The sequence below is a fragment of the Zingiber officinale genome, chromosome 6B (assembly GCF_018446385.1).
Source record: "Zingiber officinale cultivar Zhangliang chromosome 6B, Zo_v1.1, whole genome shotgun sequence".
NCBI classification, from domain to species: Eukaryota; Viridiplantae; Streptophyta; class Magnoliopsida; order Zingiberales; family Zingiberaceae; genus Zingiber; species Zingiber officinale.
In genome coordinates, this window is record NC_055996.1 from 1,104,392 (window position 1) to 1,176,480 (window position 72,089).

Sequence of the window (72,089 nt, forward strand, 5' to 3'; positions counted from 1 at the left end):
CTTTTAGATGGGAACTCCCCTTTTATAGTATCACTGTAGTATTTGTGTATGCATCTCAAAGCGTGTGCATATTTTCCCAAGTGTCTTATGAAAAGACAACAAAAAGTGTCTCTGACATCTTTTCTTACGCAAACATGCATATATCTCTGATGTGATAGGCTGAAAGCTTTCAATGTATCATTTGCCTGTGGAACATGCTCCTTTGTCAGTGGCTCAAACCCCCAAAAGGATACGTCAAGATACTTAGGTGGGTCCCGCTGTAGATCGATCGACGTCCGCTCGGCCAAGACACCCTCGCTTGGCCGTGTCCCTCGAATTTGTTGGTTGATCTCCTTGTTTCTTGACTACCATTGGTTACCTTCGTCCCATCAACCGTGTCTCGCGGTTGGCGAAACAAACTCGTTGCGGATTGTCGTTTATGTCTTGACTCCGTCTGTCGACATTAAGCGAGCCGTTCGACACCCTTGCCCGATCGATCGGGCTCCCCATTCATCTGGTCGTTCGGCCCGACCGGCCAACCAACTGGGACCTTTGACTATTTTTTATCTTAATCTTCATGTCAGTCGATGTTCTTTACTTTGACCTGAACACCTCTTTATCATCGCATCAAATTGCAATATGGAATCACTAAATGGAATGAAATCTAAATAAGAGGAGGGTTCAATTTTATTTATTTATCTATTTAAAATAATAAAATACTCAAAAGAGTGAAATGGTTTATATTGTGTATATTTGTTTCACGATGGTCTAATTTTCCAACTTGTTTATTGCGCACATTCAACTTTCATCCATGATTCAATTGATTCACTAACTTGATCTATTAAATGAGTAAATTGTCTTAATTGACCCACCTAAGGTAGGTAGGTTGCATTATCCAAGCTCGACATGCTTATCCTGTCTAACGTGAAGTTCATCTACCTCAGCTTACTTAATTGACTTGCCTAATTAGTAGCTCATTAAATTATTAAACCTCCAACCTAACCCTATGCGATTCACTATTTTTTGTTTATGTTTAAAAAACAATTATTTGTTAATAAAATATTAGTTTTGTTTGGTAAATGTATAATTTTAAAAATTTCACTTCATATATATGAAATAAAATAAATAATTCATTAAACTAAGTTATTTCACATGTAATTGTCTATCCAAATTTTAGAATAGATATGGTGTCCTTTTCACTTCATTATATTTGGTTAATGCTTGTAAAATATGAGAAATAAACCAATTATTCCGCGTGACCAATACATAGAATTCAAGTTTAATTTAAATTAATTAGAAAGACAATTTTACAATTATAGCCGATCGACAAATCCAAGAGATGAGTAAACTACTTCTAAAATATGAGAAATAAACCAATTATTTGTTATTTGTGGTCGGAGGAAACGCCTAAATATTCTAAAATTTAACAATTACTTCGAGATCAAAGTAACAAGCTAAGATTACCTTAATTGTTGTATTATATTGTCTGATCTCGATCCACCCCTCAAACTTGCACAGCACTGATCTAGCCATTGCATGCCGCTGGATCTCTGGTCCGCAAAGGGAGGGAGGAAGAAGGAAGAGGGAGGTTAATACAGTGTCAACTTAGTTCAGTATAAATCCGGGCCGTCCTATATTTATATTTTTATTTGTACGTGAAAAAGAGTCTCTTCTCGTGTATTTTATTCACATCATCAATAACATGTTGTGTGAGGTTACATTGAGAAAGAAGTGTTCAGAGGTCTTAGAACTCCATGCGCTCGTGTATCGATCGATTGTGTGAGGTTTTATTATCTGTTATTATTATTGGCGTCAGCCTTCAGACGGTAATCAGCAACAACTTTGTGCATTCATGTTGTTGTACATCTCTCTGTAACAAATCACAACGAGTCAACGATGATATCCAAATTCTTCGTATACATGACGTAAAGATGATCTTTAATTTACCCCGGAGACCCTTCCGCGCGATACGAAAGAAAAGACTTCATCCAACACAGTGAACCAAATTCTTCCTATACCATGGTTATAACTAGCGGTGTTAATTTTGTTGGACAATTTGTTATCAAATATTTTGAAAAAAAAATATTAAATTTAGATAAATCTGTTCAGATAACATGAGTAAATAATCTCATGTTGTTGGCCTTGAAAGTCATGCCAAACTGTTAGATTGTTAGGAAGATTGTTGCTTTATATCACAAAGTCTAAAAATAGAGTGGTTAGCGCTTAACGTGAGACCTGGATTTACACTTTTACCCATACGTGAGAAAAAGTCTTTTCTCATCCACTTATCAACATTATTAATGTATGTACAACAATATAAATCAAGCATAGTGTCTTAAAACTTCTAATGTGGGACTAAACTCATACACAAAGGAATTTTATTTTTCCTTTCCACTTCCTTTTCCATTTACATTTCTAACAAATTTATCGTGTACATTATCACCCCTCGCCTTAAGGCATCTCCAATGCAAGATTTGTAAGAGATTTGTAAAAATAAAAAAATTTAATAAATTTTTTTGAATCATTATAAAAGTAAGGTTTGAGGTCTATAGTTTAAAAGTAGTATTAAAAACTCAAACTTACTTTTACTCTTGAAGATTGAGCTTGTAATTAATGATTAAATAGTGTTACATTATGATTTGTGATTTATATATAATATATGGAGATATATGATTTATAAGGTAGGACTAAAAAAAAATTGTAAAGGAGTTTTTCCATTGTAGATAAAATAGTAAGATTTTTCATACATAATGTGGCACATTAAAGGTTAAAAAAAAAAATCTTATTTAGAAGTTTAAATGCCCTGGTTGCCACCACCTCAAAGTCAACGCTCTTTTATATTACTCTTATCAAATTTTGTTTATAAGTAGATACGTAGATGTACAAAGTTATTTTTGATCCTCGTAAGTATTTGAGCTCTTATACACGTGTAGCTATGTATGAACGTATCATACTTTCTTCTTCTATTTTTTGACTTCTCAGGACACTTATTCTTGGCAATCTATATATAGTAACCGTCAAATTTCAAGTGCCATGAAATTTCCTTTTCGAAGACTAAGAATATCTTCCTACTTCATCTCCTACCTCATGTCTATCAAGCGACTTCTGTTACCTCATGTCTACCAAGTGACTTCTGTTGTTGGTATAATGGACTTCTAGGATTTTAATGTTTATTTAGTAATATGTTTAATGGAGTATGATCAAGATTGACTAAGTTGGTGAGAAGTTTAAGTATAGTGGGCTAAGAGTGATCAAATATTTGATAGTTTAGTGGAAAGTCCTGACAGATTAAGATTGATCTAGACAAGTGGAAAGTTTAAACAGATCAAGAGTAACTAGATATTTGGCAAATGAAATCCCTAGCTAGTAAGTTGAGAGAATTGAATGTTAGATAAAGAAAAGTTCATACAAGTTAAGATTGATCAAATGTCTGATAAGGAAAAAGTCTAAGTCAAATATATCGAATGTTTGGCAAGGTCAAGGATGATCTTATGTTTGACAAGGGAAAAGTTCAAGCAGATTAAAAATGATCGGATGCTTAAAAAAAAATCCCAAGAGAGTGAGCCTTAGGTAATAGGAAGACTCCGGAGGAGATGAGTGAACTCTAAGTAAAGGAAAAAAAATCCTAAGTGAACTACAAGTAGTTAGAAATACTTGAGAAGCGAACTATAAGAAAATTGCATATTTGCATGTTTTGTATACTGATTTGCATATTTGTCTTGCAAGAAATTGGACAAACACTCGAAAGACTGAAGCATATTTGGGGATCGAACTAAGTCCCGTCAACCTAAAATGGTCCGGGAGACCCAACCTTGGTTTGGGTGACTGAAACCTATCCGATCGATCGAAAAAGGTTTAATCGATCGAAAAATCCAGATATGATAGAGTTTGTGCAATTTAGTCCCCGAATGAAGTTAACTAAATTTCAATCAACCGAAAAGACTTTCACTCGATCAGAAAAGCGATGATCAAGCTCTATAAAAGGAAGCAAGGCTCAAGGATTATTCACTGATTCACAATTAAATCTCCCTATTCCCATTCTCGAAAAGGCTCTCAAAGTACTACTCAATTTAGGAAGTACCAAGAGGAGTGTCACGATATTCAAAGGATGGACACTTTTGTTTATATACTAAGTGCTTTTCCCTTTAATTATCCATCTTTATTGTGGTAGTATTTGATCAAAATTGTAAGAGATTTTTCTCCGTAGATGTCCGAGAAGGAAAAAATAATAGTGGATGATACGATCCGTGATCCGTGCATAACCTTGAACATAGTAATCTTAGGGGTGTAAACCAAGTAAAAATAGATTATTCTGATCTTATTTTAGTTCTTGGATTATTATCCAATGTTTACTGACATGATAACGATATGAAAATTAGAAAAGTGCCGGTGTTATTCATCCCCTCTATCCCTCTCTACAGTCCAACAACCTCATGATCTAGGCATCCTTCACTGCCTTGATGATTTGTCAGATCATCTTTTAGTTAAGCCAATAAGTGTCAACTGAGACGACGTTGAAGGATTATAACAGTTTGATTCAAAATTACACTTAACTTTTTCAAAATCGTACATTCCGATCGGTTAAGGATTTAATGAGGAGAACAATATACTAAAAGACAATTAGATAATTATACATGAATTTTTGATAGGGAGGGACATCCTTTGATTAAAAATAAAAAATTTATCCATTTTTTTAATCATCTTTTGTTTGTGTCAATAATATGTAGTTCTATTGTTCAATTTTTATCAATAGTTGCATTCAATACAATGGCTTTCGTAGTCTCTGTGACAAGCATATTGATAAAGATTTTTCTTTTAAATGAGACATACAATCACAGTATATTTTATCATGAGTATTTTTCGATTTATTCTGACAATTAATGAAATTTTTTTATAAAATCGGATCAGTCACTTCAGATTTGATATTATCTGGTTCAATATTTTTTAAAATCACCATATGTTGTCCCCGGGACTATGGTGCGACAGGAGGGTCTCAAGTTGTCACCGGACATCTATGATTTGATCCCTAACTATAGCGTATTTAGAAAGATTTTTCCTCCAAATGAGATACACAACCATAGGATACTAGACTTCTAAGTCATCCATCATGAGCACTTTTTGATTTATCATATCGGCCAGTAGAAAATTTTTATGGATTCAAACCAATCATCCCAGATTCAGTGTTATTTGATTCAATGATTTTTATAAAATCATCATATATTTTAAACATTTTACTTCTATCATCCTTGACGAACAATCATCTCCTGTACAAAATTAAGATCTAAAAGCTTATCTAGGGGTTGTTTTGATGTAGCGATTACATATTTTTTTTAAGATCTAAAAGCTTAGTACAGAAGACCCATTCAGCAGGTAAGTATGTGAGATAATGATTATAATAATCAGATCAAAAGTCGACCAAAAATTCAATCACTTTGGTAGATACCCATCCATCTGGTTGTCAATTTGAATTCGTACTCAACTCTTTATAAATGACATAAAACAGCGGCGGCTAAGATGAAGGTACCACGTTTTTGAGATTTAAAAGATCAGTCGACTTGTTGCGGTGAGAAGCAGAGGAGAGCCGATCATGATACTTTCTTTGTCCATATACAAGAGATCGTGGTAAATTTTGTCCGCATCCAGATGTCATATGATCTTGAGTCACAGAAGACTCAACCCATTAGACCGTGATGATTAACATGTTTTGAGCTTTGTTCAATTATTATTTAAATATTTATTTATCGTACATTACATGTAAAATATATTTGATTATTTTATTTTACTTTACTTATTTCTAAATATTACATTATTATATGTTTCAGGCGTTAGGATATACATATTAAGAATGATCATCATCATCATCTTCTTCTTTCTATCTAGGTATTTATTTTTTAAATGTACAATTCATTATACATATATGTAATATTTTGAATTATACATCAATCTTATCATAATTTATTATATTTTACTTTCTACATAATTTTACACAATTAGTTATTTTTGGAGTATTTGTTATCATAATATGAATTTATATATTTGAGCACGGAACCATTGTAATCTATATATATATAAATGCTTTGTTTATGATTGTATTAGTTTGTTTGTATCTATATATGAATTGTTAGGATTTGTAAACTGTGATTCTATGAATTGTTAGTATGTTAAAAATATGATTGTGTGTATGGATTGTATAATATGATGTTTATATGTATGAAATACCATCGATTGTGATGGTTTTATATGGATAAATAATTTGTATATACGGTTGAATGAAAATACAATTAGGTGCTGCCAGTTTTTTTTTTAATTTTCTGACGGAATACCGACGGAAAATATTTTTCGTCGATATTTTTGTATCGTAAAATACCGATGGGTTTTGCTTTTCCGTCGGCACTTGCCGACGGAATTGGTGGTTCCGTCGGAGATTTCCGACGGAATTAACATTTCCATCGGCAATCTACAACGGAAACTCGATTTCCGTCGGTACTTTACGATACAAGGCTCCCCTGGCTCCGACAGAAATATAACTTCCGTCGGAAAAGTTGGCGACAACGTGTCCATTGGAGTTTACGGATTATATTTCCATCGGTAATATACCGACGGAAGTATTATTTTTGTCGGGAAAAAAGGTTCCGACGGATATCCTCGCTACCGATTGTTTTCTGTCAGAAATCCGTCAATGCATGACCGTATCGATGGAATACCTACGAATATATCCGTCGATAATCCTGAAAATTTTTAAATTAATTAATTTGAAGCCGAAAGCTTCTAATTTGTAATCTCTTAATTTGTAATCTCAAATCAAGTTTAGAAACGACATTATTGAAAAAAAATACTTTTAACTCCATATTTGTTTATCAAGTAGCATTTTATTTTCTGTATTTAAAAAAAATAACACTCAATCCCTCTATCTAATTAAAGTTAAATATAAAAGAAATTATAAAACATAATTATGTCCTTATATTTTTGATATTTTCTTTTTGATAATATTAAAAGAAAAAATATATTGAATTGATCTGAAAAATAATTACATATATATTCGGGGGTCAATTTTTTAATTATTGATTAGTTAGATCGATGATGTACATGAATAGAAAAATATACATAAAAAGATAAAAAAAAATATAGAAGCATTGTGTGATGGTGTCCTTCATCACTTGCTCATATTTATGGTTGATATTAGTTTGTCGGTGCGTCTACTCTCGGTGTCCTATAAAACAAAGCTTGTCAGCTAAGAGTTGACATTGTCGGTATTATCCTCTTTGACGGTCAAGTTAGTGATGAACTGACATGTGAGGCTCGCGTGCATGCATAAGAAAGTAAAAGAAATCGAAGAAGACGAAAAAAATTATCTTCAAGAAAATAAAATTATATACGTTCACTTATTTTAGTGGAACCTTATATAATCATGGACAAAGACGAATCTAAAATTTTAAATTTAGGGAGAAATGAAGAAAATAGTTATTATATATTGTATTCATAGCCGGGGCAATAAAAATATATATTTTAAATTACTTAATTTTATTTTATTAGTATAATTAAGTATTATTTTTTATATATTATTAAAGGTTACATACAATTTATTAATTTTAATTAGCACATGTTAAAATAACAATTAGGGTTTTGAATTATCTAGAATTAGTTTAGATATCAACAAATAACAGAAATAAAAATAAATTATTAATAAATTTAATATAATTTTTTCCCTCTTAAGATTATAAAAAAAAATTAAAAAAAAGGATATAATTATCTTTTATAAAAATTTTCACATTTGATTTCGATGGTGTTAAATATTATTTTTAAAATATAAGGGATAAATACTACTTGATAAAAAAACATAAGAGGAGATTAAAGGTATTTTTCTCTTATATTTCTTAAACAACTTAATTCAGCAAATTCTAAAATCGCTTGATCGATCGTTATATTTACTAGTCAACTTAATTTAGCATAATATATATATATATATATTTTAAAAAAAACTTAATTCAGTGGACTTGACCGTAAAAACTTAACCGTGGACTTGACTTTTCAATTCAGGGCCAGGCATAAAACAACTCTCGCACTTCCATTTCCCTGCTCTCATCCTCAATTCCTCATCATGTATCCCTCCAAGCAAGAGCCCTACTACGATGCCCCGCCGACTACCAACCCCTACTACGGCGTCCCACCGCCGTCTACAGGCGTCCCGGTGACCGCCCCACCGGGCACTTTCCAAGTCCAAGGTCATCATCAGCCGACGATCGGTCCGTGGTCCACCGGCCTCTGCGACTGCTGCGCCAACCCCAGCAACTGTACATCTACTTCCCACTTCTCTAATCGTTCGATCCCATCCTTTCTCGACCAATTTGGACTGTATTTCTTAATTCGCAGGCTGCATCACCTGCCTCTGCCCCTGCATCACGTTCGGCCAAATCGCCGAGATCGTCGACAGAGGATCCACCTGTAATCATCACCTCCAACCATGATCTACACATCTGTATGCTTCAATTATACTAACTAACTAACTAACTAATTTACAGCGTGCGGGGCGAGTGGGGCGTTGTACGCGCTGCTGATGTTCCTGACGTGCTGCTCCTGCTTGTACTCCTGCTGCTACCGCAGCAAGCTGCGAGCGCAGTTCGGGCTGCGCGAGGCTCCCTGCAACGACTGCCTCGTCCACTGCTGCTGCGAGTGCTGCTCTCTCTGCCAGATGTACCGCGAGCTCAGCCGCCGCGGCTTCGACATGAGCATAGGCATACAAATTATAATTAATATTTCGTATTCAATTCATCAATCCATCGATGAGATATCGAGATTAGATTGATATATCGATCGATTATATTTGTGGTGCAGGTTGGCATGGGAACATGGAAAGGCAGGGGCACATGGCGACCATGCCACCGCCGGCCCAAGACATGACCCGCTGAATGTGTCGGTGTGGAGCTTAGTGCTTGCTTGTTAGTTTCACTTTGCTACGTCTCCTTCCTTCTGTGTCCAGGGGTACCGAGTGGCATCAATAATACACTAGTCGATTATCAATTGGCATGGTTGGTAATTGAGATGCATATGTTAGTTAGGGGATGTAAAGCGTGTCTCGTATTTTTATTATCGTTAAAATTGATGTTATATTATTAGCGGTGCCCATCTCATTTTTTCATCTTTAAAATATTTTTATTTTAATATTTTAATGACAATTTTGACTAAAATTATTATAACTATAAAATACTTTGATAAAATAGTGCATGGTCACGAGAGCAAGACGTTCTTTGGTGTAAAAACGTGTGTTTTTTGCTCGCTTTTGAAGTCCTGTGAAAGAGGTCCGCACTCATGAAGGATTTATATCCGCAACAACCTACTTTCTTTTCTGTAAGTAAAGGTCTCACCTTTACGTGTGCCTTCTTCTTCGGTTAATCTATTTATACGAAGAAGATAAATTATAATACTAAGAGATATAGTTAGATAGGTTAAATTTTAATCTTAAAATTTTATATAATTATATTTTATATTTTAATCATCACATTATTTTAATTTGAAAGAGAATATAAAAAAGAAAAGTATTTTGAAGGATAGGCTCGACTGTAAAGGTACGAATGATAATTGACACCTCCCCACCGATAGGGACATGCAATAATTTTGCCCATGGCTGTACGTGGTTGTCTTTGCGGTGGCAATCAAACGGGGGACAACGATTTAGCTTTATTTGATTTGGTTTTTTCTCCCTTTTTTTGTGTTTCGTTTGTGGAAAATAAATGGCATATTTACCCAGAAGAACGGCCTGGAGATCAAATAATAATAGAACTACTGGATTCAATTATTTCCCTATAAGAAGTAAAAATATCTAAAGACACTTTCTACTTATATTTTCGCTTGTTATCAATTTTCCTATAAATAAAATTTTCAATATCATTTGACAATCCTATATAGTTATATTTATGTAAATAGTTATACTTGTATCTATCCACCAACTACTATTAGATATAGTAATTAAGTTGACTTTTCAACTAATTATAAAATTGAGAAGTATATCTTTCTTGACATACCAGTTAACATATCTAGGATAATCTTTCTTTAGGTGATCTTTATTTTTACAAAAAATAAGTTGAGTCTAGATCTTGCTTTTGCATCTTCTACCTTGAAGTCCTGGTCACTACAAGTTGTATATCCATGCTTTACTCCTTTTTTTTTCTTGTTCAAATATGAGGATATAAAATGAACACTATGAGATATGTTATGCTTTAATCTCTCTTCATTCTATAGAGTTACGAACTCATTCAGTGTCTATTTCTCCTTTTGAGTATTATAGCTAATATGGAAAGGAGTGAATTACGTAGGCAGAGAGATTACGATGAGGTTCATAAGTATGCTTTCAGACATTTCCATTTTAGTATCCTAAGCATTGTAATCAAGTTCGACATCCCCATGATATACTCCCTAATACTGCTTTTCACATTATAATGCATGGACACTAACTTCGTGAGAAGTGTAGTGGTCTCAACCTTTTGTTTGAAGTAAATCAGTATGTTAACTCCTTAACGAAGGTTTTGACATCTTCATTCTCAATTATTAAACCCATAATTGAATTCCAGAATCAACATCTTTATGAGCATAATTGGAGTCGCATCACCCAGTGGTTAGAGTTGTGTTGCTCGGTCGTCGAAGCAGCGTCACTCGATCGTCAGAGTCATGTCGTGGAGTCGTAGGAATGTCTTTGGAGCAGCGCGCAAGAAAGCAATTGTGAATTAAAGTTGTGTTTTTGTCTCTTGGTTGAATGCTGCTTATATAGGTTATTCTGGGCGCCAATTAGCGTACTCCAACCTGGTGAAGGGATAGACTTTGGCATTCTGGGCGCTCGGACCAGGTTTGGGCACCCGGATCCCTTCCGAGCGCCCGGACCAGTCTTTTTCCAACACTTTATTTCCTGCAAAATAAAGATAGTCCATGCAATAACTAATATCTAGAATATGAGTTTTACTATGAATTTAACAGCCTCGGACTTTCCGATTATGACTTTGAGTTTTACTGAAAATTTAGGTCGAATCGACGCTTACTGTTCCCTACTCGGGGGAACGCGTCCTCACCTACTCCTTTCAAGAGAGTTTACCTTTTGTCATATCGGTCCTCCAGACCGTCTGAACTGTTGCTCAGCATCCGAGACTTCAGGTCTTCAAATTGAACGTCCACTCCATGGCCCTTCTAGGCTTCTACCTAGTCCACCAGGATTTTCACTTAGAATCCTCGACTCTAGAATTTCGCTCAAAATGTTCGACCTACCAAGACTTCACCTTGCCCCCAGAAGGAACGCGTTGCAAAGTCCGACTGTAATATCTTGGCAAGGACCATTACATCTCCAGAACTCGGATGTAGTGCTAAATATGCAAGAGTTCACGTTACAGAGTCTGATTGTAACGTCTCAGTAAGGACCACTACATCTCCATGAGAACTTAGGTGTAGTGTTAAATAGGCAAGAGTTCTCACACCATAGGTTGGATAAGAATAAATATGATAGGAAAACTAATAATCTAAGATTTAGAACATGAAACATAGGAACTCTCACTGATAAATCAATGGAGGTAGTAGATATGATGATTAGGAGAAGAATTAGTATTTTGTGTGTACAATAGACAAAATGGACAGGTGAGAAGGCAAAGATGATAGAAAACTCGGGTTTTAAGTTATAGTACACTGGAAAGAGTAAAATAAGATAAATGGAGTGGGTATTATTGTAGATAGTTTGTTAAAGAATGAAGTTGTAGAAGTAGTTAAAAAAGGAGATAGAATTATAGCCCTTAAGATAATAGTGACGAAAGAAATTATTACCATAATTAGCGTATATGTACCACAGGTAGGATTAGATGAAACTACCAAATCAAGATTTTGGGAGGACTTAGATGAAATATTATAAAATATTCCACCAAATGAAATGATTTTAATAGGAGGTGATCTAAATGGGCATGTCGGAATGAAAAATGAGGAATATGAGAGGGTGCATGGGAGTTATGGGTTTGGAGCGAGGAATGAGGAAGGGAAAACTATATTAGATTTTGCAATAGCATATGACCTTATATTAGCTAATACATTTTTTAAGAAAAGAGAAGAACACTTAGTCACATTCAAAAGTGGGAATAATAAATCAAAATTTACTTTCTTATAATTAGGAAGAAGAATAGAAAGATTTGTAAAGAGTGTAAAATCATCTCTGGAGTGTTGGGTTTTTCGGGCCGCAAAAATCTTTTTTTGCGTTGCGGAAACCCCGAAATCCCCCGCCACCGGATCCGTGCGAAGAATAAAATTTCGTAAAAACTTCGAGTATGAGTTTTCTAACCTAGATCTACAAAGGAGAAGAGTTTACCCTTGATACGAAGCCCTTCGCGTAATCTCGCTCGTCCAAGGTTCGCCGGATCTCAAGAGTATCAAAGTAGATACTCCTCTATGTGTATCCACACAAGCAAGAGAGGGAGAAACCAAACAAAAAGTGTGCTAGCACCTTTTGAAAGGTTCGGCCAAGGTGGAGGAGAGGGAGAGAAGATGAGAGCTTGAGGAAGAAGATGATGGAGTTAATCTACACAAAAATGAAACTCTTACCATCCAATAAAGTGGCCGACCACACTTATGTGGTTTGTAACCTCCATGGGATACCAAGAGTCACAACTCTTGGTAACTCCCATGAGGTGGCACTTCACTTAAGTAAGCATGATGATGTGGAGCATCATCATGGTCCACTTAATGTTAACTCACCAATGAGGTGGCAAATGGTCAAGTCAAACTTGACCTTTCATCTTCCTCTCAAGTCAAGTCAAACTTGACCACTTCTCGCACATGGTTGATCTAATTGTTAGGATCGTTCGTACTCGGCTAGAGAGAGGGGTGTGAATAGCCGACCCCAAATCGTCGTTTCTTTCTACAAAACGTGTTAGCGCAGCGGAAAATACAAAGAAACGAAAGAGAAGAAAACCAAACCTTAACACAAGGATGTAACGAGGTTCGGAGATTAGGGCTCCTACTCCTCGGCGTGTCCGTAAGGTGGACGAGTCCAGTCAATCCGTCGGTGGATGAGTCCCCGGAGAACCGGCTAATACAATATACTCCTTGTGGGTGGAGAAACCTCGCCACAAACGTTTGCAACAGCAAACAAAGAGTACAAGAACAGTAAGAAAAGCAATACAATATGAATACAATAGCACTCTACCAATTGCTTGCTTTCTTGTCGACTGGAGGTGAAGCAGCAACTTCACAACCCAAACGCAGCAGCTGGTCGACGACTGGAAGCTCACGCGAAGCTTCGGAGGCGAGCTCAATCAAAGCTCAGTTGAAGCAGAAGCTTCAGCAGCAGAAGAACAGAAGTTCTAGCAGAAAAGAAGAAGTAACAGTGCAGCAGCAGCCCTCGACCCCTTTATACCTGCGAAGAAGACAGCGAAGAAACTAGCCGTTGCTACGCAACGGCTAGGACCTGGACCGATCAGGCTTCAGCCTGATCGGTCCACAGAGCTCCTGGACCGATCAGGCATGCTCCTGATCGGTCCAGCTTCATCCTGATCGGTCCTGGGGACCGATCAGAGCTTTCTCTGATCGGTCCAGGGACCGATCCTCTTCCTTTTCTCCCGAGCTTTTTGCCTTCTGATCGTTGTTTCCTGATCGGTCTGCAGACCGATCAGATAACACTCAGTAGGCTACTGTTTGGTTACTGATCGGTCACCAGACCGATCCAGATACCCAGCGTATCACTGGATCACTCCACTGATTGATCCAGAGCTTGGTTTTTGCCCAAATCAAGTCTCAAGCCTTCAAAACCAATATCCGGTCAACCTTGACCTATTGGTATCTCATGCTTAGCATCTGGTCACTCCCTTGACCTGCTAAGACTCCCTACCAAGTGTCCGGTCAATCCCTTTGACCCACTTGGACTTTTCTCTTCGTGTCAAGTATCCGGTCACTCCCTTGACCTACTTGACCTTCTCAACACCAGATGTCCAATCACCCTTGATCCATCTGGATTTTCCCTTGCCCGGCTTCACTCACCAGGACTTTCACCTAGCTTCACTCACTAGAGTTTTCACCTGGCTTCACTCACCAGGATTTCCAATCTGCCCGGCTTCACTCACCAGGACTTTCTCACTGTCTGGCTTCACTCACCAGGACTTTCACCTAGCTTCACTCACTAGGGTTTTCACAACTGCCTGGCTTCACTCACCAGGACTTTCCTGTCTGCCTGGCTTCACTCACCAGAACTTTTCCGAGTCAGGTCAACTCACCTCGGGTCAACCAGGTCAACCTTGACCACGGGTTGCACTCACAATCTCCCAAGCTTGTATCCTTGTCAAACATCAAGATACAACCATTGTCAAACACAACTCGTCAAACATCAAAACACAACTCGAGTCAAGTCAACTCGAGTCTGGTCAACCAGGTCAACCTTGACCTAAGGTTGCACCAACACTAATCTAACTATTGGTTCAAGTCAATTTTAATTTAATGAATCTCTATTCATTGAATTAAATTGATTCAATGAGTCTAAGTCCAAATTAGACTCATCTAATACATGAACCAAATTGAGTCCAACTCAATTAGCCTAATTTGGATTACTCTTAATCCAATTTGGTTCATCACATGGACCTAATCCTTTAGATTCATCAAATAAACCTAATCTCCATCTAATTACCCTTTGTGTGTGACTCTATAGGTTCTTGTAACGTTGGCAATGCTCCTAAACCCATTTAGAAGCATAAGTAATGAGCAGTATCTAGCAATACATCATTACTATCCAAGTTACAAGAATGTTGAGATCCAACATCACCTTGTGACTACTAATTGTGACTCCTCACAATATATGTCATTATCCTTCTATCCATGACATCTAGATTGATCAATATGAGGCATAGACCGTGTCATCCTCTAATCAATCTAAATCTTGAACTCCAAGTAGACTCACTCAATCAAATGAGCTCAATATCTCATATTGACTAATTTGGGCATGACCATGCACTTAGTGGTCTCACTCTATCAAGAATATCGATGTCACTCCCGTCATATAGGAGGGATAGATCCCATCTACATCACTCACATCCCTCCGCATAATTTGTTACATACCCAGTAATCGCCTTTATAGTCCACCCAGTTACAGGTGACGTTTGACGAAGCCAAAGTACGTAACTCCTTATGTAGGGAACCATGGTGACTTTAGGTCCAAGGACTAGTAGTCATACTAATAGCCACATGAGAAAGTATATGACACTCATATAACGATCCATGATACTTTCTCATGGCGGGTCATTCAGTATGCATTCTCTAATGCATACCCATGTGTCAACTTGATATCTCCATATCCATGACTTGTGAGATCAAGTCATCGAGTTGACCTACATGCTAGTCTCGTCGCATTAACATTGTCCCTGAATGTTAATACTCGACTATGAATGATTAAGAGTAGTATTCCCTATATCATCTCACTATCGATTCAACCAATTGATTGATATAGGTAAGAACCTTCTACTCAAGGACGCTATTATACTTAGTTATTTGGCACCAATACAAGTAAGTATAATAACCAAAACAAATGTCTTTATTTATATACAAGAATATGATACAATGAGTCCATACAACAATCATCAAATGATTGGCTCTAGGGCTCTAACTAACATGGAGAAAGCTTAACTACCCAACATAGAATAGTAGTGTTGGATATACGCCTCAAACATAGTATCAATAGAAAGAAAATATATACAATTCCTAGAATTAAGTGGTGGAAATTAAAGGATGAGAAGTAAAATATATTTAAGGAGGAGGTAGAAATACAAGCATTAGATGAAATATACTATAACTCTAATACAACATGGGATAAGATGATATCAAAGTTGAAAATAGTAGCTAAGAGTGTACTCGGTGAGTCAAAGAAACATGCACCACTAAGTAAAGAATCTTGGTGGTGAAATGAGAAAGTACAAGAGAAAGTGAAGGAAAAAATGAATAGCTTATAAGAAATTATATATTTGTAAGAACGAGGAAACCTTAAAAAAATATACAATAGCCAAGAAAGAAGCTAAGAAAGTAGTGAGTGAAGCAAAAGATGAAACTTTTGAACGCTTATATCAAAAGTTAGATACAAAAGAAGGGGAAAAAGACATTTATAGAATAGCTAAAGCGAGAGAAAGGAAAACAAGAGATCTTAGCCAAATAAAATTTATTAAAGATGAATATAATAGGGTATTAGTAAACGATGGAGAAATAAAAGAGTGGTGGAACAAGTATTTTCATCAACTTTTTAATGAAGGTTTAGGTAACCAATTTAACTTAGGTAATTTAAGTAGGTCAAATGAGTATAGAAATTTTAATTTTTATCGTAGACTTGAAACTTCAGAAGTAAAGCAAACTTTAAATGAGATGCACAATGGAAAAGCCGTTAGACTAGATGATATTTCGATAGAGATATGAAAGTGCTTAGGGAAACAAGATATTGAATGACATACAAAATTATTTAACATGATATTGAAAACGAAAAAAATGTATGACCAATGGAGAATAAGTACTCTAGTTCCCTTATATAAGAACAAGGGAGACGTATAAAATTATACAAACTATAAGGGTATTAAACTAATGAGTCATACTATGAAACTTTGGGAAAAAGTAATAGAAAAAAGATTAAGGAAGGAGACCACAATGATAGAAAATCAATTTGGGTTTATATCTGGAAGGTCGACAATAGAAGCTATACATCTTCTTAGACAATTAATTGAAAAATATCGAGAGCAAAAACAAGATCTACACATGGTATATATTTATTGACTTAGGAAAATCTTATGATATAGTATCAAGAGAAATTATATGGAGAATTTTATAAAAGAGATGTGTTAGCGTAACATATATTGAACTAATTAAGGATATGTATGAGGATGTAACGACCAGAGTAAATACTTCAGACCGAGTAATTGAAGCATTTCTAATAAAGATAGGGTTACATCAAGGATCAGCTCTAAGTCCCTATCTTTTTATACTAATTATAGACGAACTTACTTCCCACATTCAAGACACAGTACCGTGGTGCATGTTGTTTGCAGATGATATTATTTTGGTAGATGAAACACGTGAAGGAGTAAATGCTAAACTAGAATCTTGAAGGGAAACACTAGAAGGGAAATGTTTTAAGCTTAGTAAATTAAAGACAGAATATATGGAATTTAAGTTTAGCAATATTAGAAGTAATGAAACAATTGTTAAGATAGGAGATGATGAGTTGTCCGGAATCGAGAGATTTAAATATTTAGGATCATTTTATAAAACGATGGAGGGATTGAGAGAGATACCTTACATAGAATACAAACAGGATGGGTGAAATGGAGGGGAGCGTCGAGTATTTTATGTGACCGTAAAGTACCTCTTAAACTTAAAGGTAAGTTCTATAAAACTGCAGTTAGATCTGCTATGTTATATGGAGCTGAATGTTGGGCTATGACTCGAGCACATGAGCAGAAGATGAGAGTTACAGAGATGAGGATGTTAAGGTGGATGTGTGGACATACGAGGATAGACAAAATAAGAAATGAGAACATTAGAGAGAAAGTCGGAGTTGCATCTATTTTGAAAAAACTCCGAGAGACATGTTTAAGATGGTACGAACATGTACTTAGATGACTAATAAATGATCCAGTTAGGTGATATGAAACTATGATAAATATGCATATCAAACGAGGAAGAGGAAGAGGAAGAGGAAGACAAAAAAAAACTTGGTTAGTAACAATAAAATAAGATAAAATTTATTTAAATATAGATGATAATAGAAGATAGAGTTCAATGATTAAAAAAAATTTATACGATCGATCTCATCTAATAAAAAAAAAGATTTAATTATTATTATTGTTGCTATATCAAATTAGCTTTAAACACTCCGCATAAAATACAGTGGAGTACGCTTCGGCTAAGAGATAAGACTAATTCCAAACGCCCCGCATTATATGGTAGATAATTATTAACTAATTAATTATGAATTTGGTTCTACATGGTAAAAATATTTGCATGTCATCGCTGACATGGCAGAATATAAAATCATCACCGCATTAATGTTTCAACTGGGGTCAGATAAAAATGAAATGAAGGTTGAATTCTGATTACTTTGGGAAAAAAAATTAGAATAGGCATTAAGCTATTAATAATGTTATCCGTATCCAGGTAACTTCAATTTTCTAATTCACTCTGTTACGGGGAGGAAGGATTCTTTAACCCACTTGTTTTATTATTTATAATATAATTATAATTGAATCGTGAGTTGAATTATTATCATGATCTAATTATAATTAATTATGATTTTTTTTAAGTTCATCTTCTTATTTAGGTTATAGTTGAGGTCGAGATAAACTGTCAGAAGACATCTAGAGGCCGTCGATGGTGAACGGATGGTTGAATTATCGGACGTCGAGCGAGAGACAATCTTTGGACGGTCAAACCGTCAACGATATCCAGATGATCTCCGACTGTCTGTTCATATCTAAACTATAATCTAAATGAAAAAATAAATATAAAGAAATCATAACTAATTAGAATCAAATTACAATTATAATCCTACTATAATTATATACCATCTCCTAATTAAAAAAAAAAATATAGATATGAGGATCTGTGGGAGGCCATCGGGTAACCGATTTCACCCCGTTTTTGTAACATATAAAATTGCTAGATAGTGGAGTCCAGCTAGCTATTGCTTGCGTAATTATCTTTTGGAGAGCGAGAGCAGTAGGAATACTCATCCCTCAAATTGACTTCAAATATATTTCTGCAATTTACTAACTTTTATAATAATCAAAATATATTCAACTTTTATATTTATCAAATCATATAACCATTGCTAATTATTCCTCTATATTATAAGCAGCCAATTGTTTTATAAACAGTCAATTGATGATACTAATATATTTAATAGACGAATTTGTCGATCGATTTTTAAATTTACTATACTCGATTTGTGATCTACAATTGACTATCCATAACTCATCAATGGACAGTTAAGATTACACAACTCTCAAAGTTAATGCTAATTTTAAAAATCTACAACTCTCTAACTAAGTTATGAAACTTTTGCCTAAAGGCATGATTACTCAAGATGATGATATAAGGATGTAATGAACTTAGTTTTTATAAAGTGTTTAAGCCTATAAGCAAGTTTTGATAAAAACTCCTTGATGTTTTAGAAACATCAGAGTCGTTTTAAACCAACATCATTACACTCATAAGAATCTTTTGAGTATTATTATGCAGTCAAATCTATGTTTCACAGTCTACATGAGAGATGTGTGATTTTAAAATTTTCATAACTTCAACGTAATTCAATACAATCTCATTAAAAGGATTAAGCATGTAATACTTATTCATCAACACCAGTAAAAGATTCTTCAGACACCCCTGATTCAAACATGTAAGATTTTGAAATTTTAAATTGTTGAGGTTGCAAGATTATAAACATAGTCCCATATTGAAAACAAAAGGAAAAGATTATGAGTTTATAAAAAAAAAGATATCTCCATTAACATGAGACCTTTTAGGGATAGCCCAAGAGCCTAGTCATGAGGGTCTAGACCAAAAATGGATAATATCATGTCATTATAGAAATATCTAAATTCTTTTCCATAAGTGATTTTTATCAAAACTCACTAATGACATTAAGAATTATATAATTACTCCAAATAAATATCATTACACCTTTGAGAGTCTCTTGAGTTTAAAAATACTCTCGAACTTGGATTCCACAATCTAGATTAAAAAAATATGAATTTTTAAAATCTTCAAAACATTAAAGTTGAAAATATTTCAAATATTCTTTGATTATCTTTTTTGAAAGTTCAAATATCCTTCAGTTTTTTCAATATGTTTTCTAAAAATGCTCAAAAAACTTTTTACAAATATTTTTTTTATTTGAAAATATTTTTTTAATTTTTTTACTTGAAAATAGTTTTGAAAAATATCTTTTAAACATATTATTATTGAGAAGCGTTAATTAAGGAATTCAATTTTTTTTAAGATCTAGTTGAAAATTTTATTTTCTCTAAATCGTGTTAAAAAAAAAATCTTTTTGAAAACTAGTATGTTTGAATATTTAGAAAAAATTCTTTTAAAAGCTAATTTTTTTTTTCTCTAAGTACTTCTGGATGTTTAAGGACTTAAAAACTTTTGAAAATAATTTCGACATACTTGAGTAATTATCTTTTAAAAATATGTTTCAAAAATCACCCTTACAATTTATTATGATTTTTTTGGGAGTATCCCTTTTTAATATATGCAAGGGGAGGGAAATAGATTAAAAGTTTTTTAAAAAATTAAATATTTTGAAAAACATCAAGAATATTAAACTGGAGAGTTTAATTTGATGAAGATTTTTTTTTAAAAAAAAATTAAAATTATTTTATTTTAAACTTTGAGCCAAATTATTATAAATTAAAAAGAAAAAGATTGTTGATACGTAGAGCTGTTAGATGGGCTAATCCGTGGCGGGGCGGGTCGGCCCATGGCGAGTCAATCATTTGGTGGGACGGGGCGGGCCGACCCGTCAACATGGCGGGTTGGAAAATTTCCAACTCAACCCAATCCAAAGCGGATTGCGGATTTGGCGGACCAACCCACGGACCCATCAAATGTTTTCTAAAAAAATTTAAAAAATATTTCATATCTTCAATGTTTTACTTCGGAAAGGTTTCATCAATTAAATGTATCCACAAATATATATTTTAAATATAAATAGACAAAAACAAATATTTATGTTGGATAAAAAGTACTATTTTTATTTCAAAATTATAACAAAGAAAGATAATAAAATGACATAAAACTTAGTTTACATGTGTTTCTCAATTCACAGACCAATCCACGGGCCTAGTTAGGTCGGCCCACGACGGACTTAGGTTGATAAAGTTTCAACTCAACTTGCTTAAATTGTTTGATGGGACGGGTCAACTCGATGGGTCTAACCTAAATTGACGACTCTATTGATAAGTGAAGGAACCTGAATTTTAATATTGAATCCAGATTTCAATATTGAGAAAAGTTTAAAGTTAAATCTTATTATAAACTAATAGCGATAAGGATGATAGATCAAGTCAAAAGAAAATCTTGACAGATTAGATGTTGGGCAGAAGAAATCCAAACGGATTTAGAGAACCAAAGGTTTGGTCAACGGTGAGTTCCTAGATTGTAGTGATTCCTCAAAGGAAAAAAATAATAATAATGACAAGTCCTCATTATGAGGACAGCTTTAGAGGGGTCATTTGAATTTCGAAATCACACAGTTAGATAATTATCATGCTTAATTGTACTTAATTATTATATTACTATGCTAATTCTTTTTTTTTTCAAGACAACTATGCTTAATTGTACTTAATTATTAGATAACTATCAAATCGATTCAATTTTCAAGGCAATCGATATATCAATAGGCTGATCAATAGATTGATCCGAGTCCATTAAAGAAAGTCTAGAGCCAAGACTTCTTCATCAATTGCTCAAGTGCCTCTCCTCTCGCCTCGTTCCGAAAATGCCTATGCTACGCAAACCACAACTCTTGTAAAGGAATTTCCGAAAATGCTTTGGATCTTTAGTTGTCACTATGCACACTTTTATTTTAATTATCTTTCCTACTTGTAAAGGAAAGATAATCATGTTACAATTTCTCAACTTCTTGTAAAACGAGTCCTCTTTCTCTTGAGAAAGGAACTACTAGAATTATTTATTGAAAATGATCAACAATCGCAAGTTTTAAAATAGCAAATAAAAATGAAATTATCTTTTGTGTTTCTTTCAATTGCTTAATTCTTAAAAGATAAAGAAGTTTTTAAATAAGAAAAAACAACGCACAATATTCACCCTCTAAAACTTCTCCAATCCTACGACCAATTCTACCAAAGAGTTCCTAAAACTCTGCTTCAAATCATATCAAGATTTTGAAAAATGAGAGTGGCAAGTAAAACAAAATCTATCAAATACAAGGAAAAAAAGATGGCAAAAAAAATGAATTATGGGAGGAGACAGATTGTATTCCACCATCTACTAATAAAAGAGACTAACGAGGATAAAATCCTGCGAGGGAATCAATTAAATTCCAACAAATATTCCAGTAAAAGGAGAGAAGAGATTAGAAAAGAGTATTAATCTATATGTAATACTGTAACCAGGTAGATGATCCCACAAGGTTGCTACTTCTAAAACATTCCCAAGGATTCCATTGGAAGAGGGAAAACTAAGGATAATGTAGTTAGAGAGAAAAAGCACCAAACTGTATTATATAAACTAACATAAACATTTAGGTAAGGCCAGTCATAATAACTAACGGCCTAATAAATCATGGAATCTTACAAGCTTAACAAACAAATATTATGAAATCCTTTAAGCTCTAAAGCATATTAGGAGAAAATCTCGGAATGATTAGACCATTAATATAGATTTACCTAGTATGCAAACTCAAGCCTTACAAGGCTACCTCACACTATAGCACAAAGCATTCTAATACATGCAAATTTTGGTTGAGAGCAGTCCTATTGAAGATAGAAGAGACATTGATAGATTTACAAAGACATTAAATTGACGTACTCATTTTGCTTTCTAATCATTACAGTGTTGGCTGAAATACCTGCACAAGGGGCAACAAGGCAGACAATAACGGTGGTGAAGCACTGACAGCAAAAGTCTAGTATGCTTAGTTTCATGTCAAAAACTTTTTTAGAAAGAACACAAAACCAAGATTAGCATTTTTCTTACTACTATACTATGTTTACAAGGCATGTAGAAAATTATCCCTTAATAAATGATAAGCCTAAGCGCAGAGGACAAGCTAATTTTTAAGCAAAAAATTGTTATTGAACACATTCATTTAGACATCATGTTTTTTATATCCATCTGGTTTCTTAGAGATAATTGATGGTAATCAAAATTATATCAAATTAGATCTGCTTGAGAGTTCAGTGGCATGAAGGGCACCATTATTTTTTTGTTTTGTTGTCTCTTTAAAGCAAGTGTATTTTTTTCAACACAAATTGAGCTTTCAGATGCCACCATAGAAGAACTGTTTGCATCTTCAACATTGATCGCATTATGTTCATTTGAACTGACAAAAGCATGGGGTTCTTCATAACTGTTAGCGATGGTTGTGTCAGAAATCTGTGATGGTATATGAACATCACAACCTTTGATTTTCATGTCTTTCGGCATACCAGAATACCACATCTCATATAGTATTAACCCATGAATCAGGTTAAAAGTTGGTTCATTCATAGACTCAGGATCTTGTAAAAGACTGAGAATAAAAGTGATGTTAGTGCAATATAAGCATACGTGATAAAGGTGTCTCAACTCTAGACCTTCCATCAATTTAAAGATCAAAGCTCTATAAAAATAGCCAAGTAAAACATATAATAGCTTTTCTCATGCAGCGGGTGGCAAAGTTGTATCATATCTAAAACAAAACATATTTATCAAGAAATTAAAAGGAATTACGGATACAATTATAAAGATAACAATGGAGGAAATTATTAGAACAGCTTCCTCTTAGTAGTCATTTTACCTACATTTATATTTGTCAATATAAAGTTACAATTTAAAACTTGTGATAAATGATGTTTACAATTAAGCCAATAGGATTTAACTTGGTCCCTAACAGTTAACAGTTCCCCTCGAAGTTCACAGATCTTAATTGGCTAGGTAACCACTTCTATCCAAAGTTCAAGCTATAGGAAAAAGAGGGTTTATATTGTTTGTACTCTACCTTCATGTGTGGGGTTGGGTCCTTGTCTTGATTAGCCTAAACTCAACATTCAACACAATTAGATTTTTTTTTTTGACAAGTGACAATTCGTACTCCTAACCTCCTGCCGTGATACTAGTTAAACTTGATTGGCTAAGCACTTATCACTTTTAAATCCTTAATGATACAAGCATTTCACATGGCATAAAGACTAATGTTAGAATAAGTTAATAACTCTATACTTGAAAGCATATCACACAAATATTTGACAAAGAACGTACAATTTTGTGTTACATACGCCTCCTCAAAGTTCCCTAGTGAAAGAGAAAAAATATCCAATTCCAACAACACAGAGTACCTCTGCTCAACAATAACAAGGCAAAAAACAACTGCAGGATACATGTTTATACAATTATGATATCAAAAACCAATTCCAAAGAAGAAACATGAATGTCATGAGCATAAAAACACAATTAGTACGGCAAACATTAAGGATAATAGACATTTATCTATAAGAAACCAAGACAAGGCATGAAAAGTTCTTGTACCTATAAATCATTTCAAATAAATGAGATCTATAATCCCTGTTTGATATTGTAACAAAAAATGATTGAATTCATTTCAATAGTATTGTTACCTTGAATGCAGCTCAATGGATAGATAAGATGTTGGACAAAATAATCTGTTGTCAGAGATATTGGGAAATTAGTTGAATTTAAATATATCAAATTAAATTCAACTTATTTGTCGAGATGACTTGAGCAGATAATTGGTTGCCAGTAGGGGCTGATTTTTTGCTAAGTGTTGAAGGCAAACTGCACAATGCCGACCGGGCAGAGGGCCCAGCGGTTGAGCGGATTGAGCAAGTGGTTGAGCGAACTGATCGAGTGAGCAGAGGTGGAATGGGCATGCAACTGAGCGAAGAAGAGATCGAGCAAGTTGCAGTCGGACGGCGCGTGCGACCGAACGAACGTAGAGGCCAAGCGAGCGGCGGTCGGACAAGTGTGTAGTCGAGTGAAGAAGAGGTCGAGTGAGTTGCGGCTGGATAGGTGTGTAGCCGAGCGAAGAAGAGGCCGAGCGAGTTGTGGTCAGATGGACGTACGACCGAACGAATGTAGAGGCCGAGCGAGCTACGACCGGACAGGCGTGTAGCCGAGCGAAGAAGAGGTCGAGCGAGCTGCAGTCGGACGGCCGTGTAGCCGAGTGAAGAAGAGGTCGGGCGAGCAGCGGATAGCTGAGTAGGCAGAGCGAGCGGCCGGGCAAGTGAGCATCCGGACGAGCGCATTGTAGACCAAGTGAACAAGCGGCTGAGCGAGCAAGCGAACGAGCGATCGAGCGAGCTGTGCAAGCGACCGAGTGAACTGAGCGAGCGGTCGAGCAAACTAAGCGAGAGGACAAGCAAGCTGAGCGAGCGATCGAGCAAACTGAGCGACCGAACGGGCGTGCAGCTGACATGAAGAAAAGGTTGATCGAGTTAGCGGCTGAGTGAACGCGGAGTTCGAGTGGGCAGATGGACCGAGGCTTGCGAGGGTCACAGTTTCCTTGAAGCAGATTCGCCCCACCTCTGACTGTGCTTCGAGATTTCCTCGGGTCGTTTGTTTCCCATGATACAACTATGAACCATGATTTCTACCAAGTGTTGATGGTTACGGTGAACTGAGAGGTACCAACTGCTATCACGGGCACTCTGCCGAGCAAGAGATGTACGATAGAAGAGAAGGGGAACGTAGGTGGAGAGCTTCAATTTTTTGAGCATGTAACCTTTTGCCTGTGGTCGCAGCCTCCTTATATAGGAACTCAGACTCATTCATTTAATGATCATTATTCACTCGCTATGAAACGCCAATGTTTCACTCAGTTGCATTAATCTTTAATTTAATACATCCATTACACCTTTAAATAAGCAGTAAAAATTTATGTAGCAAAATGTTGGTTGTTCCACTTGGGTAAATTTTGTCCTGACCGGTCCGACATTCAGCGCTTGTAGATCATGCTCACACACGAGTCAACTTGGTTTAGTACAATTCTGGCACTGGATTTGCACCCCCTGCACACTCACGTGTGAGAGAGAGACTCCTCGAATTGGATTCTTTCTCTTCATTACCACTTTCTTCAAATGAAGCTCTCCATTCATCGATGCTCTCCGTTTGGTGACTCGCCATTAATGCTAGTTCGACATATTCTTCCAGATCAGACTCTAATGATGAATTGTCCCATGTTGCTTTCAGATTCTTGTACTTTGATTTGCTTGGTCATTTGACTTTTAATTTTGGACAGCTCTCTTTTATGTGTCCTTCCTCATCTCAATTGTAGTATCATACTTTTCTTTTATTCCGTGGAAGCTTCTTAGCCTGAAACTTGTTAAATTTGTTAGATTTTAAAAACTTTGAAAAAAATCTTACCACATAAGCTTTTCCATCTTTGTAAATCTGAATCAACCTTTCACATGTTCAAGGCAATGTTGTTACTTGGTTCCTTGTCCTTTCTTATTCCTGTACACCTAGATTTATGTAATCCAAAGGTAGAAAATAAATTTTCTAAACTACTTACCTTGAGATCCTTGGAGATGTAGTAAGAGTCTATGATTGATGTCCATTCGGCAGTTCTTGGGAATGAATTTTAGCATTCAATGCATACCTTATCGAGTCTCGATTTGTTACCGTTTCTCTGAGGTTGTTGAGTCCGGTGAGCAATTCCTTGATCTTCGCGTGTAGTTGAACCACCATTTCTCCCTTTTCCATCCGAAGATTTGTTAGTTGATTTTGAAGTAGATCCCTTTTCACTAGCTTAGCCTCCGAGGTTCCTTCGTGCATCTCCAAGAATTTCTCCCAAAGTTCTTTGATTAACTCGTAAGTTCCAATCTGATTGACTTATTGGGACAGAAGAACGCTCAGCAGATGAAATTTTGCTTTACCGTTGGCCACGAAGTCTGCTTGCTCTTTCTTAGTCCAATGATTTTCTTCTTTTCGTCGTAGTTTTGATCACAACATGCTACAAAATCATACTTTATAGTTAATAAGATATAGAAGTCTATTTTAAAAAATACCTTCATTTTTATTTTCCAGTTGGCGAAGTCTTTCTCAAACTTTGACGGATAAATACTTGCTCTGGCATTTGTGCTTTAGATGACGGTTAGTCCTGAAACGCCCTTGTTCTGATACCAATTGATGGTCCCAATAAGGTCGATAAGACAGAGGTGAATTACCCTGTAAATAAAATGCACACTTTCTTTTGCTTGATTCTTTGCAAAGACACACAGTTAGTTTATGTTGGTACAAGTTGCACCAGAATCAAACCTAAGTTTTGATGTTGTCAAAGGTTCAAGTTAAGTCTTGTTATGATCTAACAAGTTGACTGAGTGTGCAGGATGTTTACTCAATCGGGAAAGACATAGTTGGAGGCTAGACAGGAGAAATCTTAGCAGATCGTGGAACCCAGGTGCAAGTCCAAGTAGGTTGAGGAGACCCGAAGCTTGGCAGTGTGATCGAGAGGTCTGAAGGACTGAAGATCAAGTGAAAAGTCCTGGGGAGCCGATCAAGGCTGAGTGAAAAGTGCAAACTATATCTGGAGGATCAAAGTTTGGCAGGTAGGTTGAGGTAAACAAACTTGAGGAGCGACAGTGAGGTCGGGTTCCCGAAGGGAACAACCTTAGGTCGTTGATCCAACTGAAGAAATCGGGAATGTTTCCAAGTTGAGATCAAGACAGTTCTATTGTCTTTTTATTACTCATCCATTATTATACTATTGTGCTAACATCTGTGTTGCAGGATGTTTTTATTCTAACACTGTTTTGTAGGTTCGACTCAATCGGTCGACCGAACAGGAGGATCGGTCGACCGAACCAGGTTAACTCAAAGCAGGTATCAGTTCAGACCAAAACAAAGTGTCCAATCAAAGTTTGATCGGTCGACCGAACCATAGGATTGGTCGACCGAACCATGGTGACTCAGCACAGAATAGATCATCAGCATCGATCAGCAGAAAAAGGAAAAAGGCTGATCGGTCAACCGAATCAGAGGATCGGTCGACCGATCCAATCAGCATTAACACCGCATTAAATGAAGATCTCAGCTGATTTAGACGAACAGGGAAATAACTTGTTCGGTCGACCGAAAAACGTGTTCGGTCGACCGACCATTCATGAGAATTTACTGTAAAAGATCGAGCTAACTTCAGACTCCAGCCAGGAAGGAAGAGAGCAGGTTCAGTCGACCGAACAGAGGGATCGGTCGACCGAACCTCCAGTACATCTATAAAAAGTGCTCGAAGTCAGAAGCTCAAAACAATAATTCTGATAATCAAAAAGGTTCTTTTCTGCCTGCTGCTCGTGTTCCAAGCCTTCATCAAGCTAAGCAAGCTACTTCGTTCAAAAGCACCGACCGCGCCTCAACCTTTATTTATTACTGTCGGTACATTTCTTATTGCACTTAATTTCATAAAAGATAGTAGGGTTGTTACTATCTTATATTCTTGTAACTGTACGATCTGCTTCTTTCCGAAGGATTTCGGAAAGAAGAGTTATAGTGATTTGCCCATCGGTGCGGTCAAGGACCGCGGGCCTTCGAGTAGGAGTTGAGCTAAGCTCCGAACAAAGTAAACAGACTTGTCTATTCTCCGCTGTGCACGACTCTATTTTTAAAAGATAAAGAAAAGTTTTAAAGCGCGATATTCACCCCCTCCCCCCTCTATTGCTCGCATCTGATCTATCAGTTTAAACAAAATTAAAAACATAAAAAAAAAGTAAGAGACAAAAATTTTACTTGGTTATAACTAGAATGATTATTAATCCAAGGTAATTGAAGCTCACTAAAAATTCTCCTTGACGAAGGTGGAGTAGCCTCTTACAATCGTTAAAAGCGCAGAAACAAAATTTGATAACAAGTGTTGTATTCAAACAACAGAACAAACTCTCCTTTTATGACCCTCTGGTCAAATTTGACCGTTGGATAACATGGCAGCTCCGAGTGCCTTGAGTGGATACGAGCACCCCTAGCGGTGTACCTTATCTGCTCGCAACAATTTAAAGATAACACTTTATCGGAACTCGGGTGCCTGGACTAGTCCGAGCTCATGGAGTGTTGCTGATGTGGACTCCGAATGTCATTCGCAACAACATGGCGAAGAGGTGTCTATTCTTGCCCATAATGGTCCAGGCACCCGAACCCTATCCGGGCGCCTAGACAAGTCAACTTCGTTTTGACTTGTCCGACTTCCACTCTAATCGCTTAGGTGATTCTCTGGCCATCCAGAGTTGAGCTCACCTGAATCTAACTCCGGCCTTCTTCTTGAGTAGTCTTCCACTCCAGCTTCTCATCCCTCGGAAGCGTTGTGCACATCCTTCTCGCTCCACTGGTGTACTCTTCTACAGTTTCTCATCCCTATGATACACCGAGCTCGTCAACTCGCTTCCTATGTCATCCTTCTCGTCTGCTGCATATTCCACTCGACTTCTTATGTTCCAAAGTTCCTGTACACTTAAACACAAGGATCAAATACAACATGACCTAACTTAACCCAGATGATCACATCAAAATTTATTGGATCAAGACGAACGTGAGAGGGGGGGTGAATCACATGGTTATACAAAACTTTTCCTTTTCTTTTTAAAACTAAATACGAATGCAGCTGAATAACGAGAAAATAAGAAAAAGAAAAATACACGTTTATTTTTTACTTAGTTCGGAGCCTTCAAAGACTCCTACTCCAAGAGCCAGGTCATGTAGATCTGTCGATGGGTAATCCACTAATAACCTCTTCCGAAACTGCCGAAAGAAGGAATCGAGTATAAAAAATAAGACAAGTGTAACACGCTACATTTTTCTTTTCTACAAAAATTAAGTACAAAATTTACTTTCGTTACCCAACACTTGCAGATGATCAGATTCGGTGTTGGTCGGCTTCTCAGTGGCAGTCGGACGCAGTATTATCGTAGCAAAGCAGCCGCGCAAAGCCGGAGCAGTTGGAACATCAAACGGACGCGTAGAAACTTATAATTGAAGTGTTGTCAAAACCTTAGTCGAATGACTCTTTTATAAGGGATGGAAGGCGTCTTCCATAGTACAGAAGGCGCCTTCAACCCCCAAAACTTATCTTGTAACTTTAGCTTCTTATCATCATTGAAGTCTATTAGGACCTTAACGTCCGCTAGAGGGGGGGTGAATAACGTTTCACCCAAATCGTTCGCTTCCTATAATGTTAGTGCACTGCAAAATACAAAATAAATTAACAAATAGAAAGCTAAACTAAAATAAAAAGAATGAAGACAAGCAAACTACAAAAACACGATCATTTACGTGGTTCGGAGATAAAACTTCTACTCTACGGCTGTCCGTAAGGTGGATGATCCCGATCCATTGATGGATGATTCCCCGGAGAACTTCCAGCTAGCTCGCGTAGCTCCTTGTGGGTGGAGAAATCTCATCACAACTCGCACAATACCACACTAGATCACTTGAGCACTTGGAGACTCTAATTAGGGTTAACTACTACTAATTTCGTCAACAATGCCTAAGCACTCGGAACTTTATTAAATAGAGCTCAAGAGAAAAATACCAAGTTATTTTTCCGCCACTAGTCGACTGACAAAAACATCAATTGACTGGTCCTAAGTAGAATTCGATCATTATAGAACAACGACTCAATATCAGTCGACTGATCCATATAAGTTAAGCACCAACCTTAAAATTGATTTATTTATTTGTATATATTTTCAAATAAAATTTATTGTTCAGTACTTAATCACTTGTAAGAATTATTTTTAAAATTATCAATAGTGAATTCGAGAAGTAAGGCCAGCTAAAATTTAAAATAAATAATAAAAACAAGGTTTAGCTTTAATAGCAACTAAAATCTTAATCTTTATTAAATATTGTATTTACTCATCAAATAAAAAAAATTAAAAATTTAATATGCTTATATATCATATTGAAATATATCGTACTATACAGATTTAACAGTATATAAAAAATTTTAGTATGATATTATATCTTACTAAATTTTTTATTATAGACTTATATTAAAATTTTTAGTATACAGTACTATATCAATAGTTTATTCTATATGAAATTTATATCATACCAAAAATATAATATACCAAATTTTTAATATATTAAAGAGTGTTTGGTTAAATAATGAGAATGACTATAGATATGAGTTTGATAGTAAGGTGTAATGGAAATGGAAATGAAACCCACCTAGTTATATGGATTTGGTTGATTCCCATAAATCTAAAAATTATTTTCAAATTATCATTCCCAAACCCATAATCCAAACATTATCTTTTACTATCATTCCATTCCCTCATTCCCAAACGCATCAACCAAACACCCCCTAACATTTTAATACAATATTGATATGAATTTTTTATACCGAATTTTTCGATACAATATAGGATTTAGAATTTGAAGAGAATAATACAATCTAATTAATTTAAGTTAAAATTATTTGTATTTATAAAATTAAAAATTCACGCTTGGCATGTTTTTATAATTGTTAAATAAAATTTTAAATATTTTTAATAGATGGACAAAAAGCATCCAAGTACATTCAAAATTCTTATAAACTTTTATCAATTTCATTCCAACTTGACTAGCTCATCTTTAGGCATCTTTCACTCACTCGTTCACAAACAACACTATCCTCATCAATGCAAACTCTGACCAAGCAAACAACAATCGGGAAAGTAAAACTCAATCTAGCAAAGTGAAAAAAGATGAAGTGAGCTAGTATTAAGCAAGCAAAGCCTAAGCAAATCAGCCCCACATTCAATGACATTACCTCCATAAGCAAACTAGGATGGCTAGCACAACCACAATCAAACAAAGCAATCGATTAATCCTCGAGGTGACCAATTCAGTCTAACAAAAATAGCAAATTTCTCACTGAACATAAAAGTAAATCAAGAAATGCCAATGGCCATGATGGATAGCCAAACGCCACAAGTCATTCAAACTCCCCAGCTGTAATATGTCCGAGATAAATTTTGAACTTTCATTGCCTAAGAAGCCCAACCCACGACTTACCATCACACCTTTACCCAGGGACACAATCAAACAAAGCAAGAACATCAAGTAGACAAATCAATAATGTTAAGCAAGCAGAGGATGAAGCAAGCAAAGCTAGATCGACTAAGAGGTTCCATAAAACTGAAATAATAACTGCACAAATAACAGGAAATATTTAACTTCTATTTTCCTACATCTTAATATTCAAATATAGCAACAAAATAACAGGTTCACTTCATCCAAAGATGGAAGCAGTTTCAGCAATGGCATGAGCAAGCAACAAAATAAAAGTTTAGCCATGATCCCTAGAAAATATCCATCTATTCAAAACAAGAAACAAAATAGTGCCGTCGCCATAAGAGATAGTAGTAAGGGAGATTACTGTGAGCTAATAAAAGATCAAGATCACTACTCAGATTCTAGAAATGTCAGACAGTTCACAAAACTAAGGGATATTTGCACAAGTTCTAGCAGGAAAGTTTTTGTTTGTCTGTCAATTGTTAGCATTCATCGCTTCCGCTTGTGGGTCTTCCATTGCTTCAGTATGTACTGTATTCCTTCTTGTAGTTTAGCCTTTTTGTTCTCTTTGAAGTTCCACAGCTCGGGAATAGGATACCTACCGCTCGGATTATACTCGTTCATCTCAAGTAAAGCTGTGGTTACAACGTTGAAAATTTCTTCGCCCAGATCTTCTTTTAGAACTTGTAACTTTTCATCATCCTCTTGTATGATCTCCTGTAAACAAGCATCACCATAAATCACATAGAATCAGATAGTATCAGCCTGATACAATACCTTACCTAACAAGAATTGAATTTGAAATCTCAAAGTAGTGTCGGTTTTGCCTCTTATTACCAAGCCATACCAACCTCTCAAGTATCAAATTATGCAATTATTCCATACCTTACATATCCCTTCTGTCGTAATAACTTTAAAAGGATGCCAGCTTGGCTTTCGCAATTCGTCCTGCCAATGTGAGCAGTATAATGCAGAGGAGGACTCGGCTTCATCTTTTCCAAATTTCTGCTTGCATATTGGTAAGAATTGTTTCATGTCAAGTTCACCCATCCTCTTGATGCCAATAGTAGCACGCACGGTACCAATGTCTTTCAGGCCCTACACAAAAGCATTAGATTTGTAAATTAAGTGCTTTCAATCAAGAAACGCAGAAAGATGACAGGCATACATTAATCAGCTCTTTCCGAGCATCTTGAAGTTCATCATTACTCTGGCGCTCTTTGACAATGAGAGTCTGGTTCAGATCCTCCAACCCTTCCATTTCTTCCACTTTTTCTCTCAGTTGCTCTGTCATATCATCAATTTTCTTCTTCATTGCCGCATCATCCTCTCCTTCCATATGCTTCATAATTTTAAGTTGCCCCTGCATTTGTTGTATTTCTAGTTCCAGCTTCTGCTTCTGGTCGAGTTGCCTTTCGAGATGAAGTATTTTATTCACCGCAGTCTCCTTTTCCTTCTATTGAAGTTAACACCATACAGAAATAGCTTATCCCAACATGTAAAAGCTTAATTGAGTTTTCCTGATAAAAGGGTAAATCAAAAAGAAAAATACACCTGATGAACTTCAAGAAGCCTAAGTACTTCTTCATCAGCCTTCTTTTTTGACATTGTTGCCAATTCAAGTGAACTATTCTTCAGTTCGTTCTGTATGAAGAGGATCAATTCATCACCATAATCATGTTATTCATTCCCATTGGAGGGCATTCGAGTTATCTTTGTAAGGAATACAGTGAGTCTCGAATGGAAAAAAGGAATATAAATGATTAGATTCATGACTGCAATGCACAATTTTGCATAATGAGCTGCAATAAATTAGAATAGAATAATGCCAGCAACCTAACAATTATTTTAGGATTTAGGATAGCCGCTAGATATGTTATCCCAAACTTTAAGTTTTATAATGTGGTTAAGAAATATAATCAAGATTACAACATAAGGAAATATTTAACCAGCCCAAGCATATAGTCTTAACAGTAAGTCAACATACAACATCTTATAAAAACTGATAAAAAAATCCCAATAATTTGGACTCTACCACATAGATAATCTCTTGCCATTGAGCAATATCTACAGGTCATATAATATTATTACAGAATCATTAATATTTCTTCTAATTATATTTGTGTTCCCTCCCATATGAACCCCAGCAGACCCTAATTCTCAAAATTTTCATTTCTGTTACACTAGTTTCTGTAGGTATTCCTTCTCTACCAGCAAACATTCTAGCACCCCAAAATGTAATAGCATCATAACTGAAGTGACAAGCTGTTGCACCAAAGAACCATATCATGAAGACATAAATGTGCCTTATTGAAGTAAAAAAAATTAAGGACGGATAAGACCAAGGACCACGTATTATTTGACTGCTCCGTAACTAAACCTCTATGGGACATGGCTCGCAGTTGGCTCCACATCAACAGTGCCTTTGGCACAGCCGCGGCGATGCTGAACACCTTCAGACAGCTTTATTACAGGGACAGATGGCTCAACAAAGCACGTCACCTGGGCATGTCTTGCATGATCTACTACTTGATTTTGCAGACCCAGAATAGATGTCAATATAAAAGGGGTGTGCCAAACATTGAGAGGTTGCTTAGAAAGGTCCAAACGGATGAATTTCGATTTTGAGTGGTCCGCATGTAAGTCCTTGAATGTTTTCAATACAATTTGCCTTTATAAAAAATATAGAAAAATTTAAATGGCAGGATGTTGCGCCAAAGGAAAAAAGCACAAAGCCACATACAACAAGATATTGGGCCAGAGGAACAAAAAATTCCATAATAGTAAAACAAAGAAAAACCTAGGAAACCGTGAAAACAGGAAAAGGAATTGTAGCACCTTTAACAAGAGGTCAAGCTAGTTAAGGCTAGAGGTCAACCTAGTTAAGGTCGGATCGCATGGCAAGAGATCAATAAGAAGTCAAGCCAGTTCAGGGCAGAGGTCAAGCCAGTTCAGGTCGGATGGTAGAGCAGGCGTGGGATCAGATTTGAAGGCAAGAGCTTGCCTCCAAGACTGGTCGCAACCTCCCTATCGCCACACCCAATGCTCGTCCCCCTACATGAGGTTTTCTTCCACCTTGGACATCCCCTGATCAATAGGACTATTAGGGGGGCCAACCCAAGTGAGCCCCCCGAAGAGACCTAATGATCGAGCGTTCTCCTGCCTTCAAATCTGATCCCACACTTGCTCTGCTTTCCGACCTGAATTGGCTTGACCTCTGGCCTAAACTGGCTTGACCCCTTGCCATGCTATCCAACATAAACTGGCTTGAACTCTTGTTAAATGTGCTAAAATTCCTTTTACCCTTTTCTGGGTTTCTGGTTTTTCTATTATGAAATTTTATACAGTAAAAAAGGAACACATCAAAAATAAAATAACAAACTATTAAATAACAATGAGATGAAAATTCTGAAAAAAAAAACTTTGAGTTTATGAATCCAATAACCAAAAGTAATGGACAGAATGAATTGTATTTTCTTTTTGGAGCATCTTCTTGCAAACCATCTCAGTCAGTTCAGTGATAAATGTGCAGACCATATATCATAATTAAGCTTGATATGGATAAAATAAATATTGGTTCCTAAGGGGAAAAAAACACTGATTATAAGTGCAAATTCAAAAAGGCCAAATTTGTGCCAAATAACTATTCTGTAGCATGTTTAGGGTTTGTGTCAAAACTGAAAATGCTACCTTTTTCTTATCCGCATCAAGTTTCCTTTTGTCAGTATCATTCTTAGCAACTAGCTCATCAAGTTGTTTGCGTCCAACTTCAAGTTCTTGCCTTTTGGAGTCCAACTCTGATCGTAGCTTTTCATTCTCCACAATTATCTTACGCGAATGATCACGAGCAAGTTGCTGCATCTTTTTAATTTCTGATGCAGCAAAAGGGAAATGCAAATTAAAATGGTAGTTCACGATGGAAAAAGATGAAAAGAAACACAAAAATGTCATCAATTACATCAAGGGTGAACCAACCTTCATTATAAATATGGACCAATGAATCCCTTTCCTCCATCATTTTATCCAATGACAAAGTAGTTTCAGTATTTTTGCATTCTGACTCTAATAAAAGTTTGTTTTTCACTTCAATTTCGCTAGCCAAATTTGCAACAAGACTATTTGTTTTGCGTGATTCTTCATTAGCAATGTCATCAACAGTTTTCAAATCTCCATTTTTCCTTAGATGATCACCAATAGGACCAGGATTATTGTAATCATCTGCCCTTGCCATCCAACCATAAATTTCTGAACCCCTATCTTTATTCTCTAACCAGTTTTTTTCCCCATAATGTTCTGCTTCAAAATGATTTTCAAAAGCCATTGCATCCCTAAAACCATTCCAATCTTTTGAAAAATCCACAATGGCATTTCCTGTGTGTCCTCTGAAATTCCACAAAGAATACACTTTTAAAGGATGGAATCTGGAAAGTTGTTCCTTCAGTCTGTTTCCACTTTCACCTACATATTGCCCATTCTTGTACTCAGTTTGAACATTAACGATAATTCCCATCCATGGAAAAACATATTGCTCATTTGAATTTCTTTTAGAACTTTTTGACTGTAAAGCAACTGCCTGTGAGGAAGCTGCATGGTCTACCATATCTTCCTTCAAATATTTTGCCAAGGCACGATGTTTTGCCTTCACATTACCATTCCGGTTGGATGCACCAATCCCGGTAGCATGCTGAAGCAACTCATTATATGCATAATCCTGCTTCTTTTTACCAGGACAGAATGGGCATCGAAATGACCCATTAGTGTTTCTAACTATAAAATGTCCTTGTTGGAGACGTCTGTAAAGTTTCTCCTCATAATCTGGAATATCCGAGTCACTTATCTCAAATTCCTCTGAACACTGATCCATTTCCATTCAACTGTGGCAATTGAAGATGAGAATAGGGGAACAGAAATATAGAAAATGCCAAGTGAAATCAGCATATTGACAAATATAAGGAAAATAATAAATAAAGAATTCGAAAATGAGAAACAAGATACGATTCCAACTATTTCCCAATAATATTGTATATCAAAAAACAAAATTAGAAAAAATCGTAGTTTATCTGAGAATGGGGAGGCGCTGCTGGATGGAAGCATTCAACTAGAAGTGTATGGCATCGAACCCTAGAAGTAGTTTTACATCTCTAAGCTTCATTTTGTCCCGAAACAAAAATGAGAGTTCTAGATAACAAACATCGCCAGTAAATTGAAGGTCTGCGAAGATCAACATTTGCCCCATTTTCACATCAACTGAAACCAACACCCACGGCCATAATCACTAGCGATTAGCTCAAAAACAAACAACTAACAGATAGTTTGCAGGATTAAGCGAGAAACATAGGGCATTGATCATATATCCGCCAGAAATGTTGAAAAAAATAAAACTAACCTGAATCCGATGCTCCCTTCCTTCCAGTCACGCAGTCCCGCTTATCGCTACGCTACAAGAGGACTGGTTGCCAAATAACATGCAGATCAAAAACATTCGCCAAAATCTTTTGAATACGAAAAATGAATGAGGGATTAGGGTTCTTGCACAGGGCGGAGAGAGAGCACCAGACCAGTCGCACAGCCGAGAGAAGAGAGTGTCAGAGTGTGGGTTTCTTGACGGGTAGAGGATATTTTGTCAACGTCATCTTTCAAATACCTTTTTTTTAAAATATCTAAAATCTAATAATTAAATATTTCATCAATCAAATATTTATATTTCTCACCTATTAACTATTATACTATCAAATATCCCAAATTCTAAAATTAAATATTTCACTAACTAAATCATTTTTTATTAATTTACATCTAATTTTACATCTAAATAAAATTAATTATATTTTTCAAAAAAATCAATTTAATATAGTTCATTTATTTTTTATAAATATTTTTTACTTAATATTTATTTTATATATTTTGATAATTATTAAATATAATTAATTTAATAATAATAATTTATCTAAATATAAGGAGTGCAATATAATATACTAATTTTAAAAAATAATACAAAATACATGAATATAAATGTTTCATAAGTTCGAATTGAAATACATAAGTATAAACCATGCTAGTAAAATATAGAATGATAAATCATAACAATTATAAACTTCAATTAATTAATAAAATAAACAAATTCACTGCATGTTCAATCTTTTCTTTAATTGTTCACATATCGCTAGATGGTTTTGAAGTTGTTCATCTATTATGCCTCGTGTGTTCATTACGATAAGTTGATGTGCTTAGACGAGTTGGTCAATTTAATGCCTAGGTGATGCTCCGACCATCCAGAGTTGAGCTTACATGAACCCAACTCCGGTCTTCTCCTAGAGCAGGCTTCCTCCATGCTTCTCGCCCCTCGGATGCGTCGCACGCATCCTTCTCACTCTATCGGATCTTCCGCAGTGTTGGTGCAACCTTAGGTCAAGGTTGACCTGGTTGACCCGACTCGAGTTGACGTGACTCGAGTTGTATTTTGATGTTTGACTTGGGAAGATTGTCGGTGCAACTTTAGGTCAAGGTTGACCTAGTTGAGTTGCATGTTGATGTTTGACACTCGTGAGAGAGTTCTATTCTTGATATGAGACAAGAATAGATGGTTGGGAGATTATTGGTGCAACCCTAGGTCAAGGTTGACCTGGTTGACCTGAAAAGTCCAAGTATGGAGACTTGGCACTGGAGAAGTCCAAGCAGGGAGCTTGGCACGGGAAAAGTCCAAGCAGGGAGCTTGGCACGAGGGAAAGTCCTAACTGGGATGTTAGGCAGTTGGAAAGTCCTGGTGAGTGAAGCCAGGCAGTTGAAAGTCCTAACTGGGATGTTAGGCAGTTGGAAAGTCCTGGTGAGTAAAGCCAGGCAGTGAGAAAGTCCTAACTGGGATGTTAGGCAGTGTGGAAATCCTGGTGAGTGAAGCCAGGTGAAAGTCCTGGTGAGTGAAGCCGGGCAATGGAAAATCCAGATGGATCAAGGGTGATCGGACATCTGGTGTTGAGAAGGTCAAGTAGGTCAAGGGAGTGACTGGATACTTGACACGAAGAGAAAAGTCCAAGTGGGTCAAAGGGATTGACTGGACACTTGGTGGAGAGTCTTAGCAGGTCAAGGGAGTGACCGGATGCTAAGCATGATGTACCAACAGGTCAAGGTTGACCGGATGTTGGTTTGGGAGACTTGGGTCTTGGTGTGGGCTTACTGATCGGTCTGGGGACCGATCAGCATGGAGCCTGATCGGTCCCCGGGACCGATCAGATTCCACACAGAGAGTTGGGCAACTCTCTGTGAAGCCGTCTGATCGGTCTGGGGACCGATCAGCACAGGGCCTGATCGGTCCCCACGACCGATCAGGCGACATCCTGAGGAGTGCGAGGAACCGCACTCAATAAGCCCTGATCGGTCAGCAGACCGATCAGACCATACCCTGATCGGTCCACACGACCGATCAGAGCACGATCAGTAGCTAGCGGAGTTCGGGTCTGTGGACCGATCAGGGCACTAGCCGTTGCGACGCAACGGCTAGTTTCTTCGTTGTTTCTTCTTCGCAGGTATAAAGGATCGAGGGCATCTTCTTCTGTTGCTTCTTCTTCCTTCTGGAAGTTCTCTCCTGCCTGAAGCTTCTGCTTCTTCTGGTGCTCCGAGCTTTGCTGAGCTCAACCGCTGCTGAAGCTTCGCGTGAGCTTCCCCGACAGTTTTCTCGACTGGCTTGCTGTTGCATCTGTCCGTGGAGTTGCTACTTCATCCGGGACCTCAGTCGACGAGAAGGCAAGCTTGTTTGTTTTACATTCATTTTGTTCTTGCTATTCTCTTGTACTCTTAGCTTGCTGTTGCAAGTGATTGTGGCGAGGTTTCTCCACCCACAAGGAGTTGATATTAGCCGGTTCTCCGGGGACTCATCCACCGACGGATTGATAGGGCTCGTCCACCTTACGGACACGCCGAGGAGTAGGAGTATCATCTCCGAACCTCGTACATCGCTGTGTTAAGGTTTGATTTTCTTCTCTTTCGTTTCTTTGTTGTATTTTCCGCTGCGCTAACCTAATCGTAGGAAGAAACGCGATCGATTTGGGGCGGCTATTCACACCCCCCCCCTCTCTAGCCGTACGAAGGATCCTAACAAGTGGTATCAGAGCGAGGCCGCTCTTCGACGGATCAACACCCGGGGGAGCACGGGCTAGAGATGGATCTCTATGGAGAAGACATCACCATTCCACCCTTCTACGAATGCGGCGACTTCGCGTATTGGAAGGTAAGGATGAAGTACTTTCTTATGACTAACATAATGAATTGGTTTTGTGTACAAGAAGGTTTTACTCCTCCGGTGGATAAGGAAGGAAAACCACTTGAGAAGGAGGAGTGGACAAGAGAACAAATTCACAAATCCGAAATCAACGAAGAGGTAACGAGAATAATTGAATTTTCATTGCCTACTAACATCTTGTGTAAGATAGGTTACAACAATGCCAAGGAATTATGGGATAACTTGGCCAAGTACCATGAGGAGAGCTCCACTTCAAGCCATGAAGAGGAGCCTAGTGAGCCAAGTAGCTCACATCATGGAGGGAGCGAATTGGGAGTTGAGGGCTACTCAACATCCAAGGAAGAAGAGGAGGAGAGTTCCTCTTGTTCAAGATCGGAGCAAGAAGAAGATTCTACCTCCGGAAGGGATGAAGGAGAGAGTCATCCATCCCAAACCCTAGGTAACTCAAGCATTTTAGTTTCAAATAAATTACATATATTATGCTTTGAGTGTAGGGAGTATGGACATTACAAGAGCAAATGTCCAAAGAGAGTTAGGAAGACTCCACCGGTGCCAAAGGTCAAGGTAGCCGGAGTCCCAACACGCAAAGGCAAGAAGCACGTGGTGTGCTTTCAATGCAAGCAACGGGGACACTATAGGAGTCATTGTCCGAGGGGGAGGCAACCTCACAAGGGCAAGAGACCGAGCACTTCTATAGGGGGAGCTAAGGCAAACCCTAAGGTATCATTTAAGTCTCATTCGTGCAATACTAGTAAGATGCATGCTAGAAATTTTATTGCACTAGTCAATAATGATAAGCATGATAACATTAGAAATCGATACACATGCTTAGGTGCCAAACATGTGAGCCTAGATAAGGATAACACTAGGAAAGCCAACCCTAGAATTACCTCATCTAAGGTTAAGGAGAACCTAGGTAGGAATCCCAAATCAACTAGACACATGCCTAGGAATGCCTCAAAGAAAAATGACAAATCAAAAATTGAGGTACTAGAGAAGGAGAATCAAGTCTTGAGGTCAAGACTTGATAATTTAGAAAAGGCTCTTAAAAACATGGAGAAGTCATCTCTAGGGTTTAAGAGTCAAAACCCAAGTCCAAGGACAAGAAAGGTTTGGGTCACAAACCTAAGTCCCAAATGGTCAAGCCCACTTATCACAATGTTCCATTCGATTATGGAACAAAACCTAGGGCTAGGAAGACCATTACCAAGGTTACAAGGGGAGTCACCCCTATAGTTGACCTTGATGAGACCCAAATGACCAAGGCTTCAAAGCCTAAGAGGGTCATTAGGAGGGTTGCTAGGGAAGTTATCCCTAGTGAATATTTAGTGAACCCAATGAGCTCTAATAGGTATTGGGTTCCTAGGAGCATCTTCTCTATCCCATAGATGGGTTAGAGAGTGTCAACTCCAATTAGAAGGGTAGTTAACCCAACTTTGAGGAAATTGACACTCAAGGAGCATTTTCAAGGTCTTGATAACCCTTGAAAATGAAAAAGGATTATTATTTACTCCTTAAAGAGTAAATTGTGCCATATTTGAAAAATATCGATTTCAATCTTAGTTGGCACAATTTAAGAAAACCTAGAGAAATACCATAATTGGGATTTTGGTTTTCTCTTAGGGATATATGGGCAATCTAGGGTTAGATTCTAAGTTAGCTAAGGCTAAGGATACTTAGATAGGGAATTTAGGTATTTTATTTGTGCTAACTTACCATGATTGGTTGTCATATGCCATGCCATGACATCATATTTATTTTATTATCATTTGAAATGTCATGATCATGCTTAGGCTAGTTTTTATGTCATGCTTATTTAAGTTTCAAACTTTATGCCATGACATCATGACATTGGCACATGTTTCCATTTATGATATCATTTTATGTCATGTCATCATCTCTTGCATTAATAATCAATTGAATTGATTTAAGGATGAAAATCACATTTTGATATTGAGATCAAATTTGTGTTTAGAAAATGCATGAGACCTTAGTCTAAGATACCTAAACCCATATCTCACATCAAAATTGACATGGATGTGTTTGATACACTTTAGATGTGTGTGAGATATTAGGATCATGAGTTAGGATCAAGGTGCATAGTTCTTGTACCTAGATGAGCCTAATTCAAGAAATGGAGGATCATAGGGAAAGCTTGTGTACAAGTCATGTACATTTAGCCCTAAGATTATGGTCCTAAATTAAAAGGTTTAAAATCATTTTGAAATTGATTTGTAAAACCTTGATGAAGACATCTTAGTGATAGCATTCATCATTGAACATTGTGATACAAAGTTGAGTTAAACTTGAAATATTTCAAAGTTTTTGAACTTTGTATCAAGATTAAAAAATGGAAGTTATTTTCATAGAAAACTATTTTTCCATGATAATATATGATATGAGGAATGTATCCTCAAAATTTTACGATTTTTGGAATTTTCTGGAATTTATTAGGAGTTTCTGAATTTCCGGGAAGGGAAATCAGAAATCTCTGATTTCAGAGTATGGATCGGTCTGGTGACCGATCAGTGACGATCCAGTGCGATCAGTGAAGGGTGGATCGGTCTGGGGACCGATCCAGGGGGATTCTGATCGGTCTGGGGACCGATCAGTGCGTGCCAGTTTCTGATTTTCAGCTGTTGGTCTGAAATTTCAGCTGGAAGTTGGGTTTTGTGGATTTCTAAAGGTTTGAAACTCGCCAAGACATTGTTGGTGCAATGGTCAAGGGAGAGTTGACCTTTAGGGGAAGTTTTACCTAATTGTCAAGAGGGAGTTGACTTTTAGGGGGAGTTTTTACTCCAAAAGACTTTTAAGGATTAGTGATATGGGATTATCACTAAGTTGATTGTTGAGTTTAGTATCAAGGGGGAAATTAAGAGTTTCAAATGAAAGGTATGGGACTTTCATTAGGAAGAAACTCTTGACCTTGATACCCTCCTTTTTCTTTTTGATGTGTGTCAAAAAGGGGAGAGTAGTCATTGGAGAATTATTGGGGAACCCAAGTTAGGTTATCGGGTTAACCTAAGTTTGGGGGAGAAACGTTCAAGGGAGAATATTGGAGTTTGGAAAGAATGTTCAAGGAAGAACATTGGAAAACCTGAGTTAAGGTTATCGGTTTAATCTAACTTGATTATGGTTTTGTCAAACATCAAAAAGGGGGAGATTGTTGGTGCAACCTTAGGTCAAGGTTGACCTGGTTGACCCGACTCGAGTTGACGTGACTCGAGTTGTATTTTGATGTTTGACTTGGGAAGATTGTCGGTGCAACTTTAGGTCAAGGTTGACCTAGTTGAGTTGCATGTTGATGTTTGACACTCGTGAGAGAGTTCTATTCTTGATATGAGACAAGAATAGATGGTTGGGAGATTATTGGTGCAACCCTAGGTCAAGGTTGACCTGGTTGACTGACGGAAAAGTCCAAGCAGGGAGCTTGGCACTGGAAAAGTCCAAGCAGGGAGCTTGGCACGAGGGAAAGTCCTAACTGGGATGTTAGGCAGTTGGAAAGTCCTGGTGAGTGAAGCCAGGCAGTGGAAAGTCCTAACTGGGATGTTAGGCAGTTGGAAAGTCCTGGTGAGTAAAGCCAGGCAGTGAGAAAGTCCTAACTGGGATGTTAGGCAGTGTGGAAATCCTGGTGAGTGAAGCCAGGTGAAAGTCCTGGTGAGTGAAGCCGGGCAATGGAAAATCCAGATGGATCAAGGGTGATCGGACATCTAGTGTTGAGAAGGTCAAGTAGGTCAAGGGAGTGACTGGATACTTGACACGAAGAGAAAAGTCCAAGTGGGTCAAAGGGATTGACTGGACACTTGGTGGAGAGTCTTAGCAGGTCAAGGGAGTGACCGGATGCTAAGCATGATGTACCAACAGGTCAAGGTTGACCGGATGTTGGTTTGGGAGACTTGGGTCTTGGTGTGGGCTTACTGATCGGTCTGGGGACCGATCAGCATGGAGCCTGATCGGTCCCCGGGACCGATCAGATTCCACACAGAGTTGGGCAACTCTACGTGAAGCCGTCTGATCGGTCCGGGGACCGATCAGCACAGGGCCTGATCGGTCCCCACGGCCGTCGAGCGACATCTGGTGCGAGGAATCAATAAGCCACGATCGGTCGCCGATCGGGCCATACCTGATCGGTCCACGGCCGTCGAGCCGATCGATGCTAGCGGAGTTCGGGAGAGCGCTGATCGGTGCGTGGACCGATCAGCACACTCTGATCGGTGCGTGGACGATCGGGGCCTGCCACGCGGCTAGTTTCTTCGTTGTTTCTTCTTCGCGGTATAAAGGATCGAGGCATCTTCTTGCTGCTTCTTCTTCCTTCTTTCTGTTCTTGCTGCTGCTAAGCTTGCTGCTGAGCTTTGTTGAGCTGCTTTGAAGCTTGGCGTGAGCTTCCGGCTGGTTTCTCGCTGACTTGCTTGTTGCATCTGTCCGTGGAGTTGCTACTTCATCCGGGACCTCAGTCGACGAGAAGGCAAGCTTGTTTGTTTTACATTCATTTTGTTCTTGCTATTCTCTTGTACTCTTAGCTTGCTGTTGCAAGTGATTGTGGCGAGGTTTCTCCACCCACAAGGAGTTGATATTAGCCGGTTCTCCGGGGACTCATCCACCGACGGATTGATAGGGCTCGTCCACCTTACGGACACGCCGAGGAGTAGGAGTATCATCTCCGAACCTCGTACATCGCTGTGTTAAGGTTTGATTTTCTTCTCTTTCGTTTCTTTGTTGTATTTTCCGCTGCGCTAACCTAATCGTAGGAAGAAACGCGATCGATTTGGGGCGGCTATTCACACCCCCCCTCTCTAGCCGAGTACGAAGGATCCTAACACGCAGCTCCTCATCCCTCAGATGCATTGAGCTCATCGACTCCCTTCTCATGTCATCTTTCTCGTTTGTTGTATCTTCCACTCGACTTCCTGTGTTTCTGGACACTTAGACACTAGGTATTAAACAAACATGACATAACTTAACTCGGTTGATCAACATCAAACTACCCTGGGTACTTACAAGAGTATCCGACTATAAAATTTGGAGATCAATGTAACGACCCAATTTTCCCTATTTCGAGTTTTAAATGTCCTTAAAAATATTTGAAAATACTTTTAAAATATTCTAGAGATTTTTAGGAATTTTTAGAGTATTTTTATGTAATTTTTGGAGGTTGTTTGGTATTTTTACTAAATAAAAGAAGTTCTGACAAAAAAATGTCCAAGCCGAGATTCGAACCGAACCTGACCTTAACCGAATCCAGCCAACCAACTGTTCCGTGACCTTTTTGTTAACATATAGAGAACAAAATTTATATAAGTAGTAGAAGTTTATAACAGGAAATAATAGGCAGAAAATGGTTGCAGCCGAGATTTGAACCCACGAGCCGAGCTTTAAGCAGAACGCAGCCAACTAAGTGTTCACGCGGCTGTTGCTGAATAAGGAAAGAGCGACAAATATTTAAGGTATAGTAATTAATAAAAACCCTAGTTATAAGAAAAGGTTTAGGTTTTCTTTTTTCCCGAAACCTATTCTCTTCCTCTCCTTTTCTCTCTTGACGGCGCAGCTGTTCTCGGGCGAAATCGCAGTCGCAGCTAGGATTCCTCCCTCTGGTGGGTGGCGAAGGTCTCCTTCCGGTGGATCTTCACCAAATTGAGATCACCTCGGCAGGAGGGCCCGTAGGCACGAGGAAGAGGCCGGGGAAACTCAAGCTTCTCCGCAAACCCTAGATCTCTTTCCGTCGGCTGTAAGTGCAAGAACAAGGGTAAGTACTACTCACCTGTGGTAGGAGTTGCTCCGAACTTAGGGTTTTCGTTCCTTGCTTCGGATTTTGCTGTGCCGAGTAGAATTATATGATAGAGCTTTAGTTTTCCGTCATGCTTTTGGATCATGCTGTATAGAATTGTTGCTAGGGATTCAGCCTTTCTTTCCTGACTCCGGAACATGCAGAATTTAGGTTTGGGTTCCTTTGTTGCTGCAGTATTAAACCTGAATTTCCTTTATATAATTCGGATTGGAGTTTCTTTAGTTTGCAGTGGTCCTTATAGCAAGTGCAGATCTGAGCCTTTCCTTATTGCTGATGTGCCGAACTAGTCTTGATTTCCTTTGGGATTTGTTGGATACAAATAGCCATGTGTTCAAATAATCTAGTTCCAGATTTTTAATTAAGCATACAGTTTAGTTCATTCTATTGTAGCATTTCAGTTTACGATTTCAATCTAGATTTCTTGCTACCTAGAACCAACTGTCATAAGAATAGTTTCTTAGCATGAGAAATTAGTAGCTTTATAATCTTCCTTTGCTGTTTTCTCTTCCTTGGCGTTTACAAGCATGAGAAATTTACGAACAGTATTAGTTCTTAATTTTTTTCACTTGTCGTATTAGAATAGCATGAGCAGTATTGATGCTTAATTCAGTTTCTAGTCTCTTGTTTTGATACATATGCATATATATGTTAGTTAGCTTTTAATAGCTCTTTAATCTAAAGCATATAGTTAGTTGTCTTTGCTGTTTTAATAAGATGAATAGCCATATATTTTAGTGGAATGGTTATGTGCTCTATTAAACCTTTTTAGAGGATTATGAGAAGTTATGAGTAGAGAAAATACCAAGATCTAATTAGAAAAGATAACAAGTAATTTAAAGTAAGAGGCTAGTACCCGACTTCCGAGGTTGTCGTTAAACAAATCCAGGTGACCAATTCCAAGGTCTTGGCTCTGGTAAGACCGAGGTCTTTACCCTCATAGGATTGGAGGCTCGCTACCTCAGTCTCTATTAGAGAGCGCGCATTTTGGTACTAAGCCTGGGCCCAAGAAAGAGAAGAAGAAAGTTAAATATTAATTTCAAGCATAAGACTATAAGTAAATGAAACAAGTATCACCTATGTTTAGAACTAGCAAAGTTTAGCTCTTATAATTCTAAGCATACAGTATTAGTTTTCATTTGCTTTCCTTATGAGTTTATTGAGCATGATTAGCTTTATTTCCAGCATGTAGATTTATTCTTGTATATTATGAGTATGCATATTTATTCTTGTATATTATGAGTATGCAGATTTATTCTTGTATATTATGAGTATGCAGATTATTTTAGTGCTTTGCTATTAGATGAGCATGTGTAGCTTTTCTTTTTAGCATTTCAGTTTTAGCATCCTTGTATCTTATGCACTTTCGAGTTTTTGTGAGATAGTTTAGTACTTACTAAGTGTTTCGCTTATAGATTTATTTTTCCTCCTACCGCAGATAAAGGAAAAGTTAAAGTGTAAAGAGGAAGGCGACAAGGAGGATGCGTGATGGATGTGTGTGATGCCAGGACTATGGAGAGATCTGGGAAGCTTTGAGTTTTCATGTTTAGTGGATAAGAAATAGTTGAGTTGTACTTTATGGTTTATGTCATTTGAGATTGTATTTTTATTCCTTGTTTTATTGAGTTTATTCGTATCTTAGATTGCATGCTGTGATGAGTCTCTGTGTAATAAGTAGTTATTTTAGTGTTTGACACTTATTAAACTGCATGAGTGTTTGATACATGTTCCAGCCGCCTGTGGCTGAAGTATATATTTATGTATCTCAGTTTATTGTCACCAGTACAGGGGAGACTCTGTCGAAATTTTTCAGTAGGAACTTCTCTGGGGTCGTGATAAATTAAGTGTTGCTAATAATAGCATAAGTAACACTAGTAAGTAGAGTAATAGATAGGTAACGGTCGCCCTTAGAGAGTAGTAATATAGATAAGAAGGGTGGTCGTTACAGTTGGTATCAGAGCGGTTCCCATTCTTCAGCATCACACACACATCAGCATCAACATTGCCGCCTTCAAGTAAGAAAGTATTTAAGTTTTTTCTTTTATGCTTTCTTTATTATTTGCAGTATGGAGTAATTTCTTATATGCGCTTTAGTAAGATAGAAGTTTGTATTTCTTTACTCATACATATGTTTGTTTAGAAAGGATAGAGAAGATATCAAGCCTTTTTCCTTGCATAATTAGATGGCAAGAAGAGGACACCCCCGTACTGAGGAACCAACTCAGGAGAACGAAGTGCCCAGAGCAACTGAGCCCAATCTTTTTGAGGTTATTACTCAACTCCAGAAACAGGTAGTAGAGCAGCAACAAGTGATTGCCAATCTGATGGCAAATCAGCAACTAGTTCCTCCACTCCTCCAACAGTAACTGTGGAGACTCCAGTGGTAACCGAGATTCCAGCAGCTACCCTGGGAGTCGTCACAACACCTCAGAGACAAGAAGCTTACCTCATACAGTGGCTGAAACTGAAATCAGAGAGCTTCTCAGGCACGACTGAGCCCTGGGATGCCCAGGCTTGGTTCAAAACACTGGAGAGCACAATAGATCTTCTTGACTGGCCAGAAGTCGAGAAGGTCAAGTGCGCCTCTTTCTGCCTGTCAGGAGATGCTCGTATGTGGTGGGAGAGGATAAATACCAAGAGGGCAGCCAATCAGATGAGCTAGGCTGATTTCTAATCAGAGTTTTATGAAGAGTACTTCCACCTACAGATCACCAACAAGTACTATGAGGAATTTATAGAGTTCAAACAAGGTGACCTAACAGTGGAAGAAGCAGTCAAGAAGTTCAACAGACTAGCTCGTCTCTGCCCAGAGATAGTAAGTACAGAGAAGGTGTTGGTTGCTACTTGGAAAACCTATAGGTTCCACTGTACAAAAATTTTGTACAAAGATCTGAACCTTTTCCTAGCTACCATGTGTTCTTTTAAATTAAATTTTGGATCGCCTGCGGAACTTAACACGTTTGATCCAAAACTTAATCTATTTGTTCTTTTAGGTTTTGACTTGGATCTCCTACGGAACTTAACACGTTCGACCCAAGTCTCCTTAAGTTATTAATTCCATTAAATATTAATTTCCATAAAAGGTTCCCAGTACTGACGTGGCGAGGCACATGGCCTTCTTGGATATGGGAGCAACCACCACCGACTAGACAAAACCTTTAATAGAAAGCTAATATTTAATTTCCTAAAATAACTTTAGGTTAACCAAAAAGAACAATCAAATCACAAGGAAAAGAAAGAAACAAAAGAACACAACTTCGAAAAACATATTCGAAATTCTAGAACGTAAGCCTCTTGTATTTGGTATTATTTCCATAAATAACTAGCATGATGCGGAAAAGGAAAAACTACTAGTTATACCTTCTAGAAAGACCTCTTGATCTTCTACCGTATTCCTCTTCTAACCTCGAACGTTGTGTGGGCAACGATCTTCCGAGACGAGAAACCACCAACCACCTTCTTCTCCTCCTAGCTAGGTTCGGCCAACAAAGAGGAAGCTTCACCAAGGAAGAAAATCAAAACACTAACCAAGCTCCAAGAGATGTTAACTTTTTCTCCTTCTTCTTCTTCTTCTCCGAGTGGTATCCGGCCACCACAAGAGCTCCAAGGGAGAGGGAGAGGTTCGGCCACCACAAGAAGAAGAGAGGGAAAGGGTGTTGGCCGGCCACACCAAAGAATAAGAGAGGAAGAGAAATAATAAGGGTTATCACATGAAGGCACCCTCACCCCTTCTTTTATATTCCTTGGCCTAGGCAAATTAGGAAATTTAATTACAATAAAATTTCCTCAATTTCCTTGACATGATTTAATTTAGAAAAATAAAATAAATTTTCCAAATCAAACTTCAATGGTCGGCCACATCATTGGAGAACAAATTGGACAAGTTTTAATCAACAATTAAAACTTCCTAATTTGTTTCCGGAAATTTTAAAAAATAAAATTTCTCTTTAAAATCCCTTCATGGTTGATAAAAGGAAATTTCTATAATTTTAATTTTATCAACATGTGAATAATTTTTAAAGAGAAAATAAAACATCTCTCCAATCTACAAATAAGGAAAGAGATCTAATCTCTTTCTTTAATCTTTTGTAGATCTTTTACAAGAGAGATATTTTATTTTAATTCTCTTTAAATTATATCTTCCACATAATAATAAAAATTAAAATTAAATTTCTTTTTAATTTAATTTGGCGGCCCTACTAGCTTGGGTTCAAGCTAGGGCCGACCACCCCCCTAGCTTGTTCCCAAGCTAGCTTGGCGGCCCCTATTGTTGGGTATAGAAGGTGGGTATAGGTGGGTATAGAACTCTATAAATAAGAGGCTACGATAGGGACCGAGAGGAGGAATTGGTTTTGGTCTCCCGATAAAATTAAGCATCCGTGTTCGCCCGAACACAACTTAATTTTATCAATGATAATTCATTCCACTAGAGAACTATCATTGAACTACCGCACCAATCCCAAATTACATTTTTGGGCTCCTTCTTATTATGAGTGTGTTAGTCTCCCTGTGTTTAAGATATCGAATGTCCACTAATTAAGTGAGTTACTGACAACTCATTTAATTAATGTCTAAGTCTAAGAGTAGTACCACTCAACCTTATCGTCATGTCGGACTAAGTCCACCTGCAGGGTTTAACATGACAATCCTTATGAGCTCCTCTTGGGGACATTATCAACCTAGTATCTCTAGGACACAGTTTCCTTCTATAATCAAAAACACACACTATAAGTGATATCATTTCTCAATTTTTCGGGCTTATTGATTCATCGAACTAAATCTCACCCATTGATAAATTAAAGAAATAAATATCAAATATATGTGCTTGTTATTATATTAGGATTAAGAGCACACACTTCCATAATAACCGAGGTCTTTGTTCCTTTATAAAGTCAGTATAAAAGAAACGACCTCAAATGGTCCTACTCAATACACTCTGAGTGTACTAGTGTAATTATATAGTCAAGATAAACTAATACCTAATTACACTACGACCTTCTAATGGTTTGTTCCTTTCCATTCTGGTCGTGAGCTACTGTTTATAATTTATAAGGTACTGATAACATCATCTTCTGTATGTGACACCACATACTATGTTATCTACAATATAAATTAAATGAACAACTACAAACAAATGTAGATAATTAGACCAAATGTGATTCTTTATTCATAATGAATGTTTACAAAGCTTAGGCTTTCAGTATACACTCCAACAATCTCCCACTTATACTAATGACTAAGCTGCCATATCTTCTACCATACATCTGATTCCCATTCCCTCCACATGCCGATCGAAAGCTTTCGCTGGAAGGGCCTTAGTGAAAGGATCTGCCAGGTTATCCGCTGATGCAATCTTGGCGATGACAACTTCTCCTCGCTTCACGATATCTCGTATCAGATGGTACTTGCGCTCTATATGTTTACTTGCCTTATGAGCTCGTGGTTCCTTCGAGTTTGAAACTGCACCGCTATTATCACAATAAATTGTGATGATTTTGGGCAAACCAGGAATCACATCTAAGTCCATTAGAAAGTTCCTGAGCCATACTGCTTCTTTAGCTGCCTCAGAGGCTGCTACATACTCAGCTTCCATGGTTGAGTCCGAAACGCATTTCTGCTTAACACTCCTCCATGAAATGGCTCCACCTCCTAAAGTAAACACATAGCCTGATGTAGACTTACTGTTATCCCTATCTGATTGGAAATCTGAATCCGTGTAACCCACAGGGAGCAGATCGTCTGCTTGGTAAACTAGCATATAATCTCTAGTCCTTCTCAGGTATTTTAATATATGCTTTACCGCAGTCCAATGTCCTTGTCCAGGGTTACTCTGATATCTGCTGACCATGCCCACGGCAAAACAGATATCAGGTCTCGTACATAGCATTGCATACATTAGGCTTCCTACAGCTGAAGCATAAGGAACTGCTTTCATGTCCTCTATCTCTTTCGATATCTTTGGAGACATCTCTTTAGATAGAGCTACTCCATGTCTAAAAGGTAAGAAACCTTTCTTGGAATCCTGCATGCTAAAACGAGCAAGGATTGTATCTATATATGAAGCTTGGGATAGACACAACATTCTTTTCTTACGATCCCTTATAACTTTGATCCCAAGAATGTGTGCACAATCTCCTAAGTCCTTCATATCAAATTGTTTGGACAACCATACCCTTACGTCTGATAATACCTTGACATTGTTGTCAATTAACAAAATATCATCTACATATAGTACAAGAAATACCACCACGTTTCCGTTACACTTCTTATATACACAAGACTCATTCGGACTTTGAATAAATCCATATGACTGGATTACTTCATTAAATCGGATGTTCCAAGATCTTGAAGCTTGCTTTAGTCCATAAATGGACCGATTGAGCTTGCACACTAGATGCTCTTTGCCTTTTCAATGAACCCTTCGGTTGCTTCATATGAATGTTCTCTTCAAGACTTCCATTAAGGAAAGGCATCTTGACATCCATTTGCCAAATCTCATAATCCATATGAGCGAATGGATAAGAGTATCCGGATAGACTTAAGCATGGCTCTGGGTGAAAAGGTTTCCTCATAATCGATTCCCTCTTTACGAGTGTACCCTTCGCAACAAGCCTAGCTTTGAAGGTTTCTACCTTCCGTCATCCCTCTTTTCCTTTTGTAGATCCACTTGCATCCAACGACTTTTATACCATCGGTGGTTCTACAAGCTCCGGACCTTATTAGAGTACATAGACTCTATTTGAATTCATTGCCTTTTGCCAAGATCTTGCATCTATATCTTGGAGTGCTTCGTCATATGTTCGTGGATCAGGTTCATGTTTACGGGATCAAGTCCGAAGACTCTCCCAAAACATGAATCTATCGGGTTACCTTACAACCCTCCCACTACGACGAGGCTCGTGGTTGTGTATCATGTGTGACACGTGTTGCGGTCTCTTGTGGTACTTCATCTTGTCTTGTTGGTGCTGAAGTAGACATGTCCTCTCTAAGTTCTTCTAAAACAACTTTACTCGGGCTTGTGATCCATTATATAGTCTTCTTCTAAAAGCGGGCATTGGTGCTAACAATGACCTTCCGTCTTAGGACTATAAAATAAACCACCTTTCGTTCCTTTGGGATATCCTACAAACATGCGAACTTCTGTACGAGATTCTAACTTATCAGCATCTGGTTTCAGCACATGTGCTGGACTACCCCAAATCCGAATATGTCTTAGACTGGGTTTCCGCCCATTCCACAATTCTATGGGAGTAGAAGAAACTGATTTAGAAGGTACTAAGTTCAGAATATCTTCTTTGTTTCCAGAGCATATCCCCAAAATGAATTTGGAATTCGAATAACTCATCATCGATCTAACCATCTCCATAAGAGTCCTATTCCTTCGTTCTGCTACACCATTCTGTTGGGGTGTTCCAGGTGCAGACAATTGGGATTGAATCCCAGCTTCTGATAAGTAATTCCTAAACTCTCCTAAGAGGTATTCGCCACCACGATCAGATCGTAGTGTCTTGATACTTTTACCTAATCGTTTTTCCACATCAGCCTTGTATTCTTTGAACTTATCAAAGCACTCGGACTTACGGCGCATTAGGTAAATATATCCGTATCTTGAATAATCGTCTATGAAAGAGACAAAATATTCAAAACCTCCTCTTGCCTGGACAGACATAGGACCACACAAATCAGAGTGAACCAATTCTAACACTTCTTTGGCTCTATACCCCTTGGCCTTAAAAGGCCTCTTGGTCATTTTACCTTCCAAGCAAGATTCACAAGTTGGAAAATTTTCCAACTCTAATGAACCCAAAAGTCCATCGGCTATAAGCCTCTGAATCCTACTTAAGTTAATATGACCAAGCCTTAGATGCCAAAGATATGCTTGGTTCATTTCTGAAGGTTCTTTTCTCTTATTTGAGTTAGAAGATGAATTATAAATTTCCATGTTTTGCTTTATGGAAGAAATTGGATTTAAAGTATACAAATTGTCAACTAATGCACCAGAACAGATAATCACTTTATTTCTTTTAATAACTACATCGTTACTGAAAGAAACTGAATATCCATCTAAAAACAGTTTAGAAACTGAAATTAAATTCTTTCTAAAACTGGGTACATAAAGACAATTTCTTAAAACCAAATTTTTATTTCTACTAAAAGATAAGTAGACGTCTCCCACTGCAACAGCTGCCACCTTAGTAGCATTGCCCATGTAGACGGTAATCTCTCCTTCAGATAGTCGTCGGGTTTCCTGGAACCCCTGCAAGGAATTGCAGACATGATCAGTGGCTCCCGTATCTACACACCAGGTGCTGGTAGATAACACCGCTAAACATGTTTCAACAACTAAAGCATGAGATATACCTTTGTTTTGGTTCTTACGAGGACAGTCTGCCTTCCAATGTCCTGCCTGCTTGCAGATGAAGCACTTGCCCTTGGGCTTCTTCACTCCAGCTTTAAATCCCGTACTCTGAGATTTATTCACTTTCTTTGCTGAACCGACTTGTTTCTTCTTCTTCTTTCCTCTCGGTTTAGAAGTAGAACCATTTTCATAGTGAATTTGAGAATTGTGACAAAATAATCCTTCTGCAGCTTTGTCAGTAGTTCCCCTAATGAATAAATCCTCTTATTCATATTATAGTTCGGAGAACCGCTCAAAACTTCTAGGTAGCGTTTGGAGGATCATATCGATCTGGTTTCCCCATCATTTCTCCTCCAAGGATGTATCTCGTTCGGATAAGCCATCATGTTTAGGATATGATCCCTTACAGGAGTACCCTCTTGCATGGTGGTGTCATTATCTTTCTCATAGCTTCTTGTCTAGAAGCCCTATCCCGATGACCAAAGAGTTCCTTGAGATTGTTCATAATATCATAAGCTGTTGGTAAATCTTTATGTTGATATTTGACATTGAAGCCAAAATGTAACACCGCGCCATCTCATCTGCCTTTACCCATCTCTTATGATATTCAATCTCCTCTTGGGTAGATTCACCGATGGGTGTATCAGGACAAGGTTCAGTACAAATTTATAGCTTTCAGTGATCGAACAATATCCAGGTTTCTTTTCCAATCTATGTAATTTGGTCCAGTAAGTCTATTTTGTTGAAGTATGATGGACGGTGGGTTGAAAGTCATCCTAAGAATCACAAATAACTTTTGGTCGAACTCTAAATTTAGAATAATATTGATTCCTCAAACAATACTATTTTAAATTAACCAACACCTCATAACACCGTGAATTTTGTATGCCACGTTAGTGTGGACGTATACAATTTCAACATTTGTAAAAGGAGGGTTTTAACCCATTAATTTTATTATCTTGTCAACCTAACTTTTTGACAAATAAAATTAATAGTTGGTATTATTTGGTCACACAAATAATAACAGTGACTCCGTTGGGGAGGATACTATTAGATGTGTCTAAGTGTACACCATTACTTGACACTAAGTCCATTAATAAGATTATGCCCCTTCCGTTGGGGAAGATCACACGCTCTTGATTAACTTCCTATAGTCATCCAAAAATGGAAGTCTGTTCTAGTGATCCGCAAACAAGCTCATCCGTTATGGAGGAAGGCACTCAGAGCCAATGCGCAAGTAGAGCTGTCAAACGGGCCAACCCGTGGCGGGGCGGGTCGGCTCGTGGCGGGCTAATCATTTGGCGGGGCGGGGCGGGCCAACCCGCCAACTTGGTGGGTTAGGAAATTTCCAACCCAACCCATTCTAAGGCGGGTTGCGGGTTTGGCGGGCCAACCCGCGGGCCCATCAAAAAATAAAAAAAAATAAAAAATATTTCATATCTTCAACATTTTACTTTGAAAAAGTTTTCTACAATTAAATGTATACATAAACATGTATTTTATATATAAATGAACACAAACGAGTACTTATGTTGGATGAAAAATATTATTTTTATTTCAAAATTATAACAAAGAAAGATAATAAATTGGCCTAAAACTTACCTTACATGTGTTTTTCAACCCGCGGGCCAACCCAAGCCCGAGCGGGCCTAGGCGGGTCGGCCCACGGCGGACTTGGGTTGATAAAATTCCAACCCAACCCGCTTAAATTATTTGGCGGGACGGGCCAACCCGACGGGCCCAACCCAAATTGACGGCTCTATGCGCAAGCTTGTTTGCATCACTTACAAACCAGTAATGGAGACCATGGGATTTATTTAAAAATCCCTCTCCCACTTAGTTATTTATAAATGAGGAATTTTAACTATGCTAGCCTACTAAACTTGTAAACTAACATCCACACACAGCACAATATAAAAGCAATAAATAGAAAATTTAATTTTCAACTATTATGGCTTTTATCTCTAATTGTCCTCCGTGTGTTGTCATCCCATTCTTGCCATATTTGGCCACCGCCCCAGTCTGGTATCGCATCCATCTTGCTCCTAGTTCAGCTGCGCCTCGGTCCTTACAAGGTTCCACGCTTTGCAAGATTCGATCCATGACATAAATAGAATTTTACATTTTGATCCTATATTCCATAAAAGGAATGTACATGTATCTAGATCAAAAATAAAATCCTAATAAAACTAAATCACTCCAAGACAAAACTAAACAACAACGCATATTTGCCGTTGTCGTATGTACTAAAAAAGTAATAGTTGGATCCTGTTGTAGAAAGTCATATCAAATACAACGCTTTAAAAGCGTTGTGATTAATCACAAATACAAAGCCTAGTCTAACGATCAAAATTGTTGGTTGCTACTCGGAAAACCTATAGGTTCCTTGCAAAAATTTTGTACAAAGGTCTGAACCTTTCCTAGCTACCATGTGTTCTTTTAAATTAAATTTTGGATGCCTGGCAGAACTTAACACGTTTGATCCAAACTTAATCTATTTGTTCTTTTAGGTTTTGACTTGGATCTCCTGCGGAACTTAACACGTTCGACCCAAGTCTCCTTAAGTTATTAATTCCATTAAATATTAATTTCCATAAAGGTTCCCAGTCTTGACGTGGCGAGGCACATGACCTTCTTGGATATGGGAGCAACCACCACCGACTAGACAAAACCTTTAATAGAAAGCTAATATTTAATTTCCTAAAATAACTTTAGGTTAACCGAAAAGAACAATCAAATCACAAGGAAAAAAGAAAACAAAAGAACACAACTTCGAAAAACATATTCGAAATTCTAGAACGTAAGCCTCTTGTATTTGGTATTATTTCCATAAATAACTAGCATGATGCGGAAAAGGAAAAACTACTAGTTATACCTTCTAGAAAGACCTCTTGATCTTCTACCGTATTCCTCTTCTAACCTCGAGCGTTGTGTGGGCAGCGATCTTCGAGACGAGAAACCACCAACCACCTTCTTCTCCTCCTAGCTAGGTTCGACCACAAAGAAGCTTCACCAAGGAAGAAAATCAAAACACCAACCAAGCTAGCTTTTTCTCCTTCTTCTTCTTCTTCTCCGAGTGGTATTCGGCCACCACAAGAGCTCCAAGGGAGAGGGAGAGGTTCGGCCACCACAAGAAGAAGAGAGGGAAAGGGTGTTGGCCGGCCACACCAAAGAATAAGAGAGGAAGAGAAATAATAAGGGTTATCACATGAAGGCACCCTCACCCCTTCTTTTATATTCCTTGGCCTAGGCAAATTAGGAAATTTAATTACAATAAAATTTCCTCAATTTCCTTGACATGATTTAATTTAGAAAAATAAAATAAATTTTTCAAATCAAACTTCAATGGCCGGCCACATCATTGGAGAACAAATTGGACAAGTTTTAATCAACAATTAAAACTTCCTAATTTGTTTCCGGAAATTTTTTAAAAAATAAAATTTCTCTTTAAAATCTCTTCATGGTTGATAAAAGGAAATTTCTATAATTTTAATTTTATCAACATGTGAATAATTTTTAAAGAGAAAATAAAATATCTCTCCAATCTACAAATAAGGAAAGAGATCTAATCTCTTTCTTTAATCTTTTGTAGATCTTTTACAAGAGAGATATTTTATTTTTAATTCTCTTTAAATTATATTTTCCACATAATAATAAAAATTAAAATTAAATTTCTTTTTAATTTAATTTGGCCGGCCCTACTAGCTTGGGTTCAAGCTAGGGCCGGCCACCCCTAGGCCGGCCCTAGCTTGTTCCCAAGCTAGCTTGGCGGCCCCTATTAGGTGGGTATAGAAGGTGGGTATAGGTGGGTATAGAACTCTATAAATAAGAGGCTACGATAGGGACCGAGAGGAGGAATTGGTTTTGGTCTCCCGATAAAATTAAGCATCCGTGTTCGCCGAACACACAACTTAATTTTATCAATGATAATTCATTCCACTAGAGAACTATCATTGAACTACGCACCAATCCCAAATTACATTTTGGGCTCCTTCTTATTATGAGTGTGTTAGTCTCCTGTGTTTAAGATATCGAATGTCCACTAATTAAGTGAGTTCTTGACAACTCATTTAATTAATGTCTAAGTCAAGAGTAGTACCACTCAACCTTATCGTCGTATCGGACTAAGTCCACCTGGAGGGTTTAACATGACAATCCTTATGAGCTCCTCTTGGGACATTATCAACCTAGTATCTCTAGGACACAGTTTCCTTCTATAATCAACAACACACACTATAAGTGATATCATTTCCCAATTTATCGGGCTTATTGATTCATCGAACTAAATCTCACCCATTGATAAATTAAAGAAATAAATATCAAATATATGTGCTTGTTATTATATTAGGATTAAGAGCACACACTTCCATAATAACCGAGGTCTTTGTTCCTTTATAAAGTCAGTATAAAAGAAACGACCTCAAATGGTCCTACTCAATACACTCTGAGTGTACTAGTGTAATTATATAGTCAAGATAAACTAATACCTAATTACACTACGACCTTCTAATGGTTTGTTCCTTTCCATTCTGGTCGTGAGCTACTGTTTATAATTTATAAGGTACTGATAACATCATCTTCTGTATGTGACACCACATACTATGTTATCTACAGTATAAATTAAATGAACAACTACAAACAAATGTAGATAATTAGACCAAATGTGATTCTTTATTCATAATGAATGTTTACAAAGCTTAGGCTTTCAGTATACACTCCAACACTTTGAGAATACTGTTGCCCCTCTCAACTGATCAAATAAGTCGTCGATCTTGGGAAGGGGTTACTTGTTCTTGATTGTCACTTGATTCAGAGCTCTATAATCTATGCACATCCGCATAGATCCGTCCTTCTTCTTGACAAACAACACAGGAGCTCCCCAAGGTGAGTGACTAGGGCGGATGAAGCCTTTGTCAAGTAGCTCCTGAAGTTGCTCTTGCAACTCTTTCAGCTCTGCTGGAGACATGCGATACGGAGCTTTTGAAATTGGACAGGTACCAGGAATCAATTCAATCTCAAACTCCACTTCTTTGTTGGGAGGCAGTCTAGGTAGCTCTTCTGGAAATACTTCTGGATACTCGCATACTACCCGAACATCCTCCTGCTTGAGTCCTTTCTGTTCTTCTGCATTTACTATGTATGCAAGAAAACCAGCACACTCTTTAGCTAACATCTGGTGAGCTGCTAGAGAAGAAAGAAGTTTCTGGGTCTTCTTCCTTGGCACTCCCGTGAATTCAAAAGGTGGTTCACCCTCTGGACTGAAGATTACTTTCTTTCTGCGGCAGTCTACTGAAGCACTATACTTGCTGAGGAAATCCATACCCAAAATGATATCGAAATCTTGCATGGCGAGGACTACCAGGCTAACATATAGTTCTCGGCCTGCAATTCTGACCGGTACAGCTCGAAGCCACTGATTGGACTCCATGACTTCCCCAGAAGGTAGGGTTGTCAGGAACTTGGAGTTCATGCTTTCTGTAGGTACCTGTAATTTACTGGAAAAGGGTACTGATACGAAAGAATGGGTCACCCCAGTATCAAATAGTACAGTAACTAAATGCTGAAAAATAACTACTTGACCTGTTACAACCGTGGAGGCACTAGCAGCTTCCTCTTTGGTGAGGGAGAATACTCTGGCACTATCAAAGGCTGGAACCGGTGGAGCTTCCAACCTTCCCTGACTGATATAGGGTCCCTCTAGTGCTGCTTCCATGTGATATAACTGTGCAGGCTTGCCTCCATATTGCACTGGCTGTGGCTGAGGTGCTTTGAGCTTGTTAGGGGCATTCTTTCGCCATGTGTCCTTCCTGTCCACAGGAATAACATCCAGTCTTACCTAAAAGACAGGCTCCTTGATGTGTTCTCCCACATTTGGGACAGGGAGGGAACTTGGTCTGCTTGTTTGCTGGTCCTCCCTTCTGGTTACTTCCTGAGTTCCACTGCTTTCTTTTACTACTCTTGCATTTCCAGTTCTGTTTACTTGACTGGGATTTCTGGCTCCTCGCTGTCTTGTCCTCTATCTTCACTGGCTTGTGCTGCGCTCGTTGTGCCTTGATGCCGTTCAGGTAGTGCTCAGAAATTAATGCCCTACTGATCAACTCTTCACCAGTCCGGGGCCGGTGAGCTCCACTGCTCACATTCAGTGCTATCTGTGGTCTCAGCATTTTGAGCATTAGTCTGACTCGCTCCTTCTGTTGGAGTGTATACTGAAAGCCTAAGCTTTGTAAACATTCATTATGAATAAAGAATCACATTTGGTCTAATTATCTACATTTGTTTGTAGTTGTTCATTTAATTTATATTGTAGATAACATAGTATGTGGTGTCACATACAGAAGATGATGTTATCAGTACCTTATAAATTATAAACAGTAGCTCACGACCAGAATGGAAAGGAACAAACCATTAGAAGGTCGTAGTGTAATTAGGTATTAGTTTATCTTGACTATATAATTACACTAGTACACTCAGAGTGTATTGAGTAGGACCATTTGAGGTCGTTTCTTTTATACTGACTTTATAAAGGAACAAAGACCTCGGTTATTATGGAAGTGTGTGCTCTTAATCCTAATATAATAACAAGCACATATATTTGATATTTATTTCTTTAATTTATCAATGGGTGAGATTTAGTTCGATGAATCAATAAGCCCGATAAATTGGGAAATGATATCACTTATAGTGTGTGTTGTTGATTATAGAAAGAAACCGTGTCCTAGAGATACTAGGTTGATAATGTCCACAAGAGGAGCTCATAAGGATTGTAATGTTAAACCATGCAAGTGGACTTAGTCCGCCATGACGATAAGGTTGAGTGGTACTTCTCTTGGACTTAGACATTAATTAAATGAGTTGTCAGTAACTCACTTAATTAGTGGACATTCGATATCTTAAACACAGGGGAGACTAACACACTCATAATAAGAAGGAGCCCAAAATGTAATTTGGGATTGGTGCGGTAGTTCAATGATAGTTCTCTAGTGGAATGAATTATCATTGATAAAATTAAGTTGTGTGTTCAATGATAGTGCTTAATTTTATCGGAGACCAAAACCAATTCCTCCTCTCGGTCCCTATCGTAGCCTCTTATTTATAGAGTTCTATACCCACCTATACCCACCTTCTATACCCAGGCCGGCCAAGCTAGCTTGGGAACAAGCTAGGGCCGCCTAGGTATAAATTGGGTGGCCGGCCCTAGCTTGAACCCAAGCTAGTAAAAAAGAATTTTAATTTTAATTTTTATTATTATGTGGAAGATATAATTTAAAGAGAATTAAAAATAAAATATCTCTCTTGTAAAAGATCTACAAAAGATTAAAGAAAGAGATTAGATCTCTTTCCTTATTTGTAGATTGGAGAGATGTTTTATTTTCTCTTTAAAAATTATTCACATGTTGATAAAATTAAAATTATAGAAATTTCCTTTTATCAACCATGAAGAGATTTTAAAGAGAAATTTTATTTTTTAAAAAATTTCCGGAAACAAATTAGGAAGTTTTAATTGTTGATTAAAACTTGTCCAATTTGTTCTCCAATGATGTGGCCGGCCATTGAAGTTTGATTTGGAAAATTTATTTTATTTTTCTAAATTAAATCATGTCAAGGAAATTGAGGAAATTTTATTGTAATTAAATTTCCTAATTTGCCTAGGCCAAGGAATATAAAAGAAGGGGTGAGGGTGCCTTCATGTGATAACCCTTATTATTTCTCTTCCTCTCTTATTCTTTGGTGTGGCCGGCCAACCTCTTCCTCTCTTCTTCTTGTGGTGGCCGAACCTCTCCCTCTCCCTTGGAGCTCTTGTGGTGGCCGGATACCACTCGGAGAAGAAGAAGAAGAAGGAGAAAAAGCTAGCATCTCTTGGAGCTTGGTTAGTGTTTTGATTTTCTTCCTTGGTGAAGCTTCCTCTTTGTTGGCCGAACCTAGCTAGGAGGAGAAGAAGGTGGTTGGTGGTTTCTCGTCTCGGAAGATCGTTGCCCACACAACGTTCGAGGTTAGAAGAGGAATACGGTAGAAGATCAAGAGGTCTTTCTAGAAGGTATAACTAGTAGTTTTTCCTTTTCCGCATCATGCTAGTTATTTATGGAAATAATACCAAATACAAGAGGCTTACGTTCTAGAATTTCGAATATGTTTTTCGAAGTTGTGTTCTTTTGTTTCTTTCTTTTCCTTGTGATTTGATTGTTCTTTTTGGTTAACCTAAAGTTATTTTAGGAAATTAAATATTAGCTTTCTATTAAAGGTTTTGTCTAGTCGGTGGTGATTGCTCCCATATCCAAGAAGGCCATGTGCCTCGCCACGTCAGTACTGGGAACCTTTTATGGAAATTAATATTTAATGGAATTAATAACTTAAGGAGACTTGGGTCGAACGTGTTAAGTTCCGCAGGAGATCCAAGTCAAAACCTAAAAGAACAAATAGATTAAGTTTTAGATCAAACGTGTTAAGTTCCGCAGGCGATCCAAAATTTAATTTAAAAGAACACATGGTAGCTAGGAAAAGGTTCAGACCTTTGTACAAAATTTTTGTACAGTGGAACCTATAGGTTTTCTGAGTAGCAACCAACACAAAGATAGACCTGCGCTCTGGGTACCATCAGCTGAAAGTGAAAGAAAGGGATATGTTGGGTTTTTCGGGCCGCGAAAACCGCTTTTTCGCGTCGCGGAAACCCCGAAACCCCCTAGCCATTGGATCCGTGCGAAGGAAAAATTTCAGAAATACGAGTACGAATTTTAAACTTCGATCTACAGTAGATCTACAAAGGAAAAACATTTTATACTTTCGATGCGTGCTCGTCGCAATCCCGCAAGTCCAAGGTACGCCGGATCTCGAAGTTGTCAACGTAGACAACTCTCTAGTGATATCCACACGAACAAGATGTGTTCTCTAACACTCAAGAATGGAGAAGAGAGCACCCCAAGTGTGCTAGCACTTTCTAGGGCTCTCGGGTAGGATTTAAAAGGAGAAAATGAGAGAAAGTAAAAGGAATCTCACATACTCCTCTAGGTACCCTCCTTTGTGACCTTCACTTCACCCTTTTCACTTGGAACTCAACTCACTCACCTTCCTCTTGCTTGAAAACTCACGGCAACAGTAGCAAAGAGAAGGAAGAACCCAAGGAAGAAGATGCATTCAACACCAAATCAATGCCACCAAAAAATGAAAACCCATTTTCATTATGTGGCCGGCCACACATGAGTAACTCCTCATTTAATGTGGCTAGCCACATTAAATGGAGGAGTGTAACCTCTTGATCTCCCTTGATGATGTGGAGATGATGTGGCAAGATTAGTCATGCCATGTAGGATGAGTCAACCTTCATGATGTGGCAATACATCAAGTCAAACTTGATGTTTCAATTTCCATTTGGTCAAGTCAAAATTGACCAATTCTCTTCCTTTGTGAGTTAAAACCAACATTTGGTTCAAGTCAATTTTAATTTAATGAATCTCAATTCATTAATATAAATTGACTCAATGAATCAAATTTAAATTAGACTCATTCAACAATTGAATCTAATTGAGTCTAACTCAATAAGTCTAATTTGAATTAATCCGAATCCAATCCTTGGTGCATCATATGAACCTAATCCAATTGGTTCATCATATGAACCCAATCTCCATCCACTTATTCTTTGTGTGTGACCCAATAGGTTCTTGTAACATTGGCAATGTTTTTAAACTCCTTTAGAAACATAAAGAATGAGCGGCATCTAGCAATACATCATTGCTACCCAAGTTACAAGAAATGTTGAGATCCAACATCACCTTGTGACTACTAATTGTGACTCCTCACAATATGTGACATTGTCCTTCTATCCTAGATATCTAGATTGATCAATGTGAGGCATAGACCATGTCATCCTCTAATCAATCTAAATCTTGAACTCCAAGTAGACTCACTTGATCAAATGAGCTCAACATCTCATGTTGACTCATTTGGGCATGGTCATGCACTTTGTTAGAGTGTATACTAAAAGCCTAGCTTTTGGTATAAATATTTATCTAGAAATAAGAATCACATTGGTCAAATGTCTACATTTATGATAAATGTAATTGTTCAATTAATTTATATTGTAGATAACATGGTGTGTGGTGTCACACACAGAGGATCATGTTATCAGTACCTTATAAATTATAAACAGTAGCTCACGACCATAATGGAAAGGAACAAACCATTGGAAGGTCGTAGTGTAATTAGGTATTAGTTTATCTTAACTATATAATTACACTAGTACACTTAGAGTGTATTGAGTAGGACCATTAGAGGTCGTTTCTTTTATACTGACTTTATAAAGAAACAAAGACCTCAGTTATTATGGAAGTGTGTGCTCTTAATCCTAATATAATAACAAGCACATATATTTGATATTTATTTCTTTAATTTATCAATGGGTGAGATTTAGTTTGATAAATCAATAAGCCCGATAAGTTGGGAAATGATATCACTTATAGTGTGTGTTGTTGATTATAGAAGGAAACTGTGTCCTAGTGATCTAGGTTGAGAATGTCCCCAAGAGGAGCTCATAAGGATTGTCATGTTAAACCCTGCAGGTGGACTTAGTCCGACATGACGATGAAGTTGAGTGGTACTACTCTTGGAGCTAGATATTAATTAAGTGAGTTGTCAGTAACTTACTTAATTAGTGGACATTCGACATCTTAAACATAGGGAGACTAACACACTCATAATAAGAAGGAGCCCAAAATGTAATTTGGGATTGGTGCGGTAGTTCAATAATAGTTCTCTAGTGGAATGAATTATTATTGATAAAATTAAGTTGTGTTCGAGGCGAACACGGGATGCTTAATTTTATCGGGACAAAACCAATTCCTCCTCTCGGTCCCTATTGTAGCCTCTAGTATATAGAGATTTATACCCACCGCATACCCACCTTCTTACCCATCCAATGGGGCCAGCCAGCTTGGAACCCAAGCTAGGGCCGGCCAAGACCAAGTGGATGAGCCAAGTTGGTGGCCGGCCAAAGCTTGGGTCCCAAGCTTAGGTGGCCGGCCACTAGAATATTAAAAAGGATTTTTATTAAAATTATTTCTTATGTGGATATCATGTTTTTAAAAGAGAGTTTAAAAATTAAAAATTTCCTTTTATAGCTTTCTACAAAAGATTAAGAGAAGAGATTAATCTCTTTCCTTATTTGTAGATTAAAATGATGGTTTTAATTTTTGGTAAAAACTTTCCTTATTTGTAAATCATCTACATGTTTAAAAGAGAGTTTAAAATTTGAAATCTTTCCTTATTTATTGATTAAAGGAGGATTTTAAATTTTAAGAAAACTTTCCTTTTAAACATGTTCATGATTTAAAGAGAGTTTAAAAATTAAATATTCTCTTTTATAAGTTTCTACAAAAGATTAAGAAAAGATTTGATATCTTTCCTTATTTGTAGATTGAAAGAGATTTTAATTTTTAGAGATAACTTTCTTTTTATCCACATGTTTAAAAGAAAGATTTTAATTTATTAAATTTCCTTTTTATAAACCAATCATGAAGGGATAAAATTATTGGAGAAATTTTTATAAATTTCCGGAAACAAATTAGGAAGTTTTAATTCTTGTTTAATTAAAACTCTCCTTGATTTGAGGAAATAAGTGGCCGGCCATGTTTTAGTGAGAAGAAAAATTATTTTAATTAAAATAAAATTTTCCTTTTCATGGCAAAAGAATTAAGGAAGTTTTTATTAAAATTTCCTTATTTGCCAAGACCAAGGATTATAATAGAAGAGGAATACGGAACAACCTCTATTATTTTCTCCCTCTTTTCTTCCTTGGTGTGGCCGGCCTCCTTCCTTTCTCTTCTCTCCATCTTGTGGCTGGACCTCTCTTCCTCCTTGAAGATCAAGTGGTGGCCGGATTTTAGCTTGGAGAAGAAGGAGAGAAAGCTTACATCCCTTGGAGCTTGATTGGTGGAAAAAGATCTTCATCTCTTGGAAGCATAGTGCTTGGCCGAAACTTGAAGAAAGGAGAAGAAGGTGCTTTGGTGGTTTCTCATCTCGGAAGATCGTTGCCCACACAACGTCCGAGGTTAGAAGAGGAATACGGTAGAAGATCAAGAGGTCTTTCTAAAAGGTATAACTAGTAATTTTTCTTTCCGCATCATACTAGTTATTTTTGGAAATAATACCAAATACAAGAGGCATGCGATTCTAGTATTTCGAATATGTTTTTCGATGTTGTGTTCTTTTGTTTTCTTTTTCCTTGTGATTTGATTGTTCTTTTCGGTTAACCTAAAGTTATTTTAGGAAATTAAATATTAGCTTTCCATAAAAGGTTTTGTCTAGTCGGTGGTGGTTGCTCCCATATCCAAGAAGGCCATGTGCCTCGCCACGTCAGTACTGGGAACCAATTATGGAAATTAATATTTAATGGAATTAATAACTTAAGGTGATTTGGGTCGAACGTGTTAAGTTCCGCAGGAGACCCAAGTCAAAACCTAAAAGAACGAATAGATTAAGTTTTGGATCAAACGTGTTAAGTTCCGCAGGTGATCCAAAATTTAATTTAAAAGAACACATGGTAGCTAGGAAAAGGTTCAGACCTTTGTACACAATTTTTGTACAGTGGAACCTCTAGGCTTTCCGAGTAGCAACCAACACACTTCGTGGTCTAACTCTATCAAGAATACCGATGTCGCTCCCGTCATATGGGAGGGATAGATCTCATCTACATCACTCACATCCCTCTGCATAATTCGTTATATACCCAGTAATCGCCTTTATAGTCCACCCAGTTACGGGTGACGTTTGACGAAACTAAAGTACATAACTCCTTATGTAGGGAACCATGGTGACTTCAGGTCTAAGGACCAATAGTCATACTAATAGTCACATGAGAAAGTATATGACACTCATATAACGATCCATGATACTTTCTCATGGCGGGTCATTCAGTATACATTCTCCAATGCATACCCATGTGTCAACTTGATATCTCCATATCCATGACTTGTGAGATCAAGTCATCGAGTTGACCTACATGCTAGTCTTATTGCATTAACATTGTCCCTGAATGTTAATACTCGACTAGGAATGATTAAGAGTAGTGTTCCCTATATCATCTCACTATCGATTCAACCAATCGATTGATATAGGTAAGAACATTCTACTCAAGGACGTTATTATACTTAGTTTATTTGGCACCAATACAAGTAAGTATAATAACCAAAAACCAAATGTCTTTATTTATATAGAATATGATACAACAAGTCCAAAATACAATCATCAAATGATTGACTCTAGGGCTCTAACTAACAATCTCCCACTAGCACTAGTGCCAATCAGTGTAGGCTCTAAGCCCAAATGACCTAGTGTGACCATCATGCTTCCTCTGTGCCAAAGCCTTGGTCAAGGGATCTACGATGTTAGCCTCTGTAGGTACTCTGCAAATCTTCACATCTCCTCTCTCAATGATCTCTCTAATGAGATGGAAGCGCCGTAGTATGTGTTTGGTCCGCTGGTGTGAGCGAGGTTCCTTCGCCTGTGTTATAGCTCCATTGTTGTCACAATAGAGCTCAATAGGGTCAGCAATGCTAGGAACCACCCCAAGTTCAATGATGAACTTGCGGATCCAAATCGCCTTCCTTGCCGCCTCGATGCAAAGAATGTACCGCTACATTGTAGAATCGCTATTGTATCCCTTGAACTCTTCCTGACAGACCACCATTAATGCAAAATACGAACCCGATCGCGATCTATAGTCATCCCGGTGGTGGAAGCTAGCATCACGTAACCCTTTACAACTTCACATTGCCTCATATATCAAGAAATATTCTTTAGTCCTTCTTAAGTACTTAAGAATATTCTTGACCGCTATCCAGTGACTTTCACCTGGATCTGACTGGTATCTGCTTGTCATGCTCAAAGCATACGAGACATCAGGTCGAGTACATAGCATGGCGTACATGATCGATCCTATGGCTGAGGCATAAGGGATCTGATCCATGCGGTCTCTCTCCTCTCTAGAAGAGGGACCTTGAGTCTTCGAAAGACTCACGCCATGTGACATCGACAGAAATCCCTTCTTGGAGTTCTGCATGGCAAACCGAAGGAGTACCTTGTCAATGTATGTACTCTGACTTAGGCCAAGCAATCTCTTAGATCTATCTCTATAGATCTGTATCCCTAGAATGCGGGATGCCTCACCTAAGTCCTTCATTGAGAAGCAACTCCCTAGCCAGGTCTTGACAGACTGAAGCATAGGGATGTCCTTCCCAATGAGTAGTATGTCATCCACATACAATATGAGGAAGACAACTATATCCCCTACAATCTTCTTGTAGACACAAGGCTCATCTTCATTCTTGATGAAACCAAACTATTTGATTGCATCATCGAATCGAAGATTCCAGCTCTGAGAAGCTTGCTTTAGTCCATAAATGGACCTATACAGCTTGCATACTCTGCTAGTATGGATCTACAAAACCCTCGGGTTGTGTCATGTACACATCATCGAAAGGTCATTCAGAAACGCTGTTTTGACATCCATCTGCCAGATCTCGTAATCGTGGTAAGTCGCAATAGCAAGCATGATCCGAATGGACTTAAACATCGCATCAAGAAAAGGTTTCATCATAGTCAATACCATGAATCGCTTGAAACTTTTAGCTACCAAGCGACCTTATAGATAAGTCCATCCATGGTCTTTCTTTAAAGACCCACTTACACCCAATGGGTTTTACCCCTTTTGGTGGATCAACCAAAGTCCATACTTGGTTGGTATACATGGATTTCATCTCGGATCTCATGGCCTCTAGCCATTTCTGAATCTGGTCTCATCAGCTTCGATGGGTGGTAGGCTCATCATCTATGAGCACAACGCCATCATGGTCGACAAGAGAAATGAGTATCTCTCGGTGACGACGTACCCTACCAGTGAAGAGGTATGTCTACTTGAACCGGTTGTTGTTCCTCAACTATTTGTGGAACAACATCATCCACAACACTTTGTGGTTCCAGTTCAACTTCCATCGAGGCTTAGATCTATTGTTCGCATCTTGAACTTTTCAAGATCGAACTCCCACTAGTCTTTCTAGAAACAAAGTCCCTTTCTAGAAAGACCCCATCTTCCAACTACTGACTGGGAATGTAGAAGTAATATCCCTTAGTTTCCTTGGGATATCCAATAAAGTAGCACTTGTCAGATTTGAGTCCTAATTTGTCTGAGACTTGACGTCTAACGTAAGCCTCACAACCCCAAATCCTCATGAAAGACACCTGGGCATCTCTCCCAGTTCATATCCTATATGGTGTCTTTATCACGGCCTTGGATGGAACTCGGTTGAGTATAAAAGCTGCCGTGTCTAGAGTATAGCCCCAAAGGTATGTCGAAAGATCTGTATGACTCATCATAGATCGTACCATATCTAATAAGGTACGATTCCTCCTTTCGGATACACCATTCCATTGTGGTGTTCCAGGAAGAGTGAGTTGGGATAGAATCTCACACTCAGCTAGATAGTCACGGAACTCATGGCTAAGGTATTCTCCACCTCGATCGGATCGAAGTATCTTAATACTCTTGCCAAGCTAGTTGTGTACTTCATTCTTGAGTTCTTTGAACTTTTCAAAGGATTCAGACTTATGTGTCATCAAGTACACATAACCATATCTAGTGAAGTCATCAGTAAATGTGATGAAGTACCTATAACCGCCTCTAGCAGCGACATTGAAAGGGCCACATACGTCACTATGTATGAGTCCTAACAAATCAGTCGCTCTTTCGCTGTGCCCACTAAAGGGAGTCTTGGTCATCTTGCCTCGTAGGCATGACTCGCATATCTCATATGATTCTAAATCAAATGAGTCCAGCAAACCATCCTTATGGAGCTGGGATAAGCGCTTGTCATTTATATGACCTAAGCGACAGTGCTAGAGGTAGGTTTGGTTCATGTCATTTGACTTGAACCTCTTGGTATTTATGTTATAGATAGGGCTCTCAAGGTCTAGAATATAGAGTCCATTTATCAGAGGTGCACTACAACAGAACATATCGTTTAAATAGATGGAACAACATTTGTTCTTTATTATAAACGAAAATCCTTTCTTGTCCAAACAAGAAACTGAAATTATGTTCTTAGTCAAGGCAATCACATAACAACAATCATCTAATTCTAGTACAAGCCCAGAGGGCAGAGATAGATGGTAAGTTCCTACAGCAATAGCAGCAACTCGTGCTCCATTGCTTACTCGTAGGTCTATCTCACCCTTCGTCAATGCCCTGCTATTTCTAAGCGCTTGTACATTAGTACAAATGTGCGAAGCACATCCGGTATCTAATACCCACGATGAAGAAATAGAGAGGTTGACTTCTATAACATGTATACCTGAAGTAGAAATCTTATTTCTCTTCTTCTTAAGATCTTCCAGGTATTCTTTGGAGTTCCTCTTCCAGTGCCTTGCTTGTCCTTGATATAGGTGACAAAGATGTTCATGTTAGAGTGTATACTAAAAGCCTAGCTTTTGGTATAAACATTTATCTAGAAATAAGAATCACATTGGTCAAATGTTTACATTTATGATAAATGTAATTGTTCAATTAATTTATATTGTAGATAACATGGTGTGTGGTGTCACACACAGAGGATCATGTTATCAGTACCTTATAAATTATAAACAGTAGCTCACGACCATAATGGAAAGGAACAAACCATTGGAAGGTCGTAGTGTAATTAGGTATTAGTTTATCTTAACTATATAATTACACTAGTACACTTAGAGTGTATTGAGTAGGACCATTAGAGGTCGTTTCTTTTATACTGACTTTATAAAGAAACAAAGACCTCAGTTATTATGGAAGTGTGTGCTCTTAATCCTAATATAATAACAAGCATATATATTTGATATTTATTTCTTTAATTTATCAATGGGTGAGATTTAGTTCGATGAATCAATAAGCGCGATAAGTTGGAAAATGATATCACTTATAGTGTGTGTTGTTGATTATAGAAGGAAACTGTGTCCTAGTGATCTAGGTTGAGAATGTCCCCAAGAGGAGCTCATAAGGATTGTCATGTTAAACCCTGCAGGTGGACTTAGTCCGACATGACGATGAAGTTGAGTGGTACTACTCTTGGAGCTAGATATTAATTAAGTGAGTTGTCAGTAACTTACTTAATTAGTGGACATTTGTTATCTTAAACACAGGGAGACTAACACACTCATGATAAGAAGGAGCCCAAAATGTAATTTGGGATTGGTGCGGTAGTTCAATAATAGTTCTCTAGTGGAATGAATTATTATTGATAAAATTAAGTTGTGTGTTCAAGGCGAGATGCTTAATTTTATCGGAGACCAAAACCAATTCCTCCTCTCGGTCCCTATCGTAGCCTCTTAATTATAGAGTACTATACCCACCTATACCCACCTTCTTACCCATCCTATAGGGGCCGCCAAGCTAGCTTGGAGACCAAGCTAGGGCCGGCCATGATGTTCATGGGTGAATTCATGTGGCCGTCCCTATTAAAATAAAAGGAATTTTAATTTTAAAATTTTTCTTATGTGGATAATATAATTTAAAAGAGAGTTTAAAATTTAAATCCTTCCTTTTATAAGATTCTACAAAGATTAAGAGAAGAGTTAAAATCTCTTTCCTTATTTGTAGATTAAAGGTTGATTTTAATTTTGGTAAAAACTTTCCTTTTAATTATATTCATGATTTAAAGAAAGTTTGAAAATTAAAAATTCTCTTTTATTAGTTTCTAAGATTAAGAAAAGATTTAATATCTTTCCTTATTTGTAGATTGAAGGAGATTTTAATTTTTAGAGATAACTTTCCTTTTGGAAATTATCCACATGTTTAAAAGAAAGATTTTAATTTATAAAATTTCTTTTTATTAACCAATCATGAAGGGATTAAAATTATTGGAGAAATTTTTATAAATTTCTAAAACAAATTAGGAAGTTTTAATTTTGTTTTAATTAAAACTTTCCTTGTTTTGGGGAGAAGAGTGGCCGGCCATTATAATTTTAAAAGAGAAAATTATTTTAATTAAATAAATTTTCCTTTTCAATGGCAAAAGAATTAA

The 72,089-nt window shown here is 37.6% G+C and overlaps 2 protein-coding genes across 3 annotated transcripts; one reads left to right on the forward strand and one right to left on the reverse strand.

Moving 5' to 3' along the window:
* Nucleotides 1-8,034: 8,034 nt before the first annotated feature.
* Nucleotides 8,035-9,092, forward strand: LOC121991662 (cell number regulator 2-like). Its single transcript, XM_042545654.1, has 4 exons — nucleotides 8,035-8,270; nucleotides 8,350-8,421; nucleotides 8,499-8,711; nucleotides 8,812-9,092. Exons 1-4 carry the CDS (start codon nucleotides 8,078-8,080, stop codon nucleotides 8,883-8,885), a joined length of 552 nt encoding a protein of 183 aa, XP_042401588.1. The 5' UTR covers nucleotides 8,035-8,077; the 3' UTR covers nucleotides 8,886-9,092.
* A 22,879-nt stretch (nucleotides 9,093-31,971) lies between these two features.
* On the reverse strand, nucleotides 31,972-37,275 carry LOC121991664 (factor of DNA methylation 1-like). Of its 2 annotated transcripts, none has more exons than XM_042545656.1 (8): nucleotides 37,217-37,275; nucleotides 37,070-37,132; nucleotides 35,659-36,557; nucleotides 35,374-35,555; nucleotides 33,238-33,327; nucleotides 32,852-33,139; nucleotides 32,569-32,781; nucleotides 31,972-32,400 (listed from the first exon to the last, which is right to left on the reverse strand). In XM_042545656.1, the coding sequence occupies exons 3-8, from the start codon at nucleotides 36,551-36,553 to the stop codon at nucleotides 32,173-32,175; spliced, it is 1,896 nt and encodes a 631-aa protein (XP_042401590.1). In that variant the 5' UTR covers nucleotides 36,554-36,557; nucleotides 37,070-37,132; nucleotides 37,217-37,275; the 3' UTR covers nucleotides 31,972-32,172. The 2 variants fall into 2 exon arrangements, with proteins under 2 accessions (XP_042401590.1, XP_042401591.1); XM_042545657.1 differs by having other exon boundaries at nucleotides 37,242-37,260.
* Between the last annotated feature and the right edge of the window lie 34,814 nt (nucleotides 37,276-72,089).

What these genes read in the sequence shown, in the direction of transcription:
- LOC121991662 (XM_042545654.1), top strand. Translation starts at nt 8,078, where the DNA reads ATGTATCCCTCCAAGCAAGAGCCCTACTACGATGCCCCGCCGACTACC. An exon ending in CTGCGCCAACCCCAGCAACT is followed by an intron (nt 8,271 to 8,349) that starts GTACATCTACTT and finishes CTTAATTCGCAG; the next exon opens with GCTGCATCACCTGCCTCTGC. An exon ending in CGGCTTCGACATGAGCATAG is followed by an intron (nt 8,712 to 8,811) that starts GCATACAAATTA and finishes TTTGTGGTGCAG; the next exon opens with GTTGGCATGGGAACATGGAA.
- LOC121991664 (XM_042545656.1), bottom strand. Translation starts at nt 36,553, where the DNA reads ATGGAAATGGATCAGTGTTCAGAGGAATTTGAGATAAGTGACTCGGAT. An exon ending in TTGATGCGGATAAGAAAAAG is followed by an intron (nt 33,328 to 35,373) that starts GTAGCATTTTCA and finishes CTCTTCATACAG; the next exon opens with AACGAACTGAAGAATAGTTC. An exon ending in CTCGGAAAGAGCTGATTAAT is followed by an intron (nt 32,782 to 32,851) that starts GTATGCCTGTCA and finishes GCTTTTGTGTAG; the next exon opens with GGCCTGAAAGACATTGGTAC.